The sequence below is a fragment of the Zingiber officinale genome, chromosome 6B, assembly GCF_018446385.1.
Source record: "Zingiber officinale cultivar Zhangliang chromosome 6B, Zo_v1.1, whole genome shotgun sequence".
NCBI lineage: Eukaryota > Viridiplantae > Streptophyta > Magnoliopsida > Zingiberales > Zingiberaceae > Zingiber > Zingiber officinale.
The window spans coordinates 106,893,986-106,963,449 of NC_055996.1; the positions used below are offsets into that span (position 1 = coordinate 106,893,986).

General features: G+C 39.8%; 6 protein-coding genes across 7 annotated transcripts in view; 4 read left to right on the forward strand and 2 right to left on the reverse strand.

The window, feature by feature from the left end:
- LOC121988744 (Fanconi anemia group I protein-like) overlaps window positions 1-5,815 on the forward strand; it is a 6,181-nt gene extending 366 nt beyond the window's left edge. Inside the window, exons 1-13 of the mRNA XM_042542344.1 lie at window positions 1-682; window positions 784-865; window positions 966-1,151; window positions 1,415-1,479; window positions 1,554-1,713; window positions 1,784-2,029; window positions 2,124-2,240; window positions 2,353-2,538; window positions 2,630-2,711; window positions 2,808-3,751; window positions 4,233-4,743; window positions 4,817-5,007; window positions 5,129-5,815. The exon at window positions 1-682 is cut by the window's left edge and continues 366 nt beyond it. Coding sequence (XP_042398278.1) covers window positions 1-682; window positions 784-865; window positions 966-1,151; window positions 1,415-1,479; window positions 1,554-1,713; window positions 1,784-2,029; window positions 2,124-2,240; window positions 2,353-2,538; window positions 2,630-2,711; window positions 2,808-3,751; window positions 4,233-4,743; window positions 4,817-5,007; window positions 5,129-5,572 — 3,896 coding nt within the window. The 3' untranslated portion in view covers window positions 5,573-5,815. The remainder of the gene's footprint in view (window positions 683-783; window positions 866-965; window positions 1,152-1,414; window positions 1,480-1,553; window positions 1,714-1,783; window positions 2,030-2,123; window positions 2,241-2,352; window positions 2,539-2,629; window positions 2,712-2,807; window positions 3,752-4,232; window positions 4,744-4,816; window positions 5,008-5,128) is intronic.
- Window positions 5,816-8,172: 2,357 nt separating this feature from the next.
- LOC121988745 (cytokinin dehydrogenase 4-like) lies at window positions 8,173-10,577 on the reverse strand. The gene is made up of 5 exons (XM_042542345.1): window positions 9,940-10,577; window positions 9,708-9,835; window positions 9,357-9,617; window positions 9,019-9,281; window positions 8,173-8,798 (listed from the first exon to the last, which is right to left on the reverse strand). The coding sequence occupies exons 1-5, from the start codon at window positions 10,547-10,549 to the stop codon at window positions 8,471-8,473; spliced, it is 1,590 nt and encodes a 529-aa protein (XP_042398279.1). The 5' UTR covers window positions 10,550-10,577; the 3' UTR covers window positions 8,173-8,470.
- Window positions 10,578-24,894: 14,317 nt separating this feature from the next.
- Window positions 24,895-31,061, reverse strand: LOC121988746 (S-formylglutathione hydrolase-like). Its single transcript, XM_042542346.1, has 7 exons — window positions 30,840-31,061; window positions 29,024-29,141; window positions 28,190-28,237; window positions 26,516-26,712; window positions 26,330-26,428; window positions 26,179-26,244; window positions 24,895-25,296 (listed from the first exon to the last, which is right to left on the reverse strand). Exons 1-7 carry the CDS (start codon window positions 30,984-30,986, stop codon window positions 25,120-25,122), a joined length of 852 nt encoding a protein of 283 aa, XP_042398280.1. The 5' UTR covers window positions 30,987-31,061; the 3' UTR covers window positions 24,895-25,119.
- Window positions 31,062-31,365: 304 nt separating this feature from the next.
- Window positions 31,366-34,471, forward strand: LOC121988747 (stress response protein NST1-like). Its single transcript, XM_042542347.1, has 3 exons — window positions 31,366-31,555; window positions 33,097-33,408; window positions 34,229-34,471. Exons 1-3 carry the CDS (start codon window positions 31,416-31,418, stop codon window positions 34,284-34,286), a joined length of 510 nt encoding a protein of 169 aa, XP_042398281.1. The 5' UTR covers window positions 31,366-31,415; the 3' UTR covers window positions 34,287-34,471.
- Window positions 34,472-36,488: 2,017 nt separating this feature from the next.
- Window positions 36,489-46,265, forward strand: LOC121988748 (4-alpha-glucanotransferase DPE2-like). The gene is made up of 22 exons (XM_042542348.1): window positions 36,489-37,043; window positions 37,131-37,251; window positions 37,337-37,392; window positions 37,503-37,630; window positions 37,765-37,894; window positions 38,025-38,221; window positions 38,780-38,858; window positions 38,973-39,011; window positions 39,515-39,634; window positions 39,772-39,873; window positions 40,022-40,105; window positions 40,207-40,449; window positions 40,543-40,668; window positions 40,822-40,896; window positions 40,987-41,058; window positions 41,820-41,939; window positions 42,033-42,130; window positions 43,253-43,412; window positions 43,565-43,663; window positions 44,549-44,746; window positions 44,824-44,917; window positions 45,644-46,265. Exons 1-22 carry the CDS (start codon window positions 36,687-36,689, stop codon window positions 45,862-45,864), a joined length of 2,919 nt encoding a protein of 972 aa, XP_042398282.1. The 5' UTR covers window positions 36,489-36,686; the 3' UTR covers window positions 45,865-46,265.
- A 2,288-nt stretch (window positions 46,266-48,553) lies between these two features.
- Window positions 48,554-51,038, forward strand: LOC121988749 (ubiquitin-conjugating enzyme E2 20-like). Of its 2 annotated transcripts, XM_042542350.1 has the most exons (7): window positions 48,554-48,754; window positions 49,609-49,636; window positions 49,885-50,112; window positions 50,284-50,347; window positions 50,437-50,496; window positions 50,581-50,632; window positions 50,769-51,038. In XM_042542350.1, the coding sequence occupies exons 1-6, from the start codon at window positions 48,633-48,635 to the stop codon at window positions 50,619-50,621; spliced, it is 543 nt and encodes a 180-aa protein (XP_042398284.1). In that variant the 5' UTR covers window positions 48,554-48,632; the 3' UTR covers window positions 50,622-50,632; window positions 50,769-51,038. The 2 variants fall into 2 exon arrangements, with proteins under 2 accessions (XP_042398284.1, XP_042398283.1); XM_042542349.1 differs by having other exon boundaries at window positions 50,581-51,038.
- The last annotated feature ends 18,426 nt before the right edge of the window (window positions 51,039-69,464 follow it).

Consider the following 69,464-nt stretch of genomic DNA (forward strand, 5'->3'; position numbering starts at 1 on the left):
CGGCTCTTCTCCTCCGACTCTTCACTCCGCACCTCTCCTTCCTCGACCGCTCTCAGATCCTCGCCCTCGTCGACCTCATACTTTCCCGTCTCTCCGAGATTGCCGACCCTGAGGACGCCCTGCCCCTGGACCACCTTCCCCGACTCTTTGAACTCGCCGGAGTCTGCGAACCCGTCGATCTGACCGTCGAAAGGCTCCTCGCTGCCGAGTGGTCCAAGGCTTTGTTGCTCAAGGTCGTGGCACTCCTCCGTGAACTGCCGCCAATCGGCAGAGCTAGGGTTTCTGATTTCCTAGATAGGGTTTTTCTGCAGATGAAAGGGGTCGACCTCCAGGATTTGCCGTCTCTTATCTACCAGCTTCTTCTGCTCGCCTCTAAGTGCATACATCGGAAGGAGGTGATAAGGGGTATTCTAGCGTTTTTGGGAAGCTGCTCGAAGGGTCGTCCTTCAATCATGAGACAGGTGGAAGGGACGATTTTGATGCACGTGAACTTCGCCGTGAAACAGGATCCATCGTTGGGGCAGGAGATGTTGATGGTTATCCGATCTGATCTTCAGCTTCTTAACCACTTCGCAGTCACCGTGCTCTTCTCCATGGCCAGGGTGCGCCGATTCAACGAGAGCTCCATTGTTGTTCTGAAATTGGCGGTAGTCACCTCCTTGAGGAACTTTCGGATCTCAAGGTGATGACACTGTTTGCGGCCTGCTTTGATAGCAATAATCTCATTAAGCCATGGTTTGAAAATGTTCCGGTTGTTTATAATCTCATCAAAAAAATTTGCAGGAATAGCGAGTGGTTGCCAGATAAACTAAGAGAAGATTGCTTAGAAACTGCCAAATTCGTAGAGAACTCAGTGCTCAAAGCTGTTAGCTTCATTTGATACATATATATATTCTTTCCCTTTTACTAACGTCAGTAGGTTCACAAATTGTTTCTTGTTAATGATATATTTTGTCATGTCGTAGGTCAATGAAAGCAACTCTGGGAGAGAGCATGTTGTACCTAGCATTGTTCAGTTTGGATTTCTTTTGCTAGAAAATGTTGATGATAACACCTGCAAACAAGTCTCTCCAGGTTTGATGAATATTAGAGAACTCAGTATACAAATCCTGAGGACAGTCTTTGAGGTCCATGACATGTCAAGAAATGAGGTTTGTTCGCTATAGAATTCTTCTTGTTACTGTTTGCTAGGCTCTTGTTAATTCGATTTGAATCCTATGTGCTGCTTATTGTACCTTCTTTGTTCTCATGAACATCTGTGTCTTGTTTTGCTTGTTTCATTATTTCCAGTTAAAACTTAGAAATTAAAACCAGTAGGAAACTTTGCTTTTACCACTCCTAAAGTTTACTTATTGCTTGACGTTCTTAGGATTTTAACTAAGTATTGTTCTTATGCTTATTGTTTCCCATGCAGATAATTGAGCAATGCAAATTCCGAATTATTTCTTTGAAGCCTCAAAAAAGCATGCAGATCATTAAGTGAGAAAATACTTCTAATTGAAAAGTACTCATCTTTCCTTCCATCAATTAATACATCTCATGTATTTTGAAAGGTTGCTAAGTAATTTGGTCCGAAGCTACCCTTATGCAATTCTACAATATGTAGCACATTTAAAGGAAGCATTGGACTATTTCACTTTCCTGCAAGAGATAGTTGCAGTAGCTCTCGTCGATGCTATCCTGCCACTTGTCAGATTCTGCTCTGACCTCCAGGTTGTGTCTTGGAAGTTTTAAAATAGTGGAATATAATTTGGGTTTAGTAAATCTTACACAATCTCTACAGGATTATATTATTTTGGTAGTTCGAAAGGCCATGTTCAAACGAGAAGACACTATTCGTATAGCAGCAACTATTGCTGTAGTTAATCTGATTTGCATTGAGAGTAAATCGAACAGAAATGAAGAAAACATTTTGCAAGAATCGTCTAGCCAAGCAAGTTGTAGTCAGCAAGCAGAAATACCTAGCAGGAGGGAGGGTAATCTGTTCCTGGAACTAAGTGGATTGTTTAGGAGATGTCTTACCCAGCAGGTGTGCTTTCTAGAAAATTATATGAAATTTCATTTTCATTCCTTTTATGTTCCTTTAATGTTTGTTTCTTGATACATCAACTTGTATTAGATAGGTTAGAGTCAAAGAGATATTGTATGAGGGTCTCGTTAAACTAGTCATGTCAGACCCATCATGCACAAGCTCCATCTTGGATATTCTCTGGCCTCATTTCTTCCAGGTTTGCACAGAGGTACTCGATTCCGTGTTTACTTAGTCACACTAGTTTTTCTTTCTTATTTTCCTTCTAGAACTTCTTTGAATACCTCACTTGTGTGCATAAGTTCATGCTGTTGGCTTGTCAGGACAAAGATTTTCCTCTTCAGCTTGATTCTTGCTTCAGGTTGGAGAATGGAAAAGTTCGCCAAGTAGAACCACTGGATCACCTTTTGTCATGCGTCTCTTGGATACTTCATCAGTCCCATGGTGTTAATCAATCAGAAAATTCATGGCAGTGCTTTGGCTTCTCACTAACACAACAAGAGAATGAGGTAATGCTATAAATTCCAGGTAAGATGTGGGTGTTGCTACTTTTCTTGTTTGAAAAATTCAGGCATTCCCTTTCTTGGAAATCTACTGTAGGCTGGAAAAGCAACATCTGCAGAATTATTCTCAAAAGCCTTGTCTAAGATCAGGAAAAATTTAAAGAACTGCAAATTGCAAGGTCAATTTTCCTGTCATGGAACAAGTTTGAGAAAAAGCTTTTTCTTCTGACATGAAACTTTCTCTCATTTGTGACTTTTCTCATATATGATAACAGATTATGAAGTCCAGGCAGAAGAATCTTCTCGTCAGCATTTGCTGGATGAGAAAATAATTTGCAATTGTCAGATTTTGCTTCGACTTATTGAGGTCCTTGTTAATATTGTAGTTATTGACCTGGAGAAAGCTGAGAGCTCAGAGAAGCTAGTGCTTGAGAAAGAAATTATGGAATTTTCTGAATTTTATGATTTCGTCGAAAAGGAATTAATTAAAATTTCACAGAGGACAGGCAATCGAAAAGGTTCTTCAAGCGACCTCTTGAATAAGGTCAATAGTGAGCTAAAAGAGATTGCACAAGTAAATCAAGCAAGAACCTTCTTTGCAACCACAACAGTTCACCATCTTCTTGTTCTTTCCTTTAATTCATGCAAAATTTATTTTACAAGTAGACAAAATGCTTCTCAGAAAAGCAGCGAGTCATCAACAGCAGCCCTTTGTTTGAAGACAATGTCCTTCAGCTTAAAAGTGTGCCTTCGCCATCTGAAGTCTGTTTACTCAATGAAACGTGAACAAAGTGGTGATCCTTTCAGTGAACTGTTATGTGGAGATATCAAATGTCTAGGGAAATCAGTAATGCAGCTTGTGTTACAACTCAAGTCCACTGTTGAACAAGAGAAGGATATGAAAAAGAAAGATGCCCAAGGGAAAATAAGTAATGGACATGCAAGGGATCTATTATTCTTATCATTGATGTGCTTGATTGAGTTATTTAAGATGAATTTATCTGAGGATAATCTGTATGAATTAGTTACTGATTTGCTCACAGTGAATTCTCTAGATTTGTATTTGCATGCAAAAGATGCTGCTGCTGAGGACATTAATCAGAACAAAAACTTTGTAGATGACTATCAAAATATGAGTTGTCTGCATTTGTTTTTAGAGAAAGTAATAGAGCCATTGCATTCCTCACTTCTAGACCAGTCACTTTTTCAGGAATGCGAGGTAATACTTATTCGATGATTGGTCATTGTAAATTTGTCTCTTAATAGTGATTAACAAAGATCTGATGCAATATTCCTCTGTCCTATTACGAAGCAATACCTGTAAGATACATACTGTTTGTTGTTTATTTAGTGCTGTTCTATGCTAGTTATTTACTAAAGATATCTTTATTGGCCTTCTGTAACAGTGCCTATCTTGTTCCTTGAATTTTCTAAGAGATTGAACTCAGATTTTGCTAGAGCAAGAAGTATATTAGATGATTTCTTTTTTATCCTAGAGTACAACCAAATTGTGCAAATGTCTAATACATTTATTCACTTTGCATCTGATAGCCTATTCATTTTGGCTAAGACAATTTATTTTCATCTGATGGCTTATTCGATTTATTGTCCACCTTTTTTTACCCGGTTATCATCATTCCATGGTTTATGGTCTTCTGGAAAGTATCTAACATGGAAAAAAATGAACTTGCTCTTATCAGGTGCTTGCCGAATTATTGTTGATTACTGGAAAAATGTTGCCACCGGGAAAAAGGAATTTCCATGGAAGTTGGGCTATGAAAATATGCCAGAGCAGAAAAGTGGAAAATCCTGGCGCAGCACGAAGTGTCTTCTCACTAGCTATTCATCTGACACCAACCCAACCTGATCTCACTGTTGCAAACGACATGGCTACAGAACTGCTGAAAGTTATGGGATCTGAAGATAGTGAGCCTGAAGAGATGTCTGTAAAGTTCCCAGTTATTAATCAATCAACAAGAAATGCTATCTCTACTATCATTTTACAAGTGGCTGAATCTTGTCTTGGTGACTTGGACTGGGTCATCTCAAAGATTAAGGCAATTTTTGCATACAACCGTGAACAACCTGGTCTGATGACTAACCTTCAATTTGGTGAAAAATTGTCAGGACTTGAATTGGAAGATGTCCTCTGTGCAAGATCAGAATCACTCGTGTATTTATTATCTTCTTTTGTGATGATGAACCTTAAAGGTATGCACACAAAGATCATGAAAATTCTCTCTTTTTCCTAAGAAAAATGATATTACACTGTCTGAACTTGCAGACTCACGAGCAGAGCAGTTACTGAAGGTTGCTACTAGGTTTTACAAAATTTTGGCTCTTGTTGCAAAGCTTCAGATTGCTCCAAAAGGTTGCAAACAATTCCTACCTAGCCGAAGGTTTCAGAAGTTAACAGAAGTGACATGCACACGGCTAACAAGTCCTCTATACGGTTTCGTAGCTCTTGTTCAAAGGGTAGTTGTATCTGTTCTCCACTTATCAAAAGATATTTCAACGTTTCATTTTGGTAATCTATAGTCCATGTGAGCTTACTTTTAACTGTAAACAAGTTTCATGATCCTATTTTGTTTTTCAGAATCAGCAAGAAAGAGCTTCACAAAGGGGAATCATCAACAAGATCAAAAGGGAAAATAGATGTATTCCTGATTTGATATTCCAGATTGAAGATTATGAGAAATATCTCATTCAGCTTAGCAAAATGACTAAAGTCAATTTGTTGAGGCACGCCAAGCGCAGCACGGCAAGGGATTTTAAGATTTTGGAAACCAAAAAGGTTCCAGTGGAAGAAGAGGCACCAGAGCATGAGCCTACTCCATCCCATTCTACATCTGAGAATGAATTGAACAGAGAATCTGAAGAGACTGATGATGATAATATACCCAAGCGTGCTTCTCCTGAACCCATCAGGGATATTGTTGATGAAGATTCTGAAAATGGCGGAGATGATCAAGAGATATTGATAAGAAAGAAGAGAGCAAAGATGCGCAAGGTTGTAGAAAACTCTGATGCCGAATCATGAGAATTCAGTATTCACTAGAATGAACCTGGATTTAGCAGAGATGTGTAAGATGGATTTCCCAGGTTTTACTTCCAAAGTCATGTATGCCTATTTAGTTATCTGTTGATACTGAGTGAGAATACAAGAAAGTCAAAAATCATAAATATCAAGAAAGGCAAAAAATTCAACTTCTATCTCAACTCTCTCTAAGCAAGATTGTAGGATTGCAATGATTGCAAACTTGAACATGCCTATGGCATCCCAAGTATGTTTCATGTTTCGCTGCTCCTATTTTCCTTTATTGTACATTTCACATGGTAAATTACTCCATATCATTGCAGCTCTTTTGAGATATTGTTTTATGTTCCAAACATTTTACTTTGTAAAAAAAAAAAAAGAACCAAACTTCCTCACCACACTAATAATAGAGAACTTTCCATGATTCAATTAACAAATGAACAACAATTAAGGAGTGAGTGACACCAGCTTTGGGCTTCAATAACTTGCTTTCAACATTTTGATTCTGATAGGGCCAATTATGACTCGAGTACCAAATAAATCCTATTTTATATATTTTTTATAATTGATTTTTAATAGGATTTTACATGATAACGGCTAGAACAATGAAATTCTCATGTTGAAATGCTTCCTAGTTTGGAGATACTGTAGAGTGCGTTCGGAGGTTGTATGGACCAAGAATCTTGTGGAAAAAGTGAGTATTCTTTTTGGATATAAGGTTGTTTAGCATCCAGAGAGAGAAGGGGAGCCTTGGCGCAACGGTAAAGTTGTTGCCATGTGACCAAAACATCATGGGTTCGAATCCTGGAAATAGTTTCATGTAAAAAGCAGGGTAAAACTGCGTACAATGGATCCTTCTTCGGGACCCCGCATGGCGGGAGCTTCGTGCACCGGATTGTCTTTTTTTTTTTTTTAGCATCCAGAGAGTGTTAGAGTCAAGACATTTCACTTTCCTTCGTTTCCATCAAAAGATTAAGTTAAATCTAATTGACAATTACATTTGGTTACATGACGATGTAAATCTATACTAGATATTAAGTTAATCCACAGATAGGCAACATGCCAATAATATAAATAGTGCACTTTTAAGCATTAAAGAAAATCTTCATCACAGTCATCAAACTGTATTTTTCCTAGTTATTTAAGATCATATGGATTTTATTCCTGTATATGTAAAACTATCACTATATTTGAATCTATTAATTTAAACATCTTTATTACATTAGCTGAAACTTTCTTTGATCTATTTCTATATCTTACATCCCCTACTTAGAATCAGATTGATTCAACACTTTCAACTATAAAACTTCATATCAGCTCAATTTATTATCTATGAGCGGTGACAGTTAATATTCTCAAATATTAATATTCTTTATTTTAATTTCTCTCGCACATCTTTACTTTGATTACTTTGATACTAATAGTTTATAATTTTGCTTTTTAATAGTTAATACTTTGATTCATAAAATATGACAAATTGAAGATTTAAGAAATTAGGTACCCTAATTTTGATGTTATATAGGACAAGCTACCTTGTCTTTAATAAAAGAATATGCTCCAAGTTTCTAAGTAAAGAAATTGTGCAACAATCCTACAAAACAATATCTGACTTACAGATTTATTTTTTAGATTTGGGGCATACAACAGATCTTATGCTTGGTCAGTGCCAACTCCCCAAGTAAAGTAAAACCACTACAAAATACATGAAAATTCTAATTTGCACTATATGTTTCTTTCTTATTTTATGAAACACAAAGCGCTCTTGATGTATCTATATCTATGCATGACAATAAGTGGAGTTCAAATAGAGTTTTTCTTCTTTCAGAAGAACAAAGTGATGTCTAGGGATGTTGATAAACAGTGTTTTAATGAAGCTTATGCTAATCAAGTAACATTTATCTGTTTTTCTTTTGAGTAAAGTTTATTCATTATGCTAATCAATTAATATGTGTTTGTTATGCTAATCAAATAAGCTTTGTGTGTGTATGTTAATCGTCTAACCTGGTATTAAGCTTATCAAGTAGTTTATATAATGTGTCTTGCACAATCTAGTTGTGCAAGCTATGTTAGTCAATTAACTTGTGTTATACTAAATTGATGTCTTAATTAGTTATTCTTTTGACAAACTTGTTAACTAAAAAGTATATACACATGAATTTGTGCCCTATCTAACGTGCATCGAATTAATATAGATATATGCTAGTTCTAGTGGATCATTGATGGGGACTAGATATCTGCATCGTCAGATTAGTGCATTTGGGTACCTTGTAAAAGTTAATGAATGCCTAACTCGTTGTCATCCCTAGTTGATAAAGTTGTCTTATGATACTATTCCACCTTGCATAGTAAATTATTTCAGACAACTTAGATGTGCGGAGCCCTGCCCTTTGGAGCATGATGTGATAATCATCTCCAATATGGATTCTAACGTATAAAGCAATTTTATTTTAAGGCATTATACGGTGATGTGTTACTTGTTTAATTTTAGTGTATGTTGTGACAAATATATTTAATTTAAAGTCAAGTCTTGCTGAAATATATATAAATAAGGTTTGATTACATTTGCTTTTATTGTTTAGTTTCTTCCATGAAGCAACTCTTTCAACTATATAATTTTTCTCAATCTATTTTCTCTATAAAAAAAATATACATCATTTTTCCTTTTGCCTTTGCAAAACATGATCTCTTAATTATTCTTTTCTAGCAAACTCATGCTTCACATGATGTTTTTTTCTTTGTAAAAGCGTCATTTTCTGTCATCTAATATCATCAAGGTCCATTAGTCTACCCTCATTAGTCAATTTCCTCATTTTTCATAATTTTTTTTTCCTTTTTCTTTCTCTTGTTGCTGACTTTGTATATGGATTCACTATTCTTGAGCAGTTCTCCTGCACAAAAATCTTACTGCCATGTGGATGACGAAAACCGAGCGCCTGCCTTGTGAAAAATTCTCTGTCCTGGTGCAAGAATGTTCAAAGGGTCATAAATCTCCTTCCTCTGAGAAAACCTGTCCCATTGGTCTCCAAAGTGGGCTCTCCACTCCTCTTGCGTGGTGTAGTGTGGCAAGTATTGCTTCATTCTGATTCCTGCCCTGTTACAGAATTCCAACACCTCATTGTTCAGCTTCAGGGCTTGTTCCAAGCTGCTTTGAGATGGAGCAGAAGACAGAAATGCCACCAAGTAGAAGATTTCTTCATCCGGAATCACTGCAGATGTTCTGTTGTCCCACCTGCATTAGTATTCATTCTCAATTAGGGTTTATGAGACATGTCCTGGCTATGGCTCGAGGAACAACAATTCTAACATATCGGAATTATATCTGAGCACTGTATTTGTTTGGTTTGTGGAATAACAATTCAGACATTTCGGGGTTATAGTTTTGGTTGGTATTATTAATGTTTTGAGCTCCTATGTGATTGAATGCAGGAATAACTACTGTAAGTACTCACTTTATTCTGTTGAGTGGGTAGAGCAGAATGGGGCCATTGCTGTTGTCTTTGAGAATTTTGCCAAAAACTTCCCTGGCAAAATCATGGATTCTGCTTCTTGGCACGAAGAGGTTAAGCCATGGATGGGGGATCTCCCACAAGCCTACCGACCGCAGCTTCAGCTCGGAGACATGAACTCGATCCAAGAACTCCAAGTAGGAGACCTCCGATTGGAAGAGTGTCGACGGAATGTACCTCAACTTAGACAAGAGTCTCTCAACTTGCTGCGATTAAACCCATACAGAAATGGTCAATCTAGTAGAGATACAGAAAAGATTTAAGTTCAAGTGCAAGTATACCTTGTTCTTGGATTCAACTTCCTCTCGGTTGAAGTTCGTGGCCATCTCAAGGCAAAACAAAACCCTGCCACCTGAATCAAATTTGCTGGCTCGAACAGGATCTTGTGGGTCGAATGATGATCTCCAGCTGTTGAGAATTCCTGTTCTGTTTATTATCACGAACCCCTCGACGTAGTCGAAGCTCTCCATCGACGACGTCAGCATCTCCTGGTCCTCCATGAAGCTTCTGAAATCAGAGTACAGAACTCTTGTCCACTTCACCTGCAACGAAGATGAGCAGCTATCTATCTATTAATATCACAGTCACTGGCTGACTAATTCGTAATAGGAATCATCGTATCGCTGTATTACCATCTTCGGTGCTGGCTCGAGTGCGATCCGAGCTCTGGTGATGATTCCAAACTGGCCGAGACCGCCAAGAACAGCATGGAATAGATCTGCATTCTCTTTGTCGGAGCAGTTCATCACCTCGCCTTGGCCTACCTCCGACAATCGTTAATTTGCATTTTTTTTACGTACGTTGATGAATTTAATTTATAGTTTTTTTTTTCTTCTTCTTCTTGTTGATTCGAATGACACAAACCTGTGACGACCTCGAGCTGGAGGACGTTGCTGATCTGGGGGCCGTGCCGGAAGGCCTGGCCGCTGACGCCAGCGTTCGACAGCGTTCCGCCGACGGTGAGGTGGAGGTAGTCCGTCCACGACTTGGGCGCCATCCCCTGCTTCAAGCTCTCCCGCAGCACGTCAATCCACAGCGCTCCGCCAGAAGCATCCACGTACGCCTCGGCCCCGGGCCACACCACCGCCGGCGTCATCCCGCCGCCGGCGGCGAGCGACTCCATGCTCAGGACGACGCCGCCGGCTGCCTGCGCCTGGCCGTGCAGCGAGTGCCCGTGGCCGCGCGCCGCCACGGTTAGCGTCCCGGACCGCCCTCCGCCTTGCCGGAACACGTGCCGCACGGTTGCGGCCACGTCGGCGGCCGACGCGGGGCGCACCACCACCGCGGGGAGCAGGCGGCCCCGGTTACCGAAGTCCCGCGAGGCGGAGGACAAGTCGGACTCGTCGAAGCTCAGGCGCCCTTCGAGGCGGAGCGACCCCAGCGGCAACGCCACCGGGGCAGAGACGTGCATGGTGGCGGCGCCAGCGAGAGCCACGGCGACGAAGAGATGAAGGAAGTAGCTGCTACTTTGCATGGTGAATGGTCTAGTTATTTACGAGCACGTCCACAATGTGGAAAGAAGAGGAATTGAGAGAATTTAAAGGGTCGAATTGAAGTAAAAAGATTTTAATGGATTAAAATTAAATAAAGATACAAATTTAGATTTATTAATTTCTGTTTATGGTCTTTGTTTTTCCTTTTTTTTTTGTCACTAATGAAAAAAGATGTGTTTCTTATACAAAGACAAGCACCGTGACCCACGGCCAACTGTAGTTGTCGCTGTTAAATCATTGTTAGTCTCAACTATTTACAACATGAAACTTGAAATCGCAATTAATGTGCCAAAAAAGATTAATGGCTATAAATCTTTAAAACATATATAACATTTTAAACATGTTACGAGATCAATTGTCATGTTGACCGCAATTATTAAGCACAATGTGATAGTCGGTGATGCCGCTTTGATAGTCATGTTGATCGCCTCGGGGCAAGAGTTCGAATGATTTACGCGCAACAAATCCTATCAAAGATTATTGGACGATGAGATGGTACATACCTTTCTTCTTACCTTACCTTGAAGGGCCCTGGTTCCACTAATGGAATGGATAAAAAGGCTGCACAATTTGCCTCTTCCCCGAATTCAACCAATGTAGGAGGGGGTCCCTGCGTTGTCCCCGGTCTAAGTGGTGAACCTTTTTTCCCAACACTAAGACTCAGTTGGGGAGGGCCCTGCGTGGCCATGACCACGAACAACGACTACTGACTTACTCGATTGGAGGCTCGATGAATTTGGCATCTCGGGCCTTCAAGATTTCGACAGAACAAAAGGCGCCAAGGATGATTGAGCGTCGGAGGGCCCGAGCGAGAACCAATTGTTATTGATTTCCTATGATTATGCATTTGTTTATTTGAGATGTGAATGTTGGATAAAATCTGTCAGAGATATTTATCTCTGAGATTTTATCAAATTTAAATTATATAAAATTTAATTTAATTTATATGACGAAATAATATGAGCTGATAATCTCAGTAGGCTGTGTCAGTAGGGATTGATATCTGTCAAGTATCAAATGCAGGTTTCATAATAGTCGAGCGAGCGTCTGACCGAGCGAGTGAACTGAGCGATTGGCCGATTGAGAGGCCGGCCGGGTGTGTTAGCAGAGTGAGTAGACGACCGAGCAAGCTAGGGGTCGGCCGGGTAAAGGGGCCGAGCAGGCAAGCCGGGTGACCGAGTGAATGCGCGGTCGGGCGAACAAAGCAACCAAGTGGTCGGTCGGGCAGAACAGCAGAGCGACCGAACGAGTGAAAAGGCGGCTGAACGAACGAGCGATCGGGTGATCGAGCTACCGACCAGGTGAGTGAGCGCTCGAACGGGAGAACTGGGCGAGCAAGCGGCCGACCGGGTGAGTGAGCGGTCGAGCGGGCAAAGAGGCCGACCGGGCGGTCAGAGAGGCCGAGTGAGCGAATGAGTGGCCTATTGAATGAGCGGTCGGACGAGCGTGCAGCTGACCGGATGAAAAAGGTCGATCAAGCTATCGGCCGAACTAATTGACCGAGTGACCGGTCGAGCAAAATTTCATCGAGCAGAGCAACCAAACGGGCTATGAGGCTGGGCGGGCGCTGCAATCGGGCGAGGGATGCGAGCGGCCGCATATATGAACCGAGGCCTGCGATACACAATTTCCTTAAAAACAGATTTGCCCCACCTCCAACTATGCTTCGAGGCTTTCTCGGGTCGTCTATTTTCCAGGATACAATGGTGAACCGTGATTCCCACCAAACACTGATGGTCACAGTGAACTGAGAGGTACTCGATTGCTATCACGGACACTTCGCCGAGCAAGAGATGCACGATAGAAGAGAAGGAGAACGTAGGTGGAGAGCTTCAACTTTTTTGAGCGTGTAACCTTTTGCATGTGGTCGCAACCTCCTTATATAGGAGCTCAGACCAATGAACAACGTTAATGATCGTTTAATGATCATTATTCGCCAGCTATGAAATACCAACGTTTCACTCGGCTGCATTAATTTTTCTTTAATGTATCTATTACACAAGCAGCAAAAAAGTTTACGTGGTAAAATGTTAGTTGTTCCATTTGGGCAAATTTTGTCTCGACAGGTTCGACATTCGAAGCACGCAAGTCGTTCTTGTACACGAGTCAACTTGGTTCAGTGTAATCCAGACCCTGGATTTGAAACCCCTGCGCACCCACACATGAGAGAGAGTCTCTTCCTATACATTTGTTTACATCATCAAAGCATGTGAATCAATATAAATCAACCAAAATGTCTTAAAACTCCAAATGTGAGAATAAAGTCTCATTCACAATGGAGCTTCTTCCCTCTTCCACCTCTTATCTATTCACATATATCCAACAAATCCCCCACATGAATGGAGATAGGGTATGTGATAGCATTAACAGTTGAGTCTAGTATAGGATGGGTAGGTTTTACCCTTTGAACCTTCCCTTGTGAAGATCTGTTTACTTACTGCTGATAGTAGACGTGATGTCCTTGAACTGTTCTGCCGTCTGTGTAAGCATTGACATATCTCACCCAAGACTCTCCATGATACAACTCAGTTCTCGTGAGTGTATTCGTTCTTGGCCATGAACACACCTGGTTCTGTGAGAAATTCTAAGAATTGTGTCTCCAATTCTCTTCGAAATGACCACACTTCTTTCTCATATAGGTGATATCTTAAGAGTATTCCACATTACTCTTCTTGGATCATTAAAAGACGTGTGCTTAACCTCCATCCTTCACTGATTCATTGGGTCGATCCCCCACAGTGAGCAACTTTGTCGGTACAATTAGGTTGTCCCTTTGAACCTAGTTCTTAGGATCTCCAATCTTCATAGGTTGGGTTTCCTTTGTACTAACATTTCTTATTGGCATCAAACTCATTCCTCGCGATGAGCTTGTAACTAACTCTTGGTTTAACTCCTTGGTTAGTGGATCTGCTAGGTTATCCTTTGTCTTCACATAGTCAACAGCGGTAACTCCCGTTGAGAGTAGTTGTCTAATAGTATTATGTCTATGACGTATATGGCTAGACTTACCATTATATAGATGATTTTGTGTCCGACCGATTGCTGATTGATTATGGCAATGTATGCAAATTGTCAGCATAAGTTTCGACCATCTTGGAATATCTTCTAAGAATTATGATAGTCATTCAGCCTCTTTACCACATCTGTCAAGAGCTATAAACTCAGATTGCATCGTGGATCTAGTTATTACCGTTTGCTTAGAAGATTTTCTGGAAATGATTGCACCTCCAAGAGTGAATACATATCCATTTGTAGACTTAAAGTCTTTTATGTCAGATATCCAACTCGCATCGCTGTATCCTTCGATCACAGTAGGATATTGTTAGTTAGAGCCCTAAAGCCAATCATTTGATGATTGTATTATGGACTTATTGTATCATATTCTTATATAAATAAAGACATTTATTTTGGTTATTATACTTACTTGTATTGGTGCCAAATAAACTAAGTATAATAGCGTCCTTGAGTAGAAGGTTCTCACCTATATCAATCGGTTAGTTGAACCGATAGTGAGATGATATAGGGAACACTACTCTTAATCATTTCTAGTCGAGTATTAACATTCAGGGACAATGTTAATGCAATAAGACTAGCATGTAGGTCAACTCGATGATTTGATCTCACAAGTCATGGATATAGAGATATCAAGTTGACACATGGGTATGCATTGGAGAATGTATACTGAATGACCCACCATGAGAAAGTATCATGGATCGTTATATGAGTGTCATATACTTTCTCATGTGGCTATTAGTATGACTACTAGTCCTTGGACTTGAAGTCACCATGGATCCCTACATAAGGAGTTATGTACTTTGGTTTCGTCAAACGTCACCTGTAACTGGGTGGACTATAAAGGTCATTACTGGGTATGTAACGAATTATGTAGAGGGATGCGAGTGATGTAGACGGGATATATCCCTCCTATATGACGGGAGCGATATCAATATTCTTCATAGAGTGAGACCATGAAGTGCATGATCATGCCCAAATGAGTCAATATGAGATATTGAGCTAATTTGATTTAGTGAGTCTACTTGGAGTTCAAGCACGGTCTATGCTTCACATTGATCAATCTAGATGTCTAGGATAGAAGGACACTTGTCATATATTGTGAGGAGTCACAATTAGTAGTCACAAGGTGATGTTGGATCTCAACATTCTTGTAACTTGGGTAGTAATGATGTGTTGCTAGATACCATTCATTACTTATGCTCCTAAATGGATTTAGGGGGCATTGCCAACGTTACAAGAACCTATAGGGTCACACACTAAGGGCAATTAGATGGAGATTAGGTTCATATGATGAACCAAGAGAATTAGATTCATGTGATGAATCAAATTAGATTAAGAGTAATCCTAATTTGGCTAATTGAGTTGGACTCAAGTTGATTCATGTGTTCAATGAGTTCAATTTAGATTATGATTCATTGAATCAATTTAATTAAATAAATTAGATTCATTATATTAAATTGACTTGAATTAAATGGGTGGATTAGATCAACCATGAGAGAGATTAAGTCAAGTTTGACTTGACTTGAGAGGAAGAGGAAGAGTCAAATTTGACTTGACTTTATGCCACCTCATTGGTGAGTTGGCATTAAGTGGACCAATGATGATACTCCACATCATCATGGTTACTTAAGTGAAGTGCCACCTCATGGGAGTTACCAAGAGTTGTGACTCTTGGTATCCCATGGAGGTTACAAACCACATAAGTGTGGCCGACCACTTTATTGGAATGTATGAGTTTCATTTTTGCAAGTGTAACTCTCATCTTCTTCCTCCTAGTGCTCTCTCTTCTTTCTCTTCCTCTCCTCATCTTGCCGAACCCTACTAAGGTGCTAGCACACTTTAGTTTGGTGATCTCCTTCTTGTGTTCGTGTGGATACTTCTAGAGAGTTGTCTACCTTGACAACTTGAGATCCGGCACCTTGGACGAGCGGGATTCGCGAAAGGCACGCATCAAGGGTAAACTCTTAACATATAGTTCTAGTGTAGGTCTATAGGTTGGTAAACTCGTACTCGTAATTTTGTTTTTCGAAAGTTTATTCTTCGCACGGATCCGATGGCGGGGTTTCGGGGTTTTCGCGACGCGAAAAAGCCGTTTTCGCGGCCCGAAAAACCCAACAGATATCTCATATAGTGCAGTTTATATTCATGAGTATACCTCAAGTACCTCAGTACTCTTGTTATTCCTTTCCAGTACTCAACACCAGGATTACTCGTGTATTTACTCAGTTTACTTACTACGTAGGCCAAGTCTAGTCGTGTACAACTTATCAAATGCATCAAACTTTCAATCACTCGAGAGTACTCTATCTGAGAGATACTTTCATCTTGATTTTTTGATAGATGTTGACTTGTATCTATCGGCGTTTATGCCAATGCAGTATCACCCTTGGTGAATTTCTTAAGAATCTTGTCCACGTAATGAGAATGACTAAAAGCAAGTCCTTCTGTTATTCTAAGAAATTTTTATTCCCATAATCACATCAGTTAAGACCATGTTTTTTATGTCAAATCTTGAGTTCAATATATTTAGTGGGTTTGATTATCTTATCATTACTCCCAATGATAAGTATGTCATATATATATATATATATATATATATATATATATATATAGGCATAAGATGACGTAGTCATTCTCTGTGACTTTCATGTAGACACATTATCACATTCATTAATCTTAAATCCACATTCCTTCATGACATTATCAAATTTTTTATGCCACTACTTTGGTGCTTGTTTTAAACATATAATGACTTCACCAATCTACAAACCTTGTTTTCTTGTCCTAACACAGAAACCCCTCAGGTTACTCCATGTATATTTCCTCTTTTAAATCCCCATTTAGAAAGGTTGTTTTTACATCCATCTGATGTATTTCGAGATTCCATAGAGCGACAATAGCCAACAATACTCTAATGGAAGTTATTCTCGACACCAGAGAATACGTATTAAAGTAATCGAGACCTTCTTATTGTCGATATCCTTTGATTACCAATCTGACCTTATACTTATCAATTGTGTCATCTGACTCTATTTTCTTCTTGAAGATCGACTTGCAACCTAGTGGTTTAATACCAGGAGGAAGATCCACAAGTTTCCAAATGTGATTCTGCAAGATAGAATCCATCTCAGATGTAATTGCCTCTCTCCAGTGAGGTCCATCAGAAGAGCCTACAACTTTTGAGCTCACTTTCAACACGAAAGTGATAAAATCTGAGCCATAGGATTTTTCTATCCGAGCTCTTTTGCTCCTTCTAAGCTCAACCTCGACTGGTTCCTCATCATCATCTTCACCTTGTGTTTCATATGCCCGCTTTGAGGAGCTAGCATCATCTTGGGTCTTATACGGAAATGCATGCTCGAAGAACGAGATATTTCTCGATTCTATTATCGAGTTCTTGTGTATCTTTGGTATTTGTGACTCATACACAAAAAATTGATATGTATTGTTATTCTGTGCATATCCAATAAATATGCAATCAGCAATCTTTGGTCCTATCTTAATTCTTTTTGGATCAGGCACCAACACTTTGACAAGACACCCCCATATTTGTAAATATTTGTAGGACGGTTGTCTTTCATTTCACAACTCATAAGGGCTCTTATCTATTTTTTTTGGGGCACCTTATTTAAAAGGTAATTAGCTGTTAATACAGCTTTGTCCCACATGAACTCTAGTAGTCTAGAGTTCAATAGAAGAGCATTCATCATTTCCTTTAAAGTTTGATTCTATCGCTAAATAGCTCTATTTTGCTGAGGAGTATAAAGAGCTATAATTTCGTGTCTGATCCCATGTTTAGCACATAACTCAGTGAACAGTGATACATATTCACCACCTCGGTCACTTCGAACCACCTTAGTCTTTCTATTAAGCTAGTTTTCAACCTCATTCTTATAGAGTATAAATTTCTCTATAGCTTCATCCTTACTTTTGAGAAGATACATATAACAGTATTTTGTGTTATCACCTACAAAAGTGATGAAGTATTTATTCCCACCATGTGTTAGTGTACCTTTGAGATCGCACACGTTAGTGTGAATTAGCTCGAGTGGTTCGTTGCTTCTTTCAATATGTTAAAAGGATGACCTTATCATTTTTGCTTCAACACAAATCTTACAATTGTGTTTCGGGTCAAGATGGAATGCAGGTATGCTTTTTATATTTATTAATCTACGCAACACATTGTAGTTAATATGTCCTAATCTACCATACCACAAATATGAAGACTCAAGCATATACGTAGAAGAGTTTTCATTTTTATTTATCTTAGGCTTAATGACCATTACATTGAGCTTAAACAACTCATTAGATACATAGTCTCTTCCAATAAACATCCCATTCTTAGACAATACAACTCTGTCTGACTCAAAAATAATACGAAAGTCATGCTTGCTTAATAGTGATTTGGACATTAGATTCTTCCGAACCTCTGAAACAGGTCCTTGCCCGAGGTCATCTTCAACACCACTTTTCCTTAGCCCATGATGTCCAACGTTGCTGAGTTCCCCATAAACAGCTTGTCTCCAGTGACTTCTTCAAAGTTGTGGAGCAGCTCCTTGTTGCAGCACACATGCCTGGTGGCTCCAGATTAATCCACCATTGCCACGGGTTTGAACCAACCAGGTTCAACTAAGAGACCACAACGCAGAGGTCGACCATTCTGGCCTGTCATTCAGGTTGGCCTCCTGCTTCTTCTTCAACTTTCTGCACTCCAAAGATTTATGACCCACTCGGTCACAGCTGAAGCACTTCCTAGAGAACTTCTTCTTGTTGATGCCTCCTCTGGGTCCCATCTTGGAAGATTTGGGGTTCTTCCATTTCGAGCTTTGATCGTGCTCAACCACGTTGGCTTTAACAGTAGCCCGAGAGAACAACTTTCTCTCTGAACTCTTATTGTTTTCTTCGATGCGAAATCTAAGAATGAGTTCCTCCACATTCATCTTCTTCCACTTGTTCTTTAAGTAGTGCTTGAAGTCTTTCCTCCCGGGGGGGGGCGTAGCTTCTCAATGATAGCAACCACCTAGATTGTATTACTCAGAATCATCCCTTCTGAGTGGATCTCGTGCAAGATCACCTAAAGCTCCTAGACTTGGCTGATCACCATTTTGGAGTCAACCATCTTGTAGTCCAGGAATCGATCCATAATGAACTTCTTGGCTCCTGCATCCTCCGTCTTCTACTTCTTGTATAGGGAATTCCACAGCTCCTTAGCCGTTCTCTTCATGTTATACACAGTGTGCAGTGAGTCGACAAGGCAGTTGAGGATGTAATTTCGGTAAAGGAACTCAGAATGAGTTTATGCCTCCACTGCACTGATGGTCTGTACATCAACATCCTTAGAACGCTCGGGAGGGTCCTCAGTCAAGAACTGAGCCAGATTGAGCGTGGTCAAGTAGAAGAACATCTTCTGCTGCCACCTCTTGAAGTTCAGTCCACTGAACTTCTCTGGCTTTTCCCCGTGATTGATTGTCATAGTTCCAATCGGGGCGGATGGGACCTTTATGTGTTTAGTCTGTTGCACCTCAACATTTTGTTCTATGACCATCTCAACAGAATCGAATCTGTTTCAAGATTGTTGGATAAAACAATCTGTCTAAGATATTTGAGATTTTGTCGAATTTAAATTACATGAAATTAAATTTAACTTATCTGTCGAGATGATCTTAGCTGATAATCTCATGCTCCTAATAGGGGTTGGTATCTACCAAGTGCTGAACGCAGGCTTCACAGTAACCGAGGCAGCTGAGCGAGTGTCTGGCTAGAGTCTGGTCGAGCGAGCGAATTGAGCGATTGGCCGGGTGAAAGGTCGGCCAGGCGTGTTAGCCGAGTGAGTAGACGACTGCGCAAGCTAGGGGTCGGCCGGGTAAAGAGGCCAAGCGGGCGAGCTGGCCGACCGAGTGAACGTACAGTTGGGCTAATGAAGCAGCCAAGTGGTTGGTCTGACAGAGTAGCAGAGCAACCAAATGAGCGAAAGGGCGGCCGAACGAATGGGTGACCGAGTGAGCAAGCTACTGACCGGGCGAGTGAACGACCAGATGGCAGAACTGGGCGAGCAAGTGGTTGACTGGGTGAGTGAGCGACTGAGCGGATAAAGAGGTCGACCGGGCAGTCAGAGAGGCCGAGCGAGCGAACGACCGAGCAAATGAGCGATCGATCCAATGAGCGGCCAGACGGGCGTGCAGCCGATCGGACGAAAAAGACCGATCGAGTTATTGGGCGAGCTAATTGACTGAGTGACCAGTCGAGTAGAATTTCACCTAGCAAAGTGGTCGAACGAGCTATGAGGTCGGGCGGGCGCTGCAACCGGGCTAGCCATGCGAGCGGCCACACGTGTGATCCGAGGCCTGTGATATGCAGTGATTCCCATCAAGCATTGATGGTCACGATGAACTGAGAGGTACCCGACTGTTATCACAAGCACCCCGCCAAGCTTCGAGATGCACGACAGAAGAGAAGGGGAACATAGGTGGAGAGCTTCAACTTTTTTGAGTGTGTATTGCCTGTGGTTGCAATTCCTTATATAGGAGATCAGACCAATGGACAGCATTAATGATCGTTTAATGATCATTATTCGCCAGTTGTGAAACGCCAACGTTTCACTCGCCTGCATTAATTTTATTTTAATGCATCCGTTACACAAGTAGCAAAAAGGTTTATGTGACAAAATATTGATCGTTCCACTTAGGCAAATTTTACCCTGGTTGATCCAACATTCAGCGCGCACAGGTCGTGCTCGCACACAAATCAACTTGGTTCAGTGCAATCCCGGCCTTGGATTTGTACCCCCTACGTACCCACGCGTGAAAGAGAATCTCCCCCTTGTATTTGTTCACATCATCAAAGTATATGAATCAATATAAACCAACCAAAATACTTTAAAACTCTTAATATAAGATTAAAGTCCTACTCAGAATGATATTCTCTTCTTTATTCACATATATTCAATAATAAATACCATTTCAAATGTTTTTTTAAAAAACCTTGATATCATTTATGGGGTAAAAGATTACTCACTCATGTCAAATATCTCTAATCGCTGGCCTCATAATGAAATAAAAGGAAAAAATCACGGTGACCGAATGAAAATAATTTTAGAGCTAATAAAAATGACTCATCTTCACCAATTAATCAAAAGGTATAGCTCATGCATGCCAGATCAGATATTTCCAAAAGGGGAGCAGGACCATCCTAAAGCAAAAGGCTAATTATGGGAACAAAATTATACCCCTCCTTTCATGCCTCTTACGACTCACTATGTTCCATTTAGTTCTTGTCCCTTAGGTTGGAACGAGAATTTCCATAGAGGGGACCCTCCGGCCATAAGATTTTCGACCAAGGATTACATTTTGGCTTTCCGATCGATCGGGTAAGAGTGAGCTCAACTCATGGTAGCTAAATCACTTGTAGTCCTCCGAAGGAAACACAATTTAAGGATCAAAATTGTAGTCCTTTGTCTTTAGATGGCTTTTGAAAGGAAAGAGATTGATAATTATTAGACGATGGAAAATTTGTGACTGAAAAGTCGATGAAAGTTTAAACTTAGCTCCTAACATCAAGTGATATGGCCACTAGGTAATATCAAGGAGGAATTATAGCTAGCCATGTGCTACGATATTATTTCAACTTTACGAGATTGACATCGGTTATTCCCTAGTAATTAACTTCGAGAACTCATTGAATATCACATCCAATGAATCTAAATAGATCTAGAAGGGGTCCCAAATGCTTCAAGAAATGAACTCATCAAATGAGGTGATGTAATTAGCCATGGAACTTTTGGGCATCATGTGGGGAGCAAAATACATGGCATTGGACCAACCTAAACGCCACCTCGCATTGCTTAGTACAAAATGTGTCTTTACTCTTTTGTGGCCCTCTCCCTATGAGAATGAGATATCGCTATCCTGCTTTTCTTCGCACGGGTAAATATTGCTAGGTTAGATCTAAACTATGTACTCGAATCCTAATCAAACATCGTCAAATTTCTCGATTCATAGCTTAGCAAGAACAACGTCAATTCACCCTTCATTCAGTCGTGGAGCTGGCCATGAGAGGCGCTTGACGTAAGTGTCATCATCATTTGTCACCGTATATTCATTTAAAATTACAAAATGAGGACAAAACTTTATTGAGATGACATGTCGTTGGTTAAGTTTCGTCATTAGTAGTAGAAGAGTTTCATGTGAACCCTTCGAGAGGTACACTTGTGGAGGAGGTGGGGTTAAGAGTACACAAAGAATCCAATTGATTTAAGTAGCAAAGATTGTGTTGTCTCGGAGGTTATTGTCATCTAGATCTTCCCTATGAATTTTATTACACATGTTTTGTTGGAGATTCAATCGTGAAATGTCAATACATTACATACAAGCTAAGGCCAGAAGGAAAAAAAAACATCCCAATCTAGATGTTGTTGATAACCAATTACTAGGGCTAAAAGAAAGGTTAAAAAGATGATGCTAATTGAGGATGTTAAAATCAAAGCTACAATTTAGATTTGACCAACAAAAAATTATAGGCTAATTAGTCAACCTAATTCAAGTCAACTTAGATGAGCTTAATTAGTTTTTTAATATTTCTAAGTAGTAAGGACAATTTTGATTTGTAGGTTCAATTTATACCTTTATTTGGGTTATAATGTCTCTTCTAAATGATCTTTTAGGATTTTTTAAGTCATCTTATAATTATAAATTATAAGATAAAGAGGGTGGTGACATCAAATGTATCTTTTGATATGTTTCAATCTAAAATATGATAAGACTCTCACTTATTGATTTTTCATTGAATTAGAATTTATCAAGATATTTTCTTGATATTCAAAGACTCATCAAGTTCGATTCTAATATTATGATGTCTTCCATCCCTTATTATACCAAAGTACATACTTTCTTAAGCATTAGATCGAGATTTTTTTCATCCATTTTATCGATTTAGTCTTATCTTATTTCCACCTTTCATCAGACTTTCTTTGGCATCACAAGTGAACTAAAGGAATTCTAGCGTGAAATTGGGTGGAGTTCAATTTCGATTTAGTATTGAGTATTCACAAGCTAATGATCGAGATCAAGTAGCCCGAATCATTTACCTTCCCTCGGTTTCCATGCGAAGTCTTTTTTTATTCTAGTTTTATTTCGTCGAGGAGTTTCATTTTACAGACGGGATCCTCTGGACCATACAATGCGGTCCAGAGGATGAATCACAAAGGATGATTGATTCCTTTGAATGGATCCTATATGTTTAACAGGTGTGATCCATTCAAATGAATCAATGAATGAAATGATCCATCTTCTGAATCGCAAATTACAGGATCTACCTTCCTTGCCTTTTTAAATTATTGTAATGAAAAATAATTTAATAAAAAGTTTGCATAGCAATGCCCACATCACATACCCATAGAAATTTTCTACTAACTATTACAATAAATTAAAAATACTCATATTAAATGACCCATCATCTCATTATTTTTTAGTCAACCGTTTATTAAAAAATATTCATATATAAATTTATTAAAATTGGAAATTAATTTTTAAATATTTGTAAATTTAGAAGATGAAGAGATTGAAAAATTAATAATATACAAGAAAAGTTTTTAGTCAACCGTTCATTAAAAAAATATTCATATATAAATTTATCAAAATTGGAAATTAATTTTTAAATATTTGCAAATTTAGAAGATTGAAGAGATTGAAAAATTAATAATATACAAGAAAATAAAAGTAGAAAAAAGTTTAAAATAGATATTAATATTATACATATATTGGGCCGGGTCACCTCAAGTAGCAATGTCAATAATTATAATCCTAAAATGACAGAATTTTCAAAATAATGAAGGATATTTTCATGATTTACTTAAAAATAAATCTAAAATGAAAAAACTCTGATTCTATTAATTGTTCTTTTGAGTATTTATTAACACGATACTTATGTGCACACTTTTGAGAGACAACATATTTCCACAAAAGATGCCTAAATTATTTCGACTTTTTTTGTCCACAAACTGTGAGGCAAAGTGGATACGTGATTGCTTCATGATAAGACTAGGAACTTGAATATTATCCACCATTACTTATGCGAGAAAAGGCATCATTATTGTAGCAATATATTGGGGGTGGCAACATTGACTTCGAAGATGAGATGAATAATATTATTCTCGAAATATATTATTCTCGTAATATTTCCTTTTTTTTTCAAAAAATGAGAAGAGCAATATTATTATTCTTGTGGTGTTTCTTTTCGAACTTGAGTGGATAATATTGTTCTACATGTTTATTGTTCTCGCCATATTTCTTTTTTTGAAAAAGTGGTGACTCATATGTTGTCGACTATTCCTTCTTATCATGTGTATCTTTAGAAAGATTTTGTGTCGATGGATATGTCGATTGGACATTGTATTTCACACACAAAGTTAATGTGACAATTTATGCCTTTAATAAATCTAACTTAACTTTAGTGCCGCATCTCAAACATAGTGTAACAATCAAATATTTAACATATTAATTAAATATTTACGATTCGAATCTCAACTACGATTTATTAGAATAAGACAATTGTACTTATGGACAAAACATTTAAAATTTGAATCTAAAGGCTTTCCATAAAAGATTTCTCCTATCGTATCTCTTCCTCATGTGTCTTAGCCCCATAAAAAGATACCTTAAGGGAATGCTAATCTCTTCGAAATATTATGGACTTAAATTTTGTGCGTTTCAAATAATTGTTAGCATTAATGAAATAACAAATCATTTTTTTTTAAAATTATAAAATAAAATAAAAAGCAATGGACTTCCCTTTAAATCTACGCACAATTTCAACGAAAACGACACTTGAATTATTTTTTTCTTTCCCTCATCCCGCATTTTCGCCAAGGAAACACTACACTTTAGGGTTAGCTTTTGAAGGAATAGTTATCACACAATTCGAGCATTAGCTCACTCATGGCTCAACCAGGCCCCTACCTTATGGTATATGCCTTGCTAGGGCCTCTCCAACTCAACCTAGCTCAATAAGATATGATGTTGGATTTAATATACAAAATCAAATGAGCATTTGATGTCTATCATGTCTTTTAGAATTAGGGTTAGTTATTGTTGATAATTATCATACAACATTAAGTACTGAGGAGGGAGCTAGAATTAGTGTTAAAACCCGTACTCTAGATTTTTTTTTTATTGTTACAAAAGGTAATTACGCACACTTCATGCGTCTCTCAAAGCCAATCCCCAGATTATGTGAAGGAGGGCAAAATACTAGATTAGGTTATAGTCGACTGTCAAATGACTAAGGATTACCTATAAGGGTTATGAAATGCAAATGGTGAAATCCCAAGTGAAATCATATTTTTCATAATATCAAGAAAGTAGGGAAACAAACATGCTACGGACCTGCAACTCTTAAAAGAAAGTTTTAGCCAATACAGAGTGAAATACCTGGTTCAGTTGAAACAAGCAAGCACACAAACATACCGATAAGCTGATAAAGTACTGCTATGAAAAGTGATACATCTTCTGTGTCCAGAAACAGCAGCATTGGTGGTAGATTTTTATTTGAGAGCTTGGGCATGGTGGTGGATGTGGTCGTCTATGAAGGTTGAGATGAAGAAATAAGAATGGTCGTAACCAGGCTGCATTCGAAGTACTAATGGAACGTTTGCAGCTTTGCAGGCTGCCTCAAAGCTAGTTGGAAGAAGTTGGTTGTGAAGGAAGTTGTCATTCTCTCCCTGTCATTCAAATCACAATTGTGTCAGAATTTGAAAATTTGGTATCATTGAAAAATCAAAGCTATAATTCATGAATCATAGTATTGAATGATGTCGATTGTGTATTTGTCCAAGGGGAATATAAGTGATGCTGCAAACTTAAAAGAGTACCCATTTTGTGCTGCCAAATAGCTTTTTTCCGGCTGGAACATAACTTGTGATGAACTCATATCAAGTAAGATAGCTAGATTCTCTCCAAAGTGTGGTGCAGGTGGAATTGTGCATTGTTTAGGAACATTGGAAACCACTGGAAACAAAATCACACCAGGCTGGCTTCTTTACACACTGTGGATGGCACAATGCTACAAAATCTTTAGAGGTAAAGAACTATTAGACGAGTTTTAGCAATCATCTGACTGGAGCTGCTGTTAAACTGGAGTGCCAAAGCACAGAATACTTGAGTTGAGTGAGTCAAACGGGTCGCATGAGCTGAAAGGTCACTCAAAATAGGAAAATGGACTAAAGGGCCAATTAGCCTGGTCAGGTTGGACAGGGCAAATGGGTAGGGAAGTTTTGTCACACCCGACTGAGTAGATCATGCAAGTTAGACGAGGCAGATAAAATAGTTCATACAGAGATATTTAATCATTATGTAAACTATTCCTTGTTTATTCTTTAACTTCTTATGAACCAAATATAAAAATAATTGTTTCATATCTATTTCATTTCATAAACTAAACTAATGAATACTTATTTCTTCTTTTATTCCTTAATCATGCTATTCCATTCCTGAAACCAAGCATCCTAGAAAAGGTGTTACCATCAAGGATGCATTTACTTTGCAAAAGGCAAAAGAAAGATGGCCGACAAAAAAATTGTAAATAAACAAAACAATATTAATACCTGGTCAATTAAGATGGTTGTTGAAATATTGGTGCTCTTTCCAACTAAAGATGTCGCATCATATTCCTGAAAGTAATAGAAAATAGAAGTTAAATTTTAATGTTCTCAAGAATTCAACAGTTATCTGACAGATTAATTGCAAGATGCATACCTCCCAGTCTGATTTATTGCTGCCAAGATAGTTTGAAAATGCCTTTTGACCCCAAGGGCAATTTATGGGATTTGCAATGGGTGCAAAAGCCGAAACTGACTGAAAGCAATAGCAAGATGAACTGACATACACTTATGTAATTTTCTTACTTAGCTGTTGTTAATTCAAGCCAACATTTCAGAGTACCTTATATTTTTCCTGATTTTTCAAGTATATAGTCAATGCGCCATGCCCACCCATCGAATGCCCAGAGATTGATGCTCTTGTGATGTCAAGTTGTTCGAAATTTTCAGTGAGAACTTTCGGTAATTCCTTTATGATGTAGTCATACATACGCCAATTTCTCCACTTCTCCTCGGTGGCATTTAGATAAAACCCAGCACCTACAGAAAACAAAAAATGAGTTCGATCAAGAAATGACAGGAAATTATTCCTTAATGTTAAGAATGAGATAGCAGTAGGTATCATACAGCAGGGAAGACATGCGAATTAAGGACTAGACTTGAAAATTAAAGCCAATTTTGAAACTGATATGCAATCTGAGGATAGAAAATTTCCCTGTTATTAGTAATTTCCAGATAGGTTTGAAACAAAAAATTAGTTTTAATTGGTAATATTACCTTGAAGGGTTTAACAAATTAGAGATTATCTCTGAGAGTATTGCTATGAGAATGAAACATAGGAATTGTTTTTCCCCCTATGCTATTGGCCTATTGCAAAAGTAACTGTCAAATAACCTAAGACAATTTATATGAATGAAAATTCAAATATCGGATAAAGAAGCTGCATAAATAAATTACACGAATTATATAATACTCATGTAAATGAGTTTTGTGTGAACTTTTGATAGGTTCATTTCCTAAAATTATGATTTACGTGTTATGCTTCAATAGTTTTATTAAATGCAAAGTAAAGTAATCCAAGATGAACATAATCTCATTAAATATTGCAGGCACTAATATATATATATATATATATATATAAGTTTTAGCCTGCACACTCATGGGCGACCCTCGGCGGTCCAGGCCCGGACCTATGAGGATCGCCCATAAGTGTGCAGAGTAAGGGTGTGCAAGGTATCATCTCTCTCTCTCTCTCTCTCTCTCTCTCTCTATATATATATATATATATATATCAGCCTGCACACTCATGGGCGACCCTCGGCGGTCCAGGCCCGGACCTATGAGGATCGCCCATAAGTGTGCAGAGTAAGGGTGTGCAAGGTATCATCTCTCTCTCTCTCTCTCTCTCTCTCTATATATATATATATATATATATATATTAGCCTGCACACTCATGGGCGGTCCAGGCCTGGACCTACGAGGATCGCCCATAAGTGTGCAGAGTAAGGATGTGCAAGGTATCATCTCTCTCTCTCTCTATATATATATATATATATGTGTGTGTGTGTGTGTGTGTGTGGAGAACAAAGTAGACCCACTAAAAATAAAAATGCAGACTGAAGTATAATATTGGATCTATATGTTCCAATCAGGCTTAAAAATACAGGCTACATATTCAGAATGAGATTGGTAATTCTATATAGTTATACTGAATTTGGAAGGTAAATTGCAATCTTTGTTTCTTCCCCACATACATCAAAGCCACATCCATGCTTCACCAGCTTTTTTTTTTTTTGTCTCAAAGCAATGATCAATTTCCAGTGCATCATATTATCAATTGATTTAGACATTGACCTAGTTCAGCTGCATACCAAAAAGGCATGTAGGAAGATTTTCAAAGTCCCTGAGAAACACTATCCTGTGGAACCAACAATGTTCTTTGCTTGAATGAAATATGAAAGGGAGATAGAATCTCACTCAATCAAATATGCTTAAAACATGATCTTTCTATGCTTACCAACTCCAAAGTCCCAGTTATCTGCCTCCCCTTCCACATTTAGCCCCCCTGCGTGGACCACAAAGAAACATATTATGTGCTGCATAATCCTAGTCCATCTGCTGAGCAGTCAAATTTCAAAACACATTAAATCTTATCAACCATAAAAGTAATAATGGTGGGAACAAACACGAAGAACCAATATTTATGATGCTTATGGGACACATAGAAATACACCTGAATATGGTTTTTCTAATTTAGTATAGAAATTGCTGGCAGAGCAGGAGGATAAAATTTGCACTTCGCATCTCATTCTGACAAAGAAAAATGATACCCATCACCGTGTGATAACATGATGGTGGTTCCCCAAAATTGTATGTCATAAAGTAGCATAAAGTCATAAACTTCTCTTAAAAGGTGATACACTAATTTGAAATACCTTAATCCTTTTTTGCTCTATTGTTTTTTCTTTGACGATGAACTTTAATAAATTGAAAAAATAATAAGTGGCTTCTATATTGAACAATGATTTTGACAAACTTGTGCAAAATGATTTGTTAATAAATTTATACAAAAATATATAATATCTCAGTAACATCAGAATTTCAATAATGCATTCAAGGACAATCTCTATCTCATTTTAGACTTTTAAACTTCTCCCCAAATAGGGAACTATTATAAAGAGATATCTTAAAGTCACTAATATCGGATTGCCTGGGATGAGTCGTGTATGACAAATCTCCTATGCTCATTGGCTTTCTGTAAAAAATCTGGTAGTAAAGCAATATTGAAGGATAAAAGAAGAAAAAGAACACCTAAATCCCAGTAACTATTACTCCTTAGCAAATAGCTTACTTGGAGATGTGTCAGGAGCAACTAAAGCGATGCCCTCACTTGAAGCAACTCGCTGTGCTCCAGATTTGATAATAAAATTTTCATCGGTACATGACAATCCAGATAGCCAGTAAAGGATCTGACATAATATTGAAGTTTACTGGTTAGGCCAAAAACTTGAAGCAGTATCAGCAAAGCAACTAACAGAACACCCCAATTTTGTTTTATTGTAAATTTTCAGAAAAAAATTTACCAAAGACCAGAAAAAATCAAATAAACTACATATATACAAAACAAAAGTCATAATCAGAAGTGACAAGTTAATTGCAATCTGTACAAGGAGAAGAAAAAGCATCAAATTACATCCAGAAGTCTAGGTAATGTAATAATCTTGTTAGGAGAAAAAATTGTTCCTTTATCTACTTTTCTTTGCCCTGATTTTATCCATTTGTTTCTAATTGTATCATAATTATGTGACAAATAATATGATGAAGTACTATGCAATAACATTACAAATCATTTATGTACAGATGGAAAAGCCAATTTAATCATCCTCCTTCCTATTTTGTCTAGTTACCAAGTTAATCTATCATATGTTCAACAGAGCATGAAACATGTAGCACATGTGTGCAGTAGCTTCAAGGCACTAATCCACCCGAAAAACATCCAGTTCATCCATGCTAAAGCCACAAAATGTAACAAACTAACAACTACTTTGACAGCTCCTCAAAGTTCATGTTCTTCAACAGGTGCTCCTTGTCCAATTCCAGATGAAGTCATTCTGTCGATGCCCTAGCCATTAATGCTGAAACGAAGTTTGACATCCCTTATTGCGGCATCACTATACATATTCACGATACTCTGTCAACTGCCATGAGTGCATTTCCTTCAACTCATTTTTTTCATCTGTGATCTCTTGCATCCTGTCTGCATGTCACTATTGTCAGCCAATTACCAAGTGAAGCCAAGGACAATCAAATGAGCAACTCAACCAGCAAAGTTCGCTGAGTTATTTCTGATCGATTGCTGTCAAAGTTGAAACCTCTAAGACACTTGGTGGACCTCTTCTAGACTATGTGGCCACTTGATATCTCTATTTGAAACTTTATCTATCAGTGGAATCTCAGCTTGAGGGGGTGTCAAAGGAAAGATTATTTCTTCCATATCTGCTTTGATTTACCCCAGTGCCAATGCTATTCTCATCCAAATTTTCCTCCCACATATGATACTCATGCCTATAAAATAGGGCATCTAACCCATGGATGATGAATCATGCTTCACAAAAAGCTTTATCAATACTACAAGGCCCAATGTGTGCCTGTATAAAATGTCTCCTCCTCAACACGTTAGCTCGTCTCATATTTCTACTTTATTTATTTATAACAAAAATCTAAAATGGACAAGGTCAACAAAGCATTACAGTATTATAGCATAATTATCATAAAACGTCGATTCAAAAATGAAAATTCTTGTATATTAAATAACTGCAAAGATGAATTCGGATTAGTCATTACTCGTCCAGATCTTCAGTGACGAAAGAGTTCACTAGGTTTACGTTCCGTACAATACCCAAGGAAGAAAATTCTTTGTTACGTATAATACAAAGAAATTTATAAAAATGACTTTTTTTATTATTTCCAAATATCCTAATTTTGTAACCTTAGAAGTGAAACACAGATGCACATCCAAGAGGAAAGGCTAAAAGGCAGGCTTCATTATCGCGTACAAAAGATTAACAATTTCAATAATGCAGCATAAATTAACAAAATAAGGTCACTAATCTGGTGGCCAGAGTAAAAGAAAAAGGAATCCAAATAGAGAGAAGTGGCAAGCGTACCGGGAACTTCTGGGAAGGGGAAGAGGACGGGGGGAAATAGACGGTGAAGGTCATGGCGCAGCCCAGAGTGGGGCTGAAGTGGCGGAAGCGACGGTTGTAGCCGCCGAACATCTTGGAGCTGCTGATCTCCGCCGGCTTTTGGTCCATCTCGATCAGGAATCTTGAATCGCTTCGCCTCGATCTGGAATGTCTTATCGATACGAGGGGAACAAATCATTTCACACCTCCACAGTTTATATTTTGTCGGAAAATAACTTTTACAGTTTTAAAAATCTCAAAAACCTTCAAAATTTTAAACTCTTATTATCTGTGAAATTACTAATTAATAGTTGAAAATAAAATGGCTGAGTTTAAAAATGACATAATTTTTTTATTGGTGAAAATGTGAAATTATTTATTATTTATTATTTATTATAAATAATAAAATTAAACTATTTTTAAGAATGTTAATATAAATGAATTTAGAAATCCTAAAGTATTTTTTTAACAATTCTGAAATTCTGAGGGTTTCTCTGAAGAGTCTTCTAAAATGAACTAGAGATCACCTAGAAACAAAAAAAGCTGAAGGAGGCGAACATGTCAGCGCTGGTGGATTACGCCGCCTCCGACGAAGAGGAAGAGATCGACGAGGTGAAGGAATCTGCTGCTCCTCCTCTCTCTTCACCCTCTCCGCCGCGGCTGCCGGCTTCGATTCCGCCTCCTAATTCCCGGAATCGGTAACCCTTGCTTCCTCTCGCTCTCTTTACAACTTGTCGCTGTTCGACTTACGATGGTTAGGGTTTTTTAATGGGTGCAATTCTCTATATTATGGTTCAACTCGTCGAGAGGTTGACCTATTGGGAGGTGGATTAGGTTCATAATCTTTCTTGCCCTGCTGAATTCGTGATTGTTTTGTGAGGTGGACTAGGTTCATAAGGTTTCGAGTTTGTGCTTGACCCCAAGCACGAGGTACGTGGGAATTGTTGGCGGTGGTTCCCTTTGTTTTGCAAGTGGGTGATCAGATAGATGTGTTCATGTGGAGCACTTATCTGCTCTTCTTCTAAAGATGTTAATTGTGGTCATTGTCGTGTCCCTTGCAGCTGTAGTTCCCTGCTTTGTGAATCCCATGTTCATGGTGTTGAAGTCCGAGAGGATGGAACCCTACGTGCTTGACCATTCAGTATCTACTATGTCATCAAATTTTGTTAATGGAAGAATAAGGAAATCAACCGTTATAGTCTTAGTGCCCATTAGTGCTTTAGTAGCTAAATTCCCAAATATACCTTGGTCTCTTGGTGTCATTCTTAATTGGCAATCAACACCAAAAAGTTGAGATTCTCATATTGTTTTTTATCTATTGGGAGCTACTTGCTTGCTGATAAAATTGTATGTTCTTATTAAATGATAAGGACAGAAATAGCATGCAAGTTGGTGGTGGTAGGTGCTTGCATTACTGGGAACTAAGGAACTTCATGGATAATTATCATTGAGTAGTTAGGAGGTTCCTTTGATCCTTTATCTTCATCATGTATTGAGTTTGATGGTCTTTGCCGTCTCTCTTATGCCACCTTTGGATAGCTTTTATTGTTTTCATAAATTGCTGAGACCTGCATGAAACACTTTTATTCTTCTTCTCATTCTTGGGCATATAGAGTATGCTGTTCATTATGATCTTCTAGTATTTTTTTGGAAAATTCCAACATGGTTTGTTGGAAATCATCACCCATGATTGGCTCTTATACCAATTAATACTATTTCAGAAATCAGAGGGAAAGTATAATAAAAATTCTCTCTTCTTATCTCTTCTTGTACCTTTCTTCTACCTCTCTCTCCCTTTTGATTCTTCACCTCTTCCTCATTTGTCTTCTCCTTCTCCTTCTCACTTTCCTTTTCTCTTTATTGATATTGCAGTGCTGGACTCCTGGGGTCGTAATAGTTTTTCACCATGTTTTCATGGAAGAAATTTCTCCTTCGAGCCTTCGAGGTTGTAGGCATTGGTGTTGGAATCTTTATAGAGTTCATATAACTAGCTTCTGATAGTTTTAAAGTTTCCATTTTTTCCCTAAATACCAGTGTCGTTCATAAACTAGACAGATGTTGAGTCGTCGAAAAACAACCCAAATGCAGTATCTTTATCATGATAGAATTCTTTGTCTATGATTGTTATATTGTTTTTTTTATTGATTTTCAAAATATAAGGAGAGCTTGTATTTTGGGTTCTTCATATTATTGATATTAATCTTCTTCACTTCATTTCCCTTCACACATTGTATCCCAGTGGTAACATGGCAACAAATCAACATCCAAATGTAATCTCTCCCTTGCCACCGCCATCACTGGAGGGACTCCCAAGTGTATCAGCTCTATTTGCTGCACCATCACCTGCTTTGCAATCAAACCAAATGGTTGGCAATGACCATTCCTCTAGAGTTGCTGCAGCAGTTGCAGAAAGTGCATCACGAAAGAGACAAGAAAATGGATCAAACAATCATCAACCGCCTAAGAAGCATCCTAGAGGAAAATTATTACATCTAAGAAATGTTCCGGACACACATGATGGCTCGTTAGTACCACCCCAGCTCCGTGGAAGGTTAGCTTTTAACTTGATCTTCTCCCTTTGTTATCGTAAGAAAAGTAGCTGAGATTTCATTTGAAAGCATCTATGTAATTTGGCAATGAAAAAAAAAACATTCTTAGTGTCTCTTGCATCACTAGAATGAATGAGTTTGATCCTATAATGTCTTTCACTTAGTTTGTTGCTTTTGAATGCAAGTCTATAATAATTATACAATCAATATCATTTAAATTTTAGAGCAGCATATTAGAAAAATATATGAAGAACCTCAACCAATAATTATACTTTACTAATACCAAAATGAGTGCGGTTCATTGGATGCGAGCTTTGTTCTTGTAGCATCCTATTGAGATTAGATCCATAATTTGTTAAGATTTATATTAAATGATGTTCCTATGAGATTTGACATGTGCATAAATATATTTCTGATCGTCAAAGGAGTGTTTCTTTGGCCCTTGATTTCCATACAAAGAACACAATGAGTATAATTTTGTTTTTAACCTCTATTCTGATTGATTGGATCTCTCTCATAAGGAATCAAAGGAAGTTGCCATGATTTATCCTAGGAAATCCCTAAAAAAGATCCACGCTATATGTAGATATATATAAGAGTTTTGATACACTCAAGGAAAAATCTTAAGAAAAACTCTTAAGGATAGACACATAAATGATGGGATCCACAAAAAGTGAAATGGTGGGTCTCATCATTTATGTGTCTATCCTTAAGAGTTTTCCTTGAGATTTTTCTTTAAGAATATCATTTCTCTATATATAATTACATCTTTCTCTTGATATAGAATTTATCTAATTTCGACCTGTTTTTCTGTTTTGACAGGAGTAATGTGGTTACTGAAGATATAGGGAAGTTATTTGTTAGCAGGCGCACGGAATAAACTTAGTAGCCTAAAAAGCAAAGGACACTATCTTGCTTATGATCTTTGAGAGGAGCATTGGCAGCTAATGGATTTCTATCTACTTCATTAGGACACTGACAACCATGATACTAGACCAACAATCATGTATTATGGACATCCTTGGTTTGTCTTTCTTGTAACCATGGTTTCTTGGTTCTTCTCCACCTTCGCATGGTATTCCTCGATCATACTTTTATGCAGTCAGCTCGTAATACCAAACAAAGTGTTCGTTACGATCTTCGACCAATTGCGGTGGAGAATAGCGTAGGGCCCTCTGATAATTGGGCCAATTTTTTTAAAAAATCCAAATGGTTACTATAATTGGGAAGTGTACTGCCGATGCGGTTATTTAGCAAGGAAACATTCGAATTAAGTAAATAAAATGAAAGACATAAACGAAAGAGACAAAGTATTTTTACTTGATTTACAATTAATCGATTACTAGTCCAAGAATTATACTATCTTCTCCTCTTTGGAAATGTCTATGAGGTGGAGAAATATCTTATAGTAATAAAGCACGAGAGTACAATTGAAATGTAGTTAAACGGAAATGAAATTTGAGTGTGTCTTTACAATTGAGCTCCTCGTGTCTATTTATAGACATTGTTCAGAGTGCTGTTAAGGTATGTTCAATCTAGTTGTGTTAAGCTGACATGGTAGATCAGTTTTTATACAAGCAATGATCGCTTGCTCAACCGTTTGTTGACGTGGCGGATTAGCATTATATGTTGTAACGGCCAACTTCTCTATCGTTTGTTGATGTGGCAAACGACTGTTTGCTGACGTGGCCGGCACTCTCATCCACTCAAAGGATCATTTCTCTCTGCTAATGTGGCATTTGATTGATCGATCTGTACGTTCGGTTTATTGATCCTTGCATTTGGTCAACCGATCTCACTTGTTCGGTCAATTGGATCTAGCTCCTCACTCAAGTTCCTCCGATTCCTCGGATGCTTACTTCTCGTACCATCCTTTTTTGCTCTAGAGTATTCTTTTGTAGCTCCTCGTCTCTCAGATGCACTTAGTCCGTTGGCTTTCTTCTCATGTCTCGCAACATCGTCTGCTAAGGCTTGTCGTGTCCGATGCTTCTCATCCTTTTCGATTCCTCGAGTGTTCTATTCCACTCTTTACCGTACTTCATCGGACCCTGAATATACTTAGATAAACACATTAGAGACCTAACAAACCCTAATTTTTTTTTTTTTAAGAAAATATCAAGAGTAGATTGTAGAAAAATCCCCAATTACAATTTCAACTTTGCATGTAGTTCCCATATCAAAAAAAAACTTTGTTTCCACTCCCTATATATAAAATTTTATTTGCTTCAACTCTCTTATGCAAACATCGCTATATAATTGCCCCTCATATTTTTTAGGTATAAAAAGTCCAAAAATGAGTATAATTTTTTTAAAATTCAATACTTTAAACTAGAATCGAGTATATTTTCTATGCACGATTTTTATCCAGTTTAATATAATTCCTCCTAAATTTAGTATTATTTAAAGAGAATTTATTATATTTTCCATTCAATTGAGCATCATTTAAAAAGAATCTAATATATTTTACATCTAAATGAGGTGGAAAAAAAGTCGTGCTCAATTTATTAGAAAATATACTAGATTTTAGTTTAATCTGCTAAATTTAAGATGAATTATACTCATTTTTAATTTTTTTAATCTAAAAATATATTAAAAAATAATTAAATAAATTGATATCTATTATATTTAGTTAAGGAGTAAAGATAAAATTTTTAAAGTACGAGGACTACATTCAAAATTTAAATTATGATTGAAGAGTGCATATAAATTTTCTCTAATATGAAAGCAACTGTGGCTCGTCACTCGAGGTTCAACATGAACATCACCCATTTGATGAAGTTTACTCATAATTAATCAAATGGAGATGGAGGCACATTTTTAGAAAATTTTAAGAGATCTATAATGTTGCCTTATTTCAAAAATTAAAATTGATTGTTATTACGTTTATCACTTGAAATAGAAAAGGATCTATAAGAGATCTATTTAGAAAAGGATTGAAAGAATAAAAAAACAGAGAATATAAAATCTACGCTAAATGTTTATCACGTTTATATTTTATTGCATCGTTAATTTTTTTTTAAAAAAAGTTGATCTTTTAATTAAATCACTAAAAACAAACACTCCTCCACCGTTCAATCCTCGACGCACAGAGACGTAGATATTTTTGCAGCAATTCGCGCATCACGACGAGCAGTCTCGTGAGCTCGTCGCTGCGGAAAAGCGAGATCCCCATCGCATTGTTCGCTTTTTCTTCCCCACCGCAATCGCAGAAGAGGTCTCCATCCACCGATTGTCCCTACCGGATCTGCCCTGCTCCAGACCAACTTGGCTTCGACGAGCCATGCTGCTCAATCTGGGATCGCACTCCGGGATCAAGTCCCGCAGCACCGTCACCCTTGTCTTCCGGTTGCCTTACTACACCCAATGGGGGCAGAGTCTCCTCATCTGCGGCTCCCAGCCCCCGCTCGGCTCCGGGAACGTCAAGCAAGGGCTGGCCTTGAGCCCGTCGCACCAGGGCGATGAGTTGATCTGGTACGCTAAGGTCTCCGTCTCCGCTGGTTTCAGTTGCGAGTACAGTTACTATGTCGTCGACGATAATCGAAATGTGCTGAGGCGGGAGGCGGGGAAGAAACGGAGGTTTACGCTGCCGAGTGACGTACCGGAAAAAGCCGTAGTGGAAATTCGTGATCTTTGGCAGGTGGGTTTTGAGTTTTGTTGGAAATTTTCCATCGTGTAGCGTGTTTCTTTTGTTTGCGATTGCAATGTTCGTTTGTCGTGGTTGCAGGAAGCTTCGGAATCTTTGTTCCTTAGCAGCGCATTCAAAGATGTCATTTTTGGCGGAGAGAAAGACTTGGACGCTGACGAAGAGGGTCCTGATGTTTCTCTGAAAAGCTTGGACTGGCAAGGTATTTCACTATTCAAATTCTCATTGTTTCGCATTACATATATGTATATACGTTTAAGGATTCTGATTCCAGATGTTTTTCCCAGATTCAATCGTTGTTCAATTCATGATTAGATGCTCAAAAATAGAACACGGAGCTTCAGTAAGTCTATATCACTTTCCTGTAATTAGAAAAAAAAAAGATAATCAATATTTGTCAAACTTTTCAACTTATATTTTCTTATTGGAGTTCTCAAAAGAGATACTTTGCAGATTGGTGTTACTGGAAGTGCCTCCCAATTAGGCAAATGGAAGACCCAGGATGGACTAAGGCTAAAATATGCAGGAGACAATACTTGGAAAGCAGAATGTGTGTTGAGGAAATATGAGTTCCCACTTAAATATCCTTTTCTTTGGCCATCCAAATTTAAATTATTAAAATTGTTTTTTTTTCCCTTTTAGTGGATTGCCTGGTTCTATTTATTGTGTATTTTACTGGCCTACTTCATATTTTTGTCCTTAATCATAGTCACACATATAAATATTATCAAGTTCATGAATTGACTGATCCTACTCTTGAACTTGGACCCAACAGAGAGTTATCTGTTGACTCCCAGTCAATTCATCCTCCCAACTACATTGTACTAGCAGATGGCCCCTTTCGGGTAAAGTATATTGTTGGATTCAAGCTTCTAACTATCAAGGAAAACCTAATTTGTTAGGTTGATTAGATCATGTCATCTCTGAGCTGATTGGCATTGGCAGATTCTTACCAATAAACATTTACTTTGACAGGTAACTGCGTGGAGGGGTTCTGGTGTTGCTATACCAATGTTCTCCATTAGATCCACTGACGATCTTGGAGTTGGAGAATTCCTAGATCTGAAGTTGCTTGTTGATTGGGCTATTGAATCTGGTTTTCACCTCGTACAGCTTCTTCCAATCAATGACACCTCAGTTCATAGAATGTGGTGGGATTCTTATCCATACAGGTATTGAAGATCTTTCGGTAATTATGCTTCAAGAACTGATCGGGCCTGTGTAAATGCAAAGGGATAATCATTCTACTGAAGGCATCTTTGTTGCCTTAATTATGTGAATATTTATATAATTTCTGGTGTTTCTAATGATATGTTAAAATCAGTTTCCTTGCCCATTGAGATGCACAAATTTGTAGACAGTAATGCCCAGCAGCATATATTAGTTAAGACTTTAGAATGCAAGCATATCATAACATTTCTTTGCCAGCAGTTCTGAATGCTTTCTTGTACATTATTTACCAGTCTTTTTTTTCCACAAAAAGATATTTACCAGATTGATATATTATGTATTTAGTTAAAACTAATGCCAACAAACCCCACCAAATTTTCCTCTCTTTTTCAGTGGCTAGTTGCTTAAGACAGTAATTCAATCACAGTGCCTTTCTATCAACATCCATGCTATTTAGCATCTATTATCTTTTCCACTGTAGCAAATTTAAACTTCTAATATATTAAAGTTCTGAAATTGTTGGTCCCTCGTCTAATATTTTAAACTTCTGAAATTGCTAGTTCTCTCTCTGTATTTGCACTGCATCCTTTGTACCTGAGAGTTCAAGCCCTTTCAGATGACATCCCAGAAAACATTAAGGTTTTCTCATTAACCTTTAAATACGTGACATTAAGTATTTGACACCATGAGATTTCATCTGTTCAGTGCCTCAAGACTTTTTGTTGTGTTTTTTATGTTCTTTTCTTATTGCAGGAAGAGATACTGAAGATGAAACAACAATTGGACAAAAAGGTAATTTTGCATAGCATTAACTAGCTTTGCTTCAGGACTGAAATCCACACCACGCCATAATTCCTGAATGGTTTGGAGGGAGCTTTCCTTTTGAACTATTATGTATGGAAGAATATTGGTATTAATTGGATTGAATATCAATCTAGAACTTTTATAGTGCTCTTCATTTATAACCTCCATTAATCCAAAGAAATGTGAAATTTATAAAACTTTCAATCCCAAATCCCTTTCTGTCAAAACACACCTTCAATCTATGCTATTCTTGTTAGGAGAAAAATTCAATCTAGAAATTTGCTGATTGCACAAAACTTAAATGCAATTCTATGCTCATGATTTAATCTATGATAATATGGTTTGTTGTGAGAAGTCCACTTTGTAATTTTCAACTGTGTTATATTTGTATGTCAAACTTTACCTTCTTTTGAGTAGATTGCATGTCTTTTTATTGATTGACTCTTTGAACTTCAATTTTTCCTATTTTTAAACTCCTTTTCTGTATACAGGATGTTGATTATGAGGCTACAATGGCTGCTAAATTATCAATTTCAAAGAAAATATTTGATCTAGAAAAGGAAAAAATACTAAATTCTGGCTCTTTTAAAACGTTCATCTCTGAGAATGAGGTATTCAACAATTCAAACGTGTGTTGTATGATGTTGCAATATTTATGACGGAAGTCTAAGTTGACTACGAGTTAACTTTTTCACTTAATTAAGGTAATGTATTTCTTTTCCTCTGAATCTAGAATTTCCTTGAACAGAATTGGTTGAAACCATATGCAGCATATTGTTTTCTAAGGGACTTCTTTGAGACATCAGATCGCACTCAATGGGGTAGCTTTTCTCATTTCTCCAGTGAAAAGGTACTACAGAATTTCCTTTAAAATTTTCATGGATTTTTTTTTTTGGCTATAAACTGTATCTTTTTTCTCACCCTTAGATTTTTGGTGGCGTATATTATCTAACTTATTAGTGTATGTCTTCTCAGCTGATAAACTACTTCTTTCTCAGCTCGAGAAACTGGTCTCAGAGGATGCCTTACATCATGATGTTATATTCTTTCACTACTATATTCAGTTCCATCTACATAAGCAAGTAAGAGTGGATGTTCGTGGCTGTATTTATTAGTCACAATACCTGCGTTGGCCTTTTTTTCCTGTTGGGCTTGTAATTCGTTCTGTTTTTCTTTCTGATAGTTATCAGAAGCAGCAGATTATGCAAGGAAGAAAAAAATTGTATTGAAAGGTGATTTGCCAATAGGTGTTGACAGGAACAGTGTAGATACATGGGTATATCCAAACTTATTTCGTATGAACACATCCACTGGAGCTCCTCCAGATTATTTTGACAAAAATGGACAGAATTGGGGTTTTCCTACATATAACTGGGAGGAAATGTCAAAGGACAATTATGCATGGTGGCGAGCTCGGCTGACACAGGTTATAAAGTGTGTTATTATCATCTTTTGTGTTATGTGTCAGTTCAGGCTGATTTCTTCTCTCATATCTCTGCGGTTTTCTTGCTATTAACAGATGGCAAAGTATTTTACAGCCTATAGGATAGATCACATCCTAGGTTTCTTTAGAATTTGGGAACTTCCTGATCATGCTGCTACTGGTTTAGTTGGAAAATTCCGTCCATCTATTGCCCTGAGTCAGGTAATACAATATGTCATCAATTACAAAGAATTTTTGTCAATGAATAGCTAACAATCTTTCAAAAGCATACTAAGTTCTTTGTTATCACTCTTTGAGGTATATTCTTGTTATATTGTGCTCATTATATCTAGTCAAATAATCTTCCATTTTTAGGAGGAGCTTGAAAAGGAAGGCATATGGGATTTCAATCGGTTGAGCTGTCCATATGTTCGGCAAGAAATCTTACAGGTTTCTGTTGATTTACTTTCCTTGCAAAGCTTGGCCACGAATGATAGGTAACATGATATTCTAATTTAGAATTACATTTTTTTTCTGCAGGAGAAATTTGGAACATTTTGGACTGTGATTGCATCGAATTTTTTCAATGAATACCAAAAGCTCTGTTACGAGGTAGGGGTCGTAAGGGATGAAGTTGAGCATTATACATTTCAATTTTGAACTAACTTGGATTCTAGTGTTGGATGTCATAGATATTTAGACAAGCTAATGCAGGCAAAATACAACTAGATTAATGGTTCCATTCCATATCATATAATATTGGATGTTATCCCCCCAATACTGAATTTGTGTTGATATAACTAATTGCAAGACTAACAAGAACTTGGCAATTCGAGTAGGATTGCAGGAGAACCCATTATTCTGTAATTATCTTAAAATAAAAAATATAATCTACTAAATCAATTTTTTTGCTTTCAAAATGGTTCAACTTGATTTGAGAAGTCTTATATATAATTTGAAGAGGAGCCTTGGTGCAACGGTAAAGTTGTTGCTTTGTGACTTAAAGGTCACGGGTTCGAATACTGGAAATAGCCTCTTGCGAAAATCAGAGTAATGCTGCGTACAATGGATCCTTCCCTGGACCCACATGGCGGGAGCTTCGTGCGGGCTACCCTTTTTTTTAAGTCTTATATATAATTTCTTTTGGTACAGTTTTCACAAGAATGTTTGTTGAATTATTATAGTTTGGAAGCTCTAGAATTAATTGGCGCAGCAACATAATCAAACATATTCAGCTACATATATTTGCTTGAATCCAGAGACAGTTCTAGATTGTTTTATTTTAATGCACATTTAGATTTCCAGAACCTTTTTAATTAGATAATGCTATCAACTCAAAGACAACCAATCTCTTAAGTTGCTTCGCATTTCAGTTCAAGGAAGATTGCAATACAGAGAAAAATATTATATCCAAACTCAAAACCCTTCCTGAAAAGTCACTGTGGTTGGAGAAAGAAAGCAAGATACAAAGTGATCTTTTGGAGCTTATACAGGTTAGAATAACATGTCCGTGAATGCAAAAAATGGTGTTTTCCAAGAGAGGACCTTGAAAAAATTCTTGTTGGTTAAACATTATGTTTGTGCAGAATATTGTTCTTATCAGAGATCCTGAAGACCCAAGGAAATTTTATCCTCGTTTTAATCTCGAAGACACATCCAATTTTAAAGCTTTAGATGAACACAGGTACATGCTCTTATGCTGGGGAATAAATTTCTTTCCTCCTATTTGGTTTAAGGCTGTTTCTTTTTCTTTGATGGTGCATTTGGTTCATAGCTCATGAAAATAACTACTTTATTCTATACGAATATCCTTGGAATAAGCATTTCTATGTTTAGTTGCAACAATGAGCTCGGAGTACCAATTTTTATGAAAGTGTGATTATTTTAGAAATAACTATTCTGTTTGTATTCCATTCTTCAAATAATACATATTCTTTCTTCTTCTATTCAACCCTTATATATATCTTACAAACAAGTAATCAAGGGGCTAGACTTTTGAATCAATCAGGTTAGGTGGGCCAAGTAATCTACTGTTCAGCAGCCAGCTCAGTCATACCAGGTAGGCCAATTTGACACAGTTGAATTGGTTGACCTCTCATGTTGGACTAACCTGATGGGTCGGTTGGGGTCAAGTCGATAGGTTTGGGCTAGCCATGCAAGCATGTCAAGCCAAACCATTGGATGGATTGATCCGGTCAGATGATCAAACATGTTGGTCAGGACTGATAGGCCTAATATGCTAGTCAGGCCAGACCAGTTGATGGGCTGGCCATGCTGGACAAACAGATTCACTTTATAATTACGTTTATTGGTTTGAGTTGGACAAGCAGGCCGGTTTTGTTAGTCAAGACAAGTGGGTCAAATGGTTGATTGGGCAGATAAGTTAGGCTGGGTGAGAAGATTGGTCTGGTCAGACTCACTGATTGGATTGAATGTTTGGACTAGATGAGTCAGTTGAACTTGCCAAATGAGTCAAATGGATCAGTCATCCCCATATGGGCCAGTCAGACTAGAAGGGTGAACTAACAAGCCAATTAACTGAGTATGGTTGGCTGGGTAAAGTAGATCATTGAACTGGACAAACCATGTAAACTATGAGTCAGACAAAATAATTCATGTAAGGATACTTTTTCATTGTGAAAATTGTTTCTTGTCTATTCCTATTAAACATTCATATCAATAGTTATTCCATTGGGTATTTTCCAATCTAGAACCAATAAATGATAAATCTGTCTTAAAGTACGTGTACATTCTCCAATCTGCATTATTAGTTTCTAATTCTCTTGGCAAACTTTGCTTCCCACAGCAAAAATGTACTTAAGAGATTATACTACGATTACTATTTTTGCCGGCAAGAAGATCTATGGCGTCAGAATGCAATGAAAACTCTGCCTGTACTATTGAACTCCTCTGATATGTTGGCCTGTGGGGAGGATCTTGGACTCATCCCTTCTTGTGTCCATCCCGTATGTCCTCTTACTTGCAAGTTCAGCCATTGTTCTTTATCTTTACATATCAACTAGCGTTTCTCTATTCTAATAATGCAGTGAACTTTTGTTCACACGTATCATTTTCAGAGACAAAAAGCTAATGTTTCCCTGCTACCTGTTCTGCTCAGGTAATGCAAGAATTGGGTTTAATTGGCTTACGCATTCAGAGAATGCCTAATGAACCAGACAGAGAATTTGGTATACCATCTCAATACCCTTATATGACGGTAAGCATGACCACTCCTTATTTCAGATATTGAAGATTGTGTTGGTTAACCTGATCTTCCCTAGAACACCAATCACGAGCTCTTTTCCATTACTTTTGTATATCATCGTCTCTGTATTCCCTTTTATGTTTCAATTTCAATCATTATGGCACTGGTACCTCTTCCTTGGAGCAAATTTTGGAAAGTCAGTAGGTTGATTCATTCTTATAAATTATAATTCAAGTATATTCATTAGCTTTCATCATCAACATCCTGAAGTCATATTAGTCCAAAATATTTGGAGTTATATATGTTAATTTTATTCTTAAGCTCATCCAAAACCGAGATTATGAGGTTGAGTGTTGCGTCTAGATATTGAACATTATAAATTTCTGAACCCAAGTGAGTATGAATCTTAATCTTATTTATTACTGGATATCGAGATAAGAACTATGTAGTCAACCTCATAGAGTTGGAGCAAACACAACAACTCTCCATTAAGCTCTATGTCAGGAGTTATCATAAGAGTATTTCAGATGATCACAATGCTAAGAAACTACTTTCGTTTTCAAATCATCTCTTGCAATGCTACGGTTAGATTTCTCTTTTGCAACAAAAAAAAAGGCAATGCTAATTTTAGATTTCACCCTCTTTAATTTTTTTTCACCAATAAAATATAATAAACATTTATCATTTTCCAGTGAATAAATGTTCTCTGATTGATTAACTAGAATACTTCAGATGCTCATCTTGTATCTCGGCTTATTTGATTCTCCTTTTCAAACATTGATATTGGCTTATTAACTTGATGTTAGAACAGTTAACTAATCTACTTGATTAATTACCATCTTCAGAGTAATTGTACAGGGTTCGCTCACATTCTTTTAACCCCCTTTGATTGTCTAGGTCTGTGCACCATCTTGCCATGACTGCTCCACCATGCGCGCTTGGTGGGAGGAAGATGAAGAAAGGAGATGCCGGTTTTACAGAGATGTCGTTGGTTGTAATGATATTCCTCCTCCTCGTTGCACCACAGACATAGCATACTACATTATTCAGCAGCACATTCAAGCACCATCGATGTGGGCAATTTTCCCACTTCAGGTGCTCACTGAAACTCTTTCTGGTATTAATCCATACTTGCAGGTATTCATGTTGGTAACCTTTGTTTGCTTTGTTAGGACATGTTGGCACTAAAAGATGAATACACAACTAGACCGGCAGTAGAGGAGACCATAAATGATCCAACAAATCCAAAGCATTATTGGCGATATAGTAAGTGAAACTTCGTTCTGGGTCCAGAACTATTTGCAGTTTCCATTCTAATTCAAAATGTCAGTTATTCTCGAAATAATAGTCTAAAAACTAGAACAAGTACTCAGATAAACCCAGTAATGAATAATTATGTTTGTTTATCATCTTGTCAAAAATATTCCTATAAAGTTAATGTATATGGATTGAAAATTCATCAATTTCACACTCCTGACATCTTATAATTAATCAGTATGTTTCAATGTCTTGGCACTACTATGTTAATTTTTAGCAAGATTTTAACGAAAAATCTTATTAAGTTGCATATAGAAACAAACTTGTTAAACTAAAAATTGTCAATTTCACAACATATTTGGGCGTCTTGGGGCAGTCTAGATTTTTTTATATATATAAAATGATATCTATTAAGTTATTTGAAACAACCGAGAAAGAATATTTTGGTAAAATATGTTGGAGAATGCCTGGATAGGTATTTTGGCTTACATTCATCCTTATTCAATGCAGTTTGGTTTCTAGGAAAAGATTATTGTTGAAAAAGTCCGTTTAACAACCAATGATTTTGATTTGGTCTCAAATCGACTTACATCCTCATTCAGTAGGAAAAGATTATTGTAGAAAAAGTCCGTTTAACAACCGATGATTTTGATTTGGTCTCAATTCGACTTACATCCTTCTTCAATTTAGTTTGCACCAACAAGTATCTTGATGTTTGTTATTTCACATCTACAGGATTACATATCAACTTAGATTCCCTGTTGCTTGATAACGATCTCAAAAACCTCGTAAAAGACATGGTGATTAACAGTGGAAGATCATATCCTGTGGAGAAGAACAATGGAATTGGTGTTGCTGCTGCCTCAGAAAAGAAGCAGGCAGAGAAAGATCAAGAAGGAATTGCCACCATTCAAATAAATGGCAGTTCATCAAACAGAAGCTCCATCCCTGTTTGATTCAACTCTCACTAGAGCTCTCTCTATGTGTGTCTTTTCTTTAATAGAAAGCTATGAAAGTACAAGGATTATAAATTTGAGGTCATAATTTAGCTTCATAGAAGAATGAGGTTGATGAATAATAGTGCCTCATAGCATGAAGCACCCCCTCAATTTAAATTTGAGGCATCAACTTGAATGGAGCTCAAACTTGGATTATAACAGATTTTACTGCATCTATTTATGTTTTTTGAACACACATTCTAAGTCCTAAGGAGAGGCTCCACTGTTGTAATTCTTTACATTAGGGTTTGTAGTGATCAGAATTATATGGTTCTAGATTCATTTGTTAAAAGGCGATTCGTTCGCCCTATCATCTCTGCCGGTCCGTCGCCAGGCCATCATGGTAGATTCATATGTTACATGATGATGTGCAGGATGGACTATGATTTACATGAAAAATGATATGACTTTTATATACATAAGAAATGAGAAGAATCATGAGGATTTGATTTGGTGCTTGCATATCTATTTAGGGGTGAGTAAAATTTAGATTAAATCAAAATGATCAAATTGATTTAATTCAAAATTTTAATTTGATTAATCTAGAAATTTATTTTTTAAAAAAAGTTATTTCAATTGATTCGGTTGGATTTAAAATTTAATTAAATCAATTAAATTGAATTGGTTTGATGTATTAGTCTAGGTTTGTGATAATTTTTTTTAAAAAAATCCTTAAATCATTGTAATCATGAAGTTGCTACTTGTTAAGATTAGTTGATGCGGGAGACATGTTAAAAAAGATATTATAGAATAGCATTTTTGATGACAAGAACTTACAGTAACAATTTTATCATTATAGCAACGCTCTTTTTTTACTAAATTGATAAGTTAAATAGTAAATTAAGTCGTTGATTGACATTTACAAACCAGACATAGTAAATTCAATAGTCGATTGACACAGTTGATTTCCATGTAATTTTTGATCATTGGTAGACTAATCGTATATGAATAATTCGATTAATTTGATCTGTTATCGATTTTATATTATTTCAATTAGTTTGTTTTTAGTGGTAAATTTCGATCAGTTCACTTTGTTAAAAAAAAAATTGAATAGTTCGGTTCAGTCACTTTGATTTTAAGTGATTGCTCACCCTATGTATATCAATTGAAAGTTAATTTTCTAGGTGGTCAATGGCAAATTTATGTAAGCTACATCAATCATCCTAGATTTGACATTACTGACATGATTAATCATTTTCTTTAGAAGCCAAATTTTTCTTACTAAAAATTAAAAATTAAGTTGAGTTTAACATTTTTATCGCAAATTAAATTAATGATTATAAAGGAATAAAGAAAGAAGGGTAAAAATTCAAAGAGCATTCGTATTTTTTTAAAATTATCAAAAAGACAACTTATTTTAATTTTTTTTTTTTATCAAAAGCGTCCCAGCCCAACCAATCCATATAAAAGGACATAATTGCCTCTAATATTATTCTTATTATTATCCTGTCTATATCTCTCATCTAAATATTTAACTAGCCATGCATGTCATACTAGTTACGAAATAATAGCTATTACAACTATAACAATTACAATTTATAGTTATAACAGTTACAATTTCATAATTACTACAATATAGAAAATAACCTTAATAAAGATAATTAAAATTAGAGCCTCCGAAAATACTTTAAATAATACTTTTTTGGGCTTAAGACTCGGTCATTATAAGTTACACCTAATAACAAATGTAGATATTTGAATGAGTTTCGATTTAATATATTATACGTCCTGTGATTCAATCCGAGTTAAAAGTTATGGTCTGTCAAAATTTACCTAACATTCATATTGTATAAAGTTGTCAGACGGGCTAACCTATAGCAGGATGGGCTGACCCATAGTAAGCCGACCGTTTGGCAAGGCGGGACCTATCATCTTATCAGATTGGGAAATCCCAACCCAGCCTAAGGCGGATTACGGATTAGGTGGACCAATCCACGAGCCTACTGGCCAACTCATGCCCGCCCGGATCGTCTTGTGCGGATGGTGGGCCTAGGCAAGTCGCAGGTCTATGCTCATCTTTAAATTGATTGATAAAATTTTAACCAAATCCATTTAAATTGTCTGATGGGACAGACCAATCTATAGTCAAATCTAAATTGACAACTCTAACATTATATCAGTTATAGTTTCGTAATAACTATATTGTGTAACAACTCAACTGTAGTAGTTACAATTGTGTAGCAATTACGGATTCGTAGTTACTATAACGCACATCCGATTTATGATTTAGATGAAAAATATAAGTAAACGATAATAATGATTAATATAATAAAAGATAATCGAGGAATTATAAATGGGATGAGAGACCTAAATAAAAGGATTTTAAAAAAAAATTGCGCCCTTCCGAATTTGAAGAGATTTTATATTATATTATAGAAATATAAAGTTAAGTTGTAGCTTCAAATGATTAAAGGGTGAATAATTTAAGTTTGAATTTTTTTTATATGCCATTTTAATGAAAAGAAGGTAAACTAGAAAGAAATTTAAATTCGTCTAAAATATATATTTAAAATGAGAATAAATATTTCAGCTGCGCTCTTGAGGAAAAGAAAAGAAAAGGAAAGGAAAGGAAAGAGCCGTTGGAGGAGGCCAGCCCAACGGTCAAAAAGCCAAAGCATGCCTTTATAAATCGCCGCCTCCTTATCGCCCCTTAATATTCACTCTCTCTTCCTCCTCCTGTCTCGCTCTCGTCAGTGAAACAAAGAAGAGAGGAAAGGAACGACGAGATGGCGAGGGAGAACCAGGGCGTTCAAGATAACATCCCCACTTCCACCGCCGACGCTCCTTCCGCCGCCAAGCAGCCGGCTCCTGTCACAAAGGGCACGGACAGCCAAGCCGTCCTCAAGAGGTATTCTTCTCTGACTCTCCTAATCTCGATATATTTGTCTCCGTTTTCTTTTTTCTAAGGATTATGATTGGGAACGCTCGTGATGAGAGCCAAACCCTAGATGTTCCCCTTGATTTTTTTTTTTTTGTTTTTTCATCCGATTATTGGGGGGTTTAGCGCTAATCTTGTTTCTCTGGAACAATTACGAGGAGCAGAAGCTGTTTTCTTTCTTTCGATTGAATTCATTGGGTTTTCCCCCACCTAAACTTGAGAGCTGAAGTTGTTTTTTTTTTTTGATTTTCCCGTTGACTCTTCATTGATTGATTGGATTTTCTTTTCACAGTTAATCGTGTTTCTCCTTGTAATTTTTCAAATCTTGTTTTTCATTTATTCAATCCCAATTTTCAGAAAAGAAATTTCACAGTTAATCTGTCAATATCCCGCTTTTAGGGTATCAACGTTTTAAATTTGATTTCTTTGTATTAAAGATTTTGTCTTTAGAAATCAGATCTGATTTTAATTATCACTCTCCTTTCCATTAGTGCCTATTTATCTGTTTCGATAGCAAGAATTTATTAAATTCGATCTCTCTTTGGTAACGATTTCGTCTTAGAAGAGCATATCTGGTTTTAATTAGCACACTTTTCCATTAATGTCTGTTTATCTGCTTCGATGCCATCAATCTATCAAATTCGCTTGCTTTCCCCGCGGTAAAGCTTTCATCTTTGATTGTCAAATCTGGTTTTAGTTCATACTTAGATCGACCTTGCTTCTTCCTGTAATTTACCTGGTCAAAATCTCTCTTTCTTTTGCTCGCTAATATCTAAATATGTGACGACGTATACTCACTTTTGTTTCTATCTTTATGAAAACAGGTTGCAGTCTGAACTAATGGCATTAATGGTGAGCAAGCTGAATACATAGAAAAATTGTAGCTTGATAATTAATTGTATATGGGGGTGTTACCCTGTGTACCTCCTGTGAACGCCTCCATGGGCAACTGAGGGGGGCTGCCCACGTAGCAGACGCAGGTCAATTCTGTCACGTGGATAGCCCCTCTCAGTCGCGCACGGAGGCATGCACAAGGGTGTGGGCAGGGTATCAGTACTCGGTTGACTAATTGTTGTTGATTGATGATCCCAATTTTTTAGATGGGTGGAGATCCTGGCATATCGGCCTTCCCCGAGGGAGACAACATCTTTTGCTGGAGGGGAACGATCACTGGCAGTAAGGACACAGTTTATGAGGGCACGATCTACAAGCTCTCTCTTGTCTTCCCCACTGATTACCCATTCAAGCCTCCAAAGGTGAAGTTTGACACTGTCTGCTTCCATCCAAATGTGGATCTCTCCGGCAACATCTGCTTGGATATTCTTCAGGTATGAAACATGAAATAATTGGCCACCTTCCTCGTTCTTGTAGAGTCGATTATTCTCCATCATCATTCACTAGTTGTATTTGCTCAATTCACCAGCTTTGTGTTTTATTATATTAATTAAAATTATCTTGTAGAATCTGTATTGATCTTGTTTAACAATTGTTGTAATCAGGATAAGTGGTCGTCTGCGTATGATGTTAGGACCATATTACTTTCAATCCAAAGTCTTTTGGGTGGTAAGTAGAAAGGAAAATTTGCCACAATTTGAGAGATTAAGAGCATTTTCATGCTTAAAATTTATTGAATTGCTTGATGATTATTGTAGAGCCAAACAATGACTCTCCCCTCAACACTCAGGCAGCAGCTCTTTGGTCCAACCAAGAAGGTATATGTTGTTATTATTATTATTTTCTGAAATCCATATAAATGAGCATTTTCTGATTTTCTTTATCCAATGTAATGGAACCAGAGTTCAGGAAAATGGTGGAGAAGCTGTACAAACCAACTTAGTCTGTGGGAACATGGATTTGAAGATTCATTTGGTTTCTATGCTTTTTGCTCATGGATGGCTTTTCAATTTACAAGCTATACAGATTGTTCTTGAGCGTCGAGTGCACTTTTAAGATTGTCAAAGAGGATGCCTGAAATGGTGGGAACATGGATTTGAAGATTCATTTGGTTTCTATGCTTTTTGCTCATGGATGGCTTTTCAATTTACAAGCTATACAGATTGTTCTTGAGCGTCGAGTGCACTTTTAAGATTGTCAAAGAGGATGCCTGAAATATTCAATTTTGTTTTGTGTTCTCATTGTTTTACACATTGTTTATTTAAACTGGTAGAACTCAATGGATGAAATGGACTGTTGTTCTATTCGATCTTGAGCTAAACTAATGGCTGAAATATTCAATTTTGTTTTGGGCTCTAAACTATTTGACAATATTGGATGAAAGTTTTAATGATTCTAAACAATGCTATAAAGAAATTTTCAATCACAATTGTCGATCATCTCCAAGTCATAAGACCATACAAGTGGTTCCCTTAACAACTAACAAGCATTACATTTATCGCAAGAACTCGACCATCTCCTTGGGTTAATACATCATGACCATCTCCTTGGGTGAAGCTTCGGAGCAACTTGGGAGACTTTAAAGCATTGAATAATTTGACTCAATGGGATCAAGTGGCATGGAGAGAGCTCGTGGAGTTTGGTGCACTCTATAGATTGCTGACTTGAGTTAAGGATGTTGAAAAATTGGACCAACAAACAAGTAAATAATTTACTTGTCTTACACTAACAATAACAACACTACAACACCTTTTTTGTGGATCACTCATAATTCTAAGACAAAGAAGAAAAACAAAAAACTTTGACTCACAAATTGATACTTGATTGATGAATGAAACTAAATACAAGGTAGAGTATTTATAGTACTCTTCATACAATCTGGACCGTTCAATTAAATTAAATCCTAGCCATCGAAATTCTAATTCTTATCCATGAAATGAGAAAAACACTCTTGACCACACATTTAATTTTATCTTTTACCAACTCTACAACACCTTTTTTGTGGATCACTCATAATTCTAAGACAAAGAAGAAAAACAAAAAACTTTGACTCACAAATTGATACTTGATTGATGAATGAAACTAAATACAAGGTAGAGTATTTATAGTACTCTTCATACAATCTGGACCGTTCAATTAAATTAAATCCTAGCCATTGAAATTCTAATTCTTATCCATGAAATGAGAAAAACACTCTTGACCACACATTTAATTTTATCTTTTACCAACTCTTATCTTTTATTGGATAAGTTTTATCCTTTATTTGGGTTGGAGTTGATATTTAACACTCCCCCTCAACACCAACTCTTTGTACTATGCCGAGTTGATCACGAAACCTTTTGAATTTGCTGGCGCTCAAGCCTTTTGTGAACAAATCTACAACTTGATCATCTGTACTGATTTGTCTCATCTCAATTTCTTCTTGGAGAACTTTTTCTCTAATAAAATGATAGTGCACTTCAACATGTTTAGTTCTTGCATGAAAGATCGGATTTTCCGCCAAACGAATTGCCGATTGATTGTCACAATATATTGGAACTGCATAATCAACTGGTTGATGTAGGTTATTTAATAGTTGAATCAACCATGTGCTTTCTTGAGCTGCCATTGCTGCTGCTCGATACTCAGCTTCAGTGCTTGATAATGATACAGTTGGTTGTCTCTTGCTGCACCAAGAAATTGCTCCAGAACCAAACTTAAATAAGTAACCAGTTGTTGACCTTCTGGTGTCATGATCTCCTGCATAGTCAGCATCACAGTAACCAACTAACTTACAGTCTCCAATTCTTTTATACACAAGACCATAATCAATTGTACTCTTCACATATCTTAGTATTCGTCGAACTGCTTCCAAATGAGGCTTCATTGGATTTTGCATGTACCAACTTATTACACTAACTGCATAAGAAATATCAGGTCGAGTTAAGGTTAAGTAGATGAAACTGCCTACCAATTTTTGATACATAGTTGTATCTTCTAAGCTTTTTCCTTCATGTGCACACATTCTGAAATTTGATTCCATAGGTGTTGAGATTGGTTTGCAGTCGAGCATTCCGAACCTTTTCAACAAGTCTTTGGAGTACTTTTGTTGACAAAGGAATATTTCTTTTTGTGTGCGGTCAATCTCTAAACCAAGAAAATGCTTGAGTTGTCCAAGTTCTTTCATTTGAAATCGGACTGATAAATTCTCTTTTGTCTGAAGAATTTCTGATCCATCATCATCGGTGATGACTAAGTCATCAACATATACAAGCACGATAGCTAGTTTTCCTTCATTTGATTTGACAAATAGGCTAGAATTTGCAGATGTTACTAAATAACCACTCTGAGTTAGAAATTCAACAATCTTACCATACCATGCCCTAGGTGCTTGTTTCAATCCATAGAGCGCTTTCCGCAGTTTACACACATATTCAGGATGATGTTGGTTCTGAAAACCTATTGGTTGGATCATATGAATTTCTCGATCCAATTCTCCATGAAGAAAAGCATTTTTCACATCCATTTGCCACAGATTCCAATCTTTGTTGGTTGCAAGTGCAAGTAGAACTCGTACAGTTGTAAGTTTCGCCACCGGACTAAACGTTTCATCATAGTCTAGTCCGTACTGTTGAGAGAAGCCACGAGCTACCAATCGTGCCTTATACCTTTCAATTGACCCATCTGGACGACGCTTTATTTTGTAAACCCATTTGCACGAAATGGGTTTCACATCTCTTGGTTTTGGTATGAGATCCCAAGTCTGATTTTGTTGCAGTGCATCAATCTCTTGTTTCATGGCTGTCATCCACTCAGAACTTTGTGATGCTTTTTCAAACATCTCAGGCTCTACTGCTTCTTCAACTATGGATGCATTTGCATATTTTGGATTTGGCCTTCGTGTTCTTGTTGACCTTCGGAGTTGAGATTGTGGAGTTAATTCTTCCACTTCATTAGGCCTTTCTTCTTCATTTGGATGTTGATATATGCCGGTTTGCCAAGGACTCTGAGCCACTCTTTGCTCTGCATCATTATCATTTGGACCTCCTGATTCATCTGAACCTGATTGAAGTTGAACTATATGCTCCCTCATCTTTTGTTGTACTTTATCTTCAAGGTCTTTAGATTCTGGCAAGACCTCCTTCTCTGTGGTCCACCAAGAAGATGCTTCATCGAACACTACATTTCGTGAAGTGTAACATCTTTCGCTTGTTGGATCGCAACATTTCCACCCCTTTCTCTGGCTATCGTATCCCACAAAGATGCATCTAATAGCTTTCTTGTCAAACTTGCTTCGTAAGTGATCAGAAACAAATACATAACATACACATCCAAATACTCGAAAGTAACTAACTGTAGGTTTTTTGTTCCATAACTTCTCAAAGGGTGAAATAAATTCTAACCTTGGTTGAGGAAGTTTATTGATGATAAAAGCTGCAGTCCTCATTGCTTCAGCCCAAAAACGTCCAGGTACATTCTTCTTATGCAACATACTTCGACAAATTTCTGCAAGATGTCGGTTCTTTCTTTCTGCTACATCATTCTGCTGTGGTGTGTTGGCACAAGTGTATTGATGATATACTCGACTTTCTCTCAAGTATTGAGAGAACTCTCTTGAGCTATATTCTCCTCTATTGTCTGTGCGCAAGCAACATATCTTTTTTCCCAATTCTCCTTCGACTGACTGCTTGAACTCTTTGAACATTGAGAAGGTATCAAATTTTTCTTTCATAAATAAAATCCACACATACCTTGAGAAATCATCAATGAATGTCACCATATACCGCATACCACCAATTGACGACTGCTTAACAGGCCCGAATACATCAGAGTGAACTAACTCCAATGGTTCCTTTGCTTTGAAGTTTGACTCCTGATATGGTAATTGGTGTGTTTTACCATACTGACATCCTGCACATATTGTGTCTGTTCGTATGTCTAGTTGAGGAAGTCCCTTGAGCATCGACTTCTGCATCATCATGTTTAATTTGGAATAGCTAATATGACCTAGCCGCATGTGCCATATAACTGTTGTCTCACTTTTTCTTGTCTTGTCTATATATGCAGACTCTACTGACATCACATAGAGCGACTCTAATCGTTGACCCTCCATTGTTGGTGTTTCTGAAATTTTGAGGTTTCGATATACCTTTACATTTTCAGGACCAAATAGAACATAATGACCTGAAGATGTTAATTGGGCCACAGACAGTAAATTCTTCTTCATTCCTGGGACATAATAGACATCTTGAAGAGGCACTTGGTTAGAATTATATCGAGGCGTAATTATCGTCTTACCAACATGTGCTATTGGTAACTGATCCGGCGGTAAGAATGGGGGACCCACTTCCTGAAGGGTCTCAGCTTGAGGACCGATGAAGGGCTGACTAAGCGGTTAATGGCCGCGCCGAGCAGCTGAGTAGGTCCGAGCGGATCTAGAGATAACCCATCCAGGGGCTTGGGTTTCCGACGCCAAGGCAGGAGGATCGAAGGGCCGAGCGGGAGTCCGCTCGGCTGGAACCGATTGTCCGCTCGCCAAGATAAGGGCGAGGGTACAAAGGTGGCGGCCTATGCTCTCGGCTCGGGATATGGGATATCGGCAGCATGTCCGATGATTAGGCCGTACAAGATCGCACGATGGAGGATCTTGCCACATCATGGAAAGGTTGATACAGATAGCGGTATGGCCTCATGGACGCCTTCCCGCCAGATCCATATCCGGCATGGCCTTCGACAGACCCATGCCCGGCATGGTCAAAGCGGTGGTTGCTTTGATCGCCAGCTTCTTCGAGAGGCCTATATAAGGCCTCTATTTCTTCACCGGAGGTATGAAAATCTTCATCTTGAGGCCACCTTTTGTTATTCCTCGCGACTTGAGCCGGAGGGCCGTCGCCGACACCCTCGGCTCGGTTTTGCCGCAGTTCGCGAGCACTCGAGGATCCAGAGGTAGCGCCACGCGCCGGTGTCCGCTGACTCGGTTCGGACAGATCAATGGCGCCGTCTGTGGGAACGCTCCTGCATCCGACTGGAAACAATGGATGAGGCTGGACGACAACACACGGTGGCGCTTTCGACGGAAGAACTCGAAGCTCTGGTCGAGATAAGGGCCGCCAAACTTGTGAAACAAAAACAGAAAGCAGCGGCCGAACGGCCGGAGCAACAAGCAACATCTGCGTCGGGTGGCCGAGCGGAAGCACCTCCAGCCACCGTCGCATTCCATCGGGCCTTATTTCGCACCCCTGAAGTCGTACCGACTCGAAGAGATAGAGGATCTTCTTCAGACGAGATGCCTAGGCGAGATGACAGAAAGGGGAAAACCCCCCGAGCGGATGCATCCCCCGAGCGGATCAATCGCCAATTCTCGGAGGTTATTCTACGAGACCCTCTGCCCAAGCACTATGTGCCTCCGACGATCGGCGAGTATAATGGAACAACAGACCCGGATGATCATCTGGGTAAGTTCGATAACACAGCTACGCTCCATCAATATACAGATGGAGTAAAGTGCCGAGTCTTTCTTACCACTCTCTCGGGATCGGCTCAACGATGGTTTCGGAGGCTGCCGGACGGATCCATCACTAGCTTCAAGGACTTCCGAACGGCCTTCCTCCACCACTTCGCTAGCAGTCGGCGTTATCAGAAGACAAGTGTCAGCTTGTTTGCCATCAAGCAAGAGTCGAGAGAATCGCTTCGAGCCTACATCCAGCGATTCAACCAAGTGGCGATGGATATCCCAACGGCCACATCAGAGACCATGATGAATGCCTTCACACAAGGCCTAGTGGATGGGGACTTCTTCCGGTCGCTCATCCGAAAGCCGCCCCGAGATTATGATCACATGCTACACCGAGCCAATGAATACATCAACGTAGAAGAAGCGCAAGCCGCCCGGAAAAAGGAAACTCCAACCGAGAGGACGCCTATTCAGGCCGAACGGAGATAGCAGGCCGCTCATCAGCCGCCTATAGGACCAAGGGCCGAAGCAATCCGCTCCCCTCGTGTGAGGACCCAAGTTCAAGAAGTAGCTGCCGCTCGGATCAAGCCAAAAAAGAAATGGACCCCTATGTTCTGCTCCTTCCACCAGACGGATACGCACAACACGAAGGATTGTCGAAGTCTTCCCTTCGTGGCTAATCCCGTGCCCAGGAAGGCTGAACGACGGTCTCCTTCCGTCGACCGAAGACAAAGGACCCATGAAGCCGACCGGATTCACACCGAGAGGCGACATCAGCAGACGCCCGATCGGCACCGATCTCCAAGACAGGAGAATCATCGAGCGTCCAGAGAGCGGTCCCGGCCGTCCGCTCGGGAAGAGGAAAATAGGAGCAACACTTCCCGAGGCGAGATCAACGTTATTGCTGGTGGGCCGACCGGAGGAGACTCCAACCGAGCCAGAAAGGCGGGCGTCCGGCAGCTCCAGATCCACGCGGTCGGTTGCAGCCAGGAGCGGGCAAGTGGACCGGAAATCACCTTCGGACCCGGGGACTTAGAAGGAGTTGAAGTGCCCCACGACGATGCTCTACTCATTAAAGCGGTAATAGCAAATTACACTATCCACCGCATATTCGTTGACACAGGGAGCTCGGTCAGCATCATATTCAAGAAGGCGTTCGATCAGCTGCAAATTGATCGAGCCGAGCTGCTACCCATGACAACCCCGCTCTATGGGTTTACGGGTAACGAAGTTCAGCCGGTCGGACAGATCCGGCTGGCCACTTCGCTGGGAGAGGAGCCGCTCAGGAGGACTAGGACCATAAATTTCGTGGTGGTCGACTCTCCCTCATCCTACAACGTCATTTTGGGACGACCGGCGCTCAGCGAATTTCGAGCGGTCGTCTCAACCTTCCATTAGAAGATCAAGTTCCCCATGGAGGACAAAGTGGGAGAAGCAAGAGGAGATCAGCTAGCAGCTCGGCGATGTTACATCGAAATGGTCAGAGCAGAAGCTAATTCTGCTCGAAAAACGCCTCGGATCGAGGTAAACGCCATCACCGAAAAGCCACCCACTTTAATTTATGAGGAAAAAGAAGAAGTGCAGATTCATCCAATCCGGTCGGAGGCCACCACCTTTATTGCGTCCGATCTGGAGGAGAAGCAGAAAGAGGGTCTGATCCAATGCCTCCGACGGAATCATGATGTATTCGTCTGGTCGACACATGAGTTGCCCGGAATTTTGCCGAGCATAGCGCGGCACGAGTTACATGTCCGACCGGACGCCCGGCCGGTAAAGCAGAGAAAAAGAGATTTCAGTGCCGAGCAGAACTCCATCATCCGGGCGGAAGTCGAGAAGCTTTTGGAGGCCGGCCATATACGCGAGGTACAGTTCCCGAGCTGGTTGGCTAACATAGTATTAGTCTCCAAGCCGGGCGGCAAGTGGAGAGTCTGCATCGACTTTCGGGACTTAAACAAAGCATGCCCCAAAGATTTTTATCCCCTGCCCCGGATAGATCAGGGCCGGCTGCGAATTAATTTGCATGCTTGACGCCTACCAAGGATATCATCAAGTGCCGCTCGCCCGGGAAGATCAAGAAAAAGTAAGCTTCGTAACGGCTGACGGCACATACTGCTATAATGTGATGCCATTCGGATTGAAGAACGTCGGGGCCACCTATCAGCGCTTGATGAACAAAGTGTTCAGGGAGCAGATCGGGCGGAATCTGGAAGTCTATGTGGACGACATTCTTATCAAATCTGTCCGAGCGGCCGATCTCTTCAAGGACATGGAAGAAACCTTCCGAACGCTACGCAAATACTGAGTCAAACTAAATCCCCAGAAGTGCCTGTTCGGAGCAAAAGGTGGGCGCTTCTTGGGATATATAGTGACCGAGAGGGGAATCGAAGCAAATCTCAGCAAAGTGAAAGCTCTACAAGACATGACGCCTCCAAGAAATACAAGGGAAGTACAGCGGCTGACCGGTCGGATAACGGCATTGTCCAGATTTATCTCCAAAACCGCCGACCGGAGCCTACCATTCTTCAAGATCCTGCGCAAGGCTACTAAGTTCCAGTGGGATGAAGAATGCGATCGAGCGTTCGAAGAATTGAAGACATATCTTAATTCTCTGTCTATACTTGCCAAGCCGATCGGGGGTGAGTCACTTTATATTTATCTGTCTTCAACTGAGCATGCTGTAGGCTCAGCACTTGTGAGGTCGAGCGGCGAGGAGCAGCCGGTGTATTTCCTAAGCCACATTTTAAAAGATGCTGAATCTCGTTACACCGGGCTCGAGAAGTTGGCCTTTGCTCTGGTTTTAGCCGCTCGGCGCCTGCGTCCGTACTTCCTGGCGCATACTATCATCGTCAAGACAAATAGCCCGCTCGGCCGGGTGTTATTAAACCCAGAAGCGTCCGAGCGGCTCATCAAATGGACGACGGAGTTAAGTGAATTTGACATCCAATACCATCCCCGCTCGGCGATCAAAGCGTAATCCTTGGCCGATTTTGTGACTGAGGTGCAAAGGCCGGAGCCGGAAGCTATGTGGAGGATATATGTGGATGAGTCATCCACTCGGCTCGGGAGCGGGATTGGAATATTGTTGCTCTCCCCTCAAGAAGAAAAGATGCACTTATCCGTCCGGCTGGATTATAAAGCAACCAACAATGAAGCAGAGTACGAGGCCCTCATAGTCGGGCTTGCAGTATGTGGGAACCGGTCACTCTTCACTGATTCGCAGCTAGCTCGCCACTTTCGCACCTTTGAAATCAACCTCAAACTCTCCAAGCCTTGAGAAGCTCAAGGCTGATTTTAAAGAAGTTATTGTACAGAAGATACCCAGAGCAAAATCAAGCAGCCGATGAGTTGGCCGACTAGCAAGTTCTATAACGCCGTTATCCCAAGCCAATTGAAAAGAGGGGTGGCGACGTCGACCGGATGCAAGGCCTCACGCTTCCAAGCGATGGAGGACACCTATTATAGAATTTCTCCATTCGGCACCACACCCTCCGATGAATATGCGGCCCGGCTCCTAAGAGCCGGCCGGTTTACACTCATCGGAGATCGCTTTACAAGAAAGCTCTCGTTGCTGAAATGTGTAAGCTCGGAGGACTCAGCTTACATCCTCCGAAGTACATCAAGGATCATGCGGGGTCATCCGGGCGGACGCTCGTTGGCCAAGAAGGTCCTCTTGGCCGGATACTTTGGCCAACTTTACAAGCGAACGCCGATCGGACCGTTTCATTCATGTCGGAGTATCACAACTTCTCCCACCGACCGGCCGAAGAAATGAAGGCATCAACCATTTCGTGTCCGTTCGACCAATGGGGAATGGATATTGTGGGCCCATTTCCGATGGCGGCCGGGCAGAGGAAATTCTTACTAGTGGCGGTAGACTATTTCTCCAAGTGGGTGGAGGCCGAACCGCTAGCAAAGATCACTGAACAAATGGTTAAAAAATTCATCTGGCAACACATCATTTGTCGGTTCGGCATCCCTCGCCGACTAGTGTCCGACAACGGGCGGCAATTCACAGGGAAGATGTTAGAGGATTGGTGCAAGAGCTACGGCATTGAGCAACATTTCACATCCGTGGTCTATCCTCAGAGCAACGGTCAAGCTGAAGTGGCCAACCGGGAAATTCTCCGTATTCTGCGCGCTCGGCTCGATCATTTGGGAGGAAGTTGGCCGGATGAAGTGCCGAGCGTCTTGTGGGCCATCCGAACGACGCCAAAAGAAGGGACAGGAGTCACACCGTTCCATTTGGTATATGGCGGCGAGGCCGTCATTCCGGTTGAAGTCGGCGTTGAGTCAGCCCGGATCCAGAGCTACGATGATGACAATGCCGAACGGAGAAACATGGAGCTGGATTTGGTAGAAGAGGAGAGGGCAAAGGCATCCGTTCGGCTGATGGCATACCGTCAGCGGATGAAGCAAAACTACAACCGGCGCGTCATTCCCAGGTCATTCCAGGTTGGCGATCTTGTCTGGAAGAAAGTCAAGCCGGTCAGTGAAGTCGGCAAGCTTGAAGCTCCGTGGGCAGGTCCCTTCAAAATCATCGAGAAGCTCCGCTCGGGAGCGTATTATTTGGAGGATGAGGAAGGTCGGCAGCTAGATAGGCCGTGGAGCGCGAACCACCTCCAGCCTTACCGGGCAGGGTGAAAGGTTTTCGACTGAATACTTGAAATGCAGAAACGAAAAATCAAAAGAACAGGTAAGGCACCGCCAACAAAAGAACGAAGGCCCCGAGCCGCTCGGCCGAAGGTAAATGGGTCGAGCCAAGCGCTCGAAAATTGAAGGCCCCGTACCATTCGGACGGAGGTATATTATCCTAGCCAAAATGCTCGACGAAGCAGATCCTGAGTCGTTAGGCCAGGAGTACGTTCTCCAAGCTAGGGAGCAAAAAGATGAAAACACATGGAGCATTCTCCGCTGAACGGCGTATGCATTTAGATTCGTAAGCAAATGACTCGTGCCGGTCGGATGGGCATAAAATTTGTTTGAGCACGGGATAAGTTATGAAGGCCAAGGTCGCTTGACCTGGTAAGGAGTTAGCCTTGAAGGCCGACGAGCCCCGTCGTTAAAAATCGAGAGCCGCGCCGATCGGCTATAAACATCCACGCCGACGAGCCCCGTCGTTAAAAATCGAGAGTCGCGCCGATCGGCTATAAACATCCGCGCCGACGAGCCCCGTCGTTAAAAATCGAGAGTCGCGCCGATCGGCTATAAACATCCGCGCCGACGAGCCCCATCGTTAAAAATCGAGAGCCGCGCCGATCGGCTATAAACATCCGCGCCGACGAGCCCCGTCGTTAAAAATCGAGAGCCGCGCCGATCGGTTATAAACATCCGCGCCGACGAGCCCCGTCGTTAAAAATCGAGAGCCGCGCCGATCGGCTATAAACATCCGCGCCGTCGAGCTCCGACGTTAAATATCGAGAGACGAGCCGGCGTCTATAAACCCTCCGAGCGGAGAGCCATCTAGCCCAGACGTTAAACCGTAGAGCCGCGCCGACCGGCTATAAATATCCGCGCCGTCGAGCTCCGACGTTAAATATCGAGAGACGAGTCGGCGTCTATAAACCCTCCGAGCGGAGAGTCGTCTAGCCCAGACGTTAAACCGTAGAGCCGCGCCGACCGGCTATAAATATCCGCGCCGTCGAGCTCCGACGTTAAATATCAAGAGACGAGCCGACGTCTATAAACCCTCCGAGCGGAGAGTCGTCTAGCCCAGACGTTAAACCGTAGAGCCGCGCCGACCGGCTATAAATATACGCGCCGTCGAGCTCCGACGTTAAAAATCAAGTCGGTCCGGCGACTATAAATACCCCGAGCGGACGAACGAATATCAGAGTAAGAAACCGCGGAAACTACAAATATTAAAACATTCAGGCCCGATTGGGGGTTGGTCCTTCGATCGGCGTTTGTTGACTTCACGCAGGCAAGATACGTGCAGAGCGAGTAGGCCTCCTCGCTCGGACTTTATGCAATGGGCCAAGCCGATCGGACGCGTGAGGGAGAACGCTTAAGAGCATGACTGACTCTAAGCATCAACGTTAAGCAAACAGAAGAATATTATGGATAATGAGTAGGAAGACAAGCAAAGGGGCATCGTTTCATTAGAAGAAAAATTATGCCGAACGGCACGTACAAAAATTTTACATCCGCCGAGCAGATGAAATACAGAAAGTACTTGAAATAACCCGCATCACTCCGGATCCTCAAAATTAAAAAAGGCGTCCGGGATGTCGTCAATCATGGCCGCCAGTTCAGGAGGGGGAATGCTCAGGTCAGCAGGAAGGTGCCCCCCCTTCTTAAAGTACGCCATGGTGACCTTGACCGCCTCGATGAAGGTTGAGGAGACGTTGCCACCGAACTTTTCACCAAAGCGCTCCGAGCGGAGGTATTCCTGGCGCGCTGCTGCTAGGCGACTCGGCTCTCCCTCCTTATATTTTTTGAGTACCGCTCGGGAAGCGGTTAAGGTATCTTGGACTGCCTTCAAGTCCACCTCGGCCTTTGTGCGTTCTGCCGAACGGTCCTCCCGCTCGGCGTTCAGCTGGGCGTTAAGATCCTTGGATTGCTGATCTAGGGCCCGGACTTCAACCTTCATCTTATCCAGATCCGCGATCGCCCGCTGCTTCCAGCTATTGGCGCGCTTCACATCTGCGCCGCGCTTCTTCACCAAGGCTTCGAGTCGAGCCACCTCTGTAGCCAGGTCGGCGGCTTTCTTCTGCTCAGACTCAAGAGCCTGCTTTTCTTTCTCGGCCGACGGACCTCCCGACACTTGGAGTTTTTCCAGGAGATCCTCCAGCTCAGCTAGCCGATGGCTAGTGGCGATTTGCTCAGCCCAACGCTGTGAGGGAAATAATAACATCAGAAGTCAAACGGTAGCATGGCACAGGAAGAAAAATGAACGTACCTGAGTGGCCTGCTGCATGTTGTTGTCACCGAGCTGCTTGGGCGTCATGAGGGCCACCTGAATTTGGGCGTCCTCGAAGAGCTTGGCGAGCGGACCCGTCAGGGTTATTTCATGAACGGGGCTTGATGGCCGATCGGCAGACAATAAATATTCCTCTGACGGGAATCGGAGAGTTGTCTTGATGGTCGGGTGGCCGGCCGGCACTTCCTCAGCCGCAGTCGCCTGGCCTGAGGACTCCCCTATTGTGGAAGTCTCGCCCAACCGTCGTAAGCGACGACGAGTCCGTGGAGGAGAGCCAGCGGACTGTGCGGTGGGCGAGGTCACAGGGGTTTCGATCTGCGACGGGGTACGATCAGGCGAAGTGGGTTCGAGCGCCGGTGATTCGCCTTCTTGGGTCGGCGGAAGGCCGGAGTCTCTTCGACGTTTTCGCCGAACTCCCAGTGATGATTCCCCGACCGGGGGGACTCCCAGCTCGGCTGGAGCAGAGGAAACAGGATCCGCCTCAACCTCCGTTGAAGCGGATTAGGGAGCTTCTGTTTCCGGGGCGGACTGTGTCCCCCCCTCTCCTACATCCGCCGGGCGGCTAGGGATAAGACCCCGCTCGGCGAGTTCCTTTTTTGTGGCGGCCTCAATCTCCACGGCCTTCAACTTCAGATGATCAATAGCCTTGGAGCGCCACATGACGTCAGCTGTAGGGAAAGAAATTAAAATCAGTTAGATAAAAAAAGGCGCAGAGAGTAAAGAATCCTTACTCATGCGGAAGGGGAGATTTGCCCGAACGGGAGACAATCCGAAAATATACAACATCCCCTTGAGCAGCAACTGGTCGATCTTGTATCGCTGACCGGACAACCAGTTCGCCGCATGAAGATAGGCTGGATTGCTTCTGAACTTGCCGAGCTCCGGCTGAGTCGGCACAGCGGTCTGCCATTTGGTTCGGAATGCTGGCCGCTCGGGAAGTCGGATATAGAAGAAAAACTCCTTCCAGTGTTTGTTGGAGGTCGGCATATTATCAAAAAATTTAAAGCCTATTCTACTTTGGAAAATAAAAGTGCCCGGCTCGGATTGTTTGGGTAGAAGAAGAAGTGGAATATTTTGGGGTCAAGAGGGATACTGTGCAGCTTGAAGAGGACGACCACCCCGCTCAGCAGCCTAAAGGAATTCGGCATAAGTTGGCCGAGCGGGATGCGAAAATAGTTACAAACCTCTAAAATAAAGGGATGGGTAGGAAATCTAAGGCCGCCCTGGAATTAGTCTAGAAAAAAACAAATGGTGCCGATCGGGGGGTTATGGGGCCGGTCAGTCGGGTCGGCTACAACTATTTCATAGTTATCGGGAATCTCATACGTCCGAACAAGGCGCCGAGCACCCTCCTCATCAAATCGACTCTCCATGGTCAGGTACCAAGGGCCATGAACACCAACAGCGGGTTCGGAGGAGCTTGCCATCTCGAAGAAGCAAAAAGATAGCAAGAATTCGAAGGAAGGGGAGCAAGGAGGCAAAACAAGTTGGGAAGACCTTGTAAACAAAGGGAGAAGACTCACTGAGAAGGAAACGGGCGGAAAGAATCACCGATGAGATGATCGCCGCCTAAAAACAGACACTGGATCGCCGGAGGCCGCAGCAACAGAACGAAACAGAAAGACAAAGCGCGAGCAAGTGGCCGGCCAAAAAAGGGGACGGAGGCTTTATACGGCCGAGGCAAGTCAGCCTCCGCCGTCCGATCTAGGTCACGAGAAACGAGGACGCCATCGGGCCGTCCATTTCAAACGGGGGCGTCCCATCGTAAGTGACGCCGCCGCCACACAATGGTCGACACGTGGCGCTCTATCACCGGGTGCAATTAAGGCGCCCATACCGCGCATGCTTCGGCTTAATGAAGAGGATTTGCGTGATTTTCGAGAAGATTTAGACAAGCAAACACCCATGTTGAGCGACAAGACAACCAAAACGAAGAGCCGAGCGGCTGAATTTGGCAGAAGGGCCGAACGGCCCCAGGGATATTATAAGCTACGGAAAGGCGGCGACCACCCTCTCGGACACATATAGTCCAGTCAGTCGGACTCACTTCCTCCTTCGACTAGACTTGAAGGGAAGGCAAGTGATCCGGCGATAAGAATGGGGGACCCACTTCCTGAAGGGTCTCAGCTTGAGGACCGATGAAGGGCTGACTAAGCGGTTAATGGCCGCGCCGAGCAGCTGAGTAGGTCCGAGCGGATCTAGAGATAACCCATCCAGGGGCTTGGGTTTCCGACGCCAAGGCAGGAGGATCGAAGGGCCGAGCGGGAGTCCGCTCGGCTGGGGCCGAAGGGCCGAGCGGGTTGTCCGTTCGGCCAAGATAAGGGCGAGGGTACAAAGGTGGCCGAGCGGCCTATGCTCTCGGCTCGGGATATGGGATATCAGCAGAAGCATGTCTGATGATTAGGCCGTACACAAGATCGCACGATGGAGGATCTTGTCGTCACATCATGGAAAGGTTGATACAGTAGCAGTATGGCCTCATGGACGTCTTCCTGCCAGATCCATATCTGGGCATGGCCCTTCTGACAGACCCATGCCTGGGCATGGTCAAAGGCAGGTGGCTGCTTTGATTGGCACGCCCAGGCTTCTTCGAGAGGCCTATATAAGGCCTCCATTTCTTCACCGGAGGTATGAAAAATCTTCATCTTGAGGCCACCTTTTTCTTATTCCTCGCCTGACTTGAGCGTCGGAGGGCCGTCGCCGGGACACCCCTCCCGGCTCGGTTTTGCTGCAGGTTCGCCGGAGCACTCGAGGATCCAGCAGGTAGCGCCACGTGCCCAGTGTCCGTTGACTCCTGGTTCGGACAGGATCAGTAACCTTGAGTTGTCGGCTGTAACCACCATACGAGCTCCTTTGTATTGAGATAAGTTTTGCAATTTTTCTTTATCACCCGTCATATGATTTGAGCAGCCTGAATCCACGATCCAATCATTTTTGTAGTCAATCTGTTCTGGCGTTGTTGTGAGAGCCAAGTCTTTTTCCTCCGTAGCCATCAAAGCTTCAGCATCCCAATCATCTTCGCTATTCTCTTTATAATTGGAAGTAGCAGTGTTGCTTTGAACGAACCTTTTCTTGGACCAACAATCTTTTGCCATGTGGCCCACCTTCCCACAATTGTAGCACTCGCCAGAAAATTTTTTACGATCACCATAATTCTTCGAGGCTCCCCCTGGACGAGAGCCTCCATTCCCATGATAGATTTTTCCTTTGTCGCCATCCTTTTTAGATCCACCAGTGTGCCGTTTGAAGTTGCCTTTATTTTTGTTGGTGTAGAGCGCTTCTTCTTCATCTTTTAGTGAGAGTCCTCCCATTTGCTTAGCCATAGCTTCTTGACCTGCAAGTAAATTTTCAAATTCAAGAAGCGATGGCTGTGTTGGCCATCCTTGTATAGCAGCAATAAATCTTCGATATTCTGGCTTCAAACCATGAATAATTATTCTTTTTATCCTTGCTTCCCCAATAGGAGCTGATGGATCTAGCTCTGAAATTTCGCGACATATCAACTTCACCTTGTGGAAGTATTGGGCAATCGTCTTGTCACATCGCGCTATTGACAATAGCTCGTTCTCCAAAAGTTGCAATCTTGTATCATTCTTCTTTGAAAAAAGTGTAGCAAAGATATCCCACACTTCCTTTGGTGTTTTGGCATCTCGGATGTGCTCCAACATTTCTTCTTCAATTGTGATCTTTAAGGCAAACATTGCTTTACCTGCCTTAATCTTCCATTTTCGCAAAATGTCATTGGCGTCTTCTGTCGGCTGCGTAGCTTCACTACCACCAACAACCTCCCAAAGATCTTGACCTTGTAGGTAAGACTCCATGCATGTTGCCCACGTGTTGTAGTTTTTGTTGTTGAGCTTCTTGATACCTCCTACTACTTGAAGGTCCCCCATCACGTCGAAAAACTTTGATTATACCAAACAAGTTTGATTAAAAAACTTGTAAAGCATAAAACTCCTCACAACCTAAGATAACTCCACCAAAAATAATCCCTGATTAACCTGGCTCTGATACCAATTGTTGAAAAATTGGACCAACAAACAAGTAAATAATTTACTTGTCTTACACTAACAATAACAACACTACAACACTTTTTTTGTGGATCACTCACAATTCTAAGACAAAGAAGAAAAATAAAAAACTTTGACTCACAAATTGATACTTGATTGATGAATGAAACTAAATACAAGGTAGAGTATTTATAGTACTCTTCATACAATCTGGACCGTTCAATTAAATTAAATCCTAGCCATTGAAATTCTAATTCTTATCCATGAAATGAGAAAAACACTCTTGACCACACATTTAATTTTATCTTTTACCAAGTCGTCATCTTTATCTATTAGAAAAATAAATAATTAAATAGCAAATCTTATCTATAACTCTTATCTTTTATTGGATAAGTTTTATCCTTTATTTGGGTTGGAGTTGATATTTAACAAAGGAAGCTAAGAACTAGAGTGAGGCATGAAAGAACCAAGTGCATATAATCTCGGATTTTGCTTTTTGAGGAACTAGAGTCTGGAGCTAAAGAACTTGGGTCGATTGGAAATGATTTTCATTCAAATTGGTAGAAGATTTTGAACAAACAAGACTTAGCTTCTACTAATTCCAATAGAGTATAGGCTAAATCACAACTGGTGAATTTGAAAGTTGTGAGATATTATTGAAAGCAAGACTGATACAAACTCATATAGCTATTGTCCGATCGAGAACCAATCCATGACTACTAGGATTAAGTCCCAATTAAGGAGTTGGGAAGCATGACGGCGAAATCCATAAAATATTCAACCCAATGATTGAACTTATATAATCAAGGGCGGCAAGGAACATTCAAGCACTACTTTTGTGGTTTGAATAATTTCTGTATAAATACAAAGAAAGCTCATAACGTATCAAACATTTGTCCTAGTCTAACTTGTCTTCCTTCCATTTAGTCTTAGATTTCTTTCTAATTTCATAGTGCCATCTTATCTTTAGTTAAGGTGAACACTAAGATTCACATCTATCGAAAATACATTGGCCGGCTCGAGAAAGATACTCGAATGCCATCATCTAAATTTGCTAAGGTTAGCATATGTTGATAAGTCTTAGCTCATCAACACTTGCGAGGGTAACTTGGCAACCATGAGTAGGTTGGAGCAAAGTTATACTCTTTAGTTAGTGTTGAATCAAAACCATAGTTTTCTCCTAATGCGGCCGTATTAGGTTTGCATCTGATGATTAATTAGAGTATGATAATACGAGTTAAAGGTAGCTAGATAATCTATATATATTAACTTGGTGCTGTAGGTTAAAGTGTCACTTGAAGCATGCAAAAGGGCTAATTAAACTAAGAGTCCATGGCCTACGAGGACACTCCTTGTGGCAGATGAAGATAATGCCACAGATGAGATCATCACCAAAGAGTTCTTAGAGCGACAGGTAACATTTCATCAAACACATTCAATAATTAGTGCTTTGAACCTTACTTGAAATTTTATACCATACCATTTGGACGAAATAGTTAAAATATATTATTTTAATAAAGCATCAAAATTCTATACCACTTGATACCAAGACTTAAAATATCTAATCATGCCGAATTGTTTCAATACTCTTTGATTGGAAAGATATTGTTTCAGCTTTGTGTGGGCACTTCAATGCATAGAACAAATTAAATGGCAGATTAGAGATGGAAAGAGGAAGGAGATGAAAAAAAAAATATACTAAGTGGTATTAGTTTTGATAATTTATCAAAATGATAAGTTTTCACTATTTTATCTCACATTGGAACAAGATACAAAACTTGACTGACATAAATTCCTTGGTTCTTCAATTCTAGTTCCTTATCAACATTATACATCGAAATATTAGCACCATATCAAAATAGTAACATTTCAATGAAAGATTGAAACTCTAGTCCGATTCAAATTTTGAGCCTTACCCTTAAGCCATATATCAATTTATATGGGGCAGTTAGACTGAAATTGACTGAAATTGGTTAAAACTTATTAAATAAAAAAGAGGTAATAAATAATTATCCATTTAATTGTGCTTTAGTAAGTAATCTACGTATCTAGTTTTGAATTGAATAATTTTGAAAATGATCGACATGCCCGGCTCAAGGCATAGGCCATTAAGGCCTATGCCTAGGGCCCCAATTTTATTGGAGCCCATTGATTAATTAATTAAAGATATTGAAAAAATTAAATTAGCATCATTAATATTAATTAATTATAAATGTCTTACTAATTCATTAATGACACCTTGTTAATTCATTATCGATTCCACTTCCTATTTAGATTTTGTATTTATCTTTATTTCCTCATTAATTGCCTATCATAATTTTATATGAGATTTTATTCTACCTTAAATATAATTCATTTTTAAATTGATATATTTCTTTTTTTTTTATTATTACTCCGATTCTCATTTTATTTTGCAATTAGTAA

What these genes read in the sequence shown, in the direction of transcription:
- LOC121988745 (XM_042542345.1), bottom strand. Translation starts at nt 10,549, where the DNA reads ATGCAAAGTAGCAGCTACTTCCTTCATCTCTTCGTCGCCGTGGCTCTC. An exon ending in CCAGCTCGAGGTCGTCACAG is followed by an intron (nt 9,836 to 9,939) that starts GTTTGTGTCATT and finishes TGTCGGAGGTAG; the next exon opens with GCCAAGGCGAGGTGATGAAC. An exon ending in TCGAGCCAGCACCGAAGATG is followed by an intron (nt 9,618 to 9,707) that starts GTAATACAGCGA and finishes TCTTCGTTGCAG; the next exon opens with GTGAAGTGGACAAGAGTTCT.
- LOC121988746 (XM_042542346.1), bottom strand. Translation starts at nt 30,986, where the DNA reads ATGGACCAAAAGCCGGCGGAGATCAGCAGCTCCAAGATGTTCGGCGGC. An exon ending in TAACTGGGACTTTGGAGTTG is followed by an intron (nt 26,713 to 28,189) that starts GTAAGCATAGAA and finishes TGTTTTCTGTAG; the next exon opens with GTGCTGGGTTTTATCTAAAT. An exon ending in GCAATAAATCAGACTGGGAG is followed by an intron (nt 26,245 to 26,329) that starts GTATGCATCTTG and finishes TATTACTTTCAG; the next exon opens with GAATATGATGCGACATCTTT.
- LOC121988747 (XM_042542347.1), top strand. Translation starts at nt 31,416, where the DNA reads ATGTCAGCGCTGGTGGATTACGCCGCCTCCGACGAAGAGGAAGAGATC. An exon ending in CCTCCTAATTCCCGGAATCG is followed by an intron (nt 31,556 to 33,096) that starts GTAACCCTTGCT and finishes ATTGTATCCCAG; the next exon opens with TGGTAACATGGCAACAAATC. An exon ending in CCACCCCAGCTCCGTGGAAG is followed by an intron (nt 33,409 to 34,228) that starts GTTAGCTTTTAA and finishes CTGTTTTGACAG; the next exon opens with GAGTAATGTGGTTACTGAAG.
- LOC121988748 (XM_042542348.1), top strand. Translation starts at nt 36,687, where the DNA reads ATGCTGCTCAATCTGGGATCGCACTCCGGGATCAAGTCCCGCAGCACC. An exon ending in AAAGCTTTAGATGAACACAG is followed by an intron (nt 42,131 to 43,252) that starts GTACATGCTCTT and finishes TGCTTCCCACAG; the next exon opens with CAAAAATGTACTTAAGAGAT. An exon ending in TCCCTTCTTGTGTCCATCCC is followed by an intron (nt 43,413 to 43,564) that starts GTATGTCCTCTT and finishes TGTTCTGCTCAG; the next exon opens with GTAATGCAAGAATTGGGTTT.
- LOC121988749 (XM_042542349.1), top strand. Translation starts at nt 48,633, where the DNA reads ATGGCGAGGGAGAACCAGGGCGTTCAAGATAACATCCCCACTTCCACC. An exon ending in AATCCAAAGTCTTTTGGGTG is followed by an intron (nt 50,348 to 50,436) that starts GTAAGTAGAAAG and finishes TGATTATTGTAG; the next exon opens with AGCCAAACAATGACTCTCCC. An exon ending in TCTTTGGTCCAACCAAGAAG is followed by an intron (nt 50,497 to 50,580) that starts GTATATGTTGTT and finishes TAATGGAACCAG; the next exon opens with AGTTCAGGAAAATGGTGGAG.